This window comes from Solanum stenotomum, chromosome 9 (assembly GCF_019186545.1).
Source record: "Solanum stenotomum isolate F172 chromosome 9, ASM1918654v1, whole genome shotgun sequence".
Lineage (NCBI taxonomy): Eukaryota > Viridiplantae > Streptophyta > Magnoliopsida > Solanales > Solanaceae > Solanum > Solanum stenotomum.
This window is the reverse complement of record NC_064290.1, coordinates 53760805-53832893: the sequence shown is the minus strand read 5'-3', so window position 1 is coordinate 53832893 and position 72089 is coordinate 53760805. Positions and strand designations below refer to the sequence as shown.

The 72089-nt window shown below is 31.0% G+C and overlaps 7 protein-coding genes and 1 non-coding gene across 15 annotated transcripts; 5 read left to right on the top strand and 3 right to left on the bottom strand.

Annotated features, from left to right (window-relative positions):
• Positions 1–2728: 2728 nt before the first annotated feature.
• On the bottom strand, positions 2729–5118 carry LOC125877663 (uncharacterized). Its single transcript, XM_049558892.1, has 2 exons — positions 3889–5118; positions 2729–3379 (listed from the first exon to the last, which is right to left on the bottom strand). Exons 1-2 carry the CDS (start codon positions 5116–5118, stop codon positions 2729–2731), a joined length of 1881 nt encoding a protein of 626 aa, XP_049414849.1.
• A 15042-nt stretch (positions 5119–20160) lies between these two features.
• Positions 20161–22954, bottom strand: LOC125877087 (uncharacterized). The gene is made up of 4 exons (XM_049558404.1): positions 22778–22954; positions 22314–22412; positions 21652–21803; positions 20161–20551 (listed from the first exon to the last, which is right to left on the bottom strand). Exons 1-4 carry the CDS (start codon positions 22952–22954, stop codon positions 20161–20163), a joined length of 819 nt encoding a protein of 272 aa, XP_049414361.1.
• A 7673-nt stretch (positions 22955–30627) lies between these two features.
• Positions 30628–30786, top strand: LOC125878069 (U1 spliceosomal RNA). Its single transcript, XR_007447691.1, has one exon. It is a non-coding gene; the product is annotated as a U1 spliceosomal RNA (small nuclear RNA).
• Positions 30787–32047: 1261 nt separating this feature from the next.
• LOC125877209 (serine carboxypeptidase 24) lies at positions 32048–39917 on the top strand. Its single transcript, XM_049558550.1, has 9 exons — positions 32048–32463; positions 35659–35766; positions 35856–35951; positions 36317–36409; positions 36496–36581; positions 37210–37622; positions 38414–38509; positions 38812–38917; positions 39749–39917. The coding sequence occupies exons 1-9, from the start codon at positions 32190–32192 to the stop codon at positions 39887–39889; spliced, it is 1413 nt and encodes a 470-aa protein (XP_049414507.1). The 5' UTR covers positions 32048–32189; the 3' UTR covers positions 39890–39917.
• A 4778-nt stretch (positions 39918–44695) lies between these two features.
• LOC125876943 (uncharacterized) lies at positions 44696–48036 on the top strand. Its single transcript, XM_049558236.1, has 4 exons — positions 44696–45252; positions 46412–46482; positions 46957–47479; positions 47743–48036. Exons 1-4 carry the CDS (start codon positions 45136–45138, stop codon positions 47935–47937), a joined length of 906 nt encoding a protein of 301 aa, XP_049414193.1. The 5' UTR covers positions 44696–45135; the 3' UTR covers positions 47938–48036.
• A 1064-nt stretch (positions 48037–49100) lies between these two features.
• LOC125876216 (uncharacterized) lies at positions 49101–63072 on the bottom strand. Of its 8 annotated transcripts, none has more exons than XM_049557336.1 (4): positions 62764–63071; positions 52042–52598; positions 49600–50223; positions 49101–49545 (listed from the first exon to the last, which is right to left on the bottom strand). In XM_049557336.1, the coding sequence occupies exons 1-4, from the start codon at positions 62912–62914 to the stop codon at positions 49285–49287; spliced, it is 1593 nt and encodes a 530-aa protein (XP_049413293.1). In that variant the 5' UTR covers positions 62915–63071; the 3' UTR covers positions 49101–49284. The 8 variants fall into 8 exon arrangements, with proteins under 8 accessions (XP_049413293.1, XP_049413294.1, XP_049413290.1 ...); XM_049557337.1 differs by having other exon boundaries at positions 49101–49419; XM_049557333.1 differs by adding an exon at positions 56048–56159 and having other exon boundaries at positions 49101–50223; positions 62882–63071.
• Positions 63073–65374: 2302 nt separating this feature from the next.
• On the top strand, positions 65375–66756 carry LOC125877662 (UPF0057 membrane protein At4g30650-like). The gene is made up of 3 exons (XM_049558890.1): positions 65375–65524; positions 66196–66276; positions 66631–66756. Exons 1-3 carry the CDS (start codon positions 65435–65437, stop codon positions 66754–66756), a joined length of 297 nt encoding a protein of 98 aa, XP_049414847.1. The 5' UTR covers positions 65375–65434.
• A 2427-nt stretch (positions 66757–69183) lies between these two features.
• Positions 69184–70637, top strand: LOC125876942 (UPF0057 membrane protein At4g30660-like). The gene is made up of 2 exons (XM_049558235.1): positions 69184–69336; positions 70379–70637. Exons 1-2 carry the CDS (start codon positions 69247–69249, stop codon positions 70502–70504), a joined length of 216 nt encoding a protein of 71 aa, XP_049414192.1. The 5' UTR covers positions 69184–69246; the 3' UTR covers positions 70505–70637.
• Positions 70638–72089: the final 1452 nt, after the last annotated feature.

The following is a 72089-nucleotide window of genomic DNA, read 5'->3' as shown; positions in this document are numbered from 1 at the left end:
GCCCAAATTATAATCATAACTTGATCTCAACACGGACGATCTCCACGTGTTAGACCTTTACTCATACTCAATCTCATGTAAATGCATGTGCATAATATGAATCAATGAAGAGAGGGTGATGCAGTATCTCAATAAATAAAATGTTGCTATGACATATAATAACCTCAATTATCACAATTACACGTGTTCAAATAAGAAACACAGCCACACACAAAAATCAAGTCACTAAAACATCAGCTAATGCCTATATGCTTTGGCATTCTCGAATTACAATCTATCATATTATAGTAATAAACTTTTCCTTTAATAACACCGGCACTCGTACCAATGCCTGTCACACCATTGGTACAAGACCCCCATCTTTCACCCTTACCCGTTGCCTATTCCATTTTAATCTTCAATTAGAAAACAGCCCTCAACAAAGTCTAATAAGTCTCGAACACGTGTCAGGAATTCCTCAAGATTTCGCCTTTTTCCTTTCATAAAGCTTGTTTTATTAGGAAAATATATTTTGGACTGGTTTTAGAGTCGCCACTTAATTTTTAAGAAAAATCAAGAAAAACTATCGTTTTCAAAAGACTAAAACAGTAAATCTATTGAAAACTATTAAGGGGGTTCGAGGTTCCTATTAATATCCTAGGAAGGTTTTTAAAGCACCTAGAATATCCGCTAATGCGGTTATCCGATAACTAATTTATTTGGCTAAAATAATTTTAACTTAGCTTGACTTGCAAAGTTGAACTATTTTGTTAGATGGACCATTTTAAGGGAGAAAAGAAAAATATTGAAATATTATCTAAACAAAATATTTTGTAAAACTTATTTATTTGTTAAGTCAAGTAAAGAATGAGTAGTTTAGTTTAAGCGATTAATTCAGAATGGTTATCCTTTGGGGCATTTGATTAGGAAACCTTAAAATTAAATAAGCACATAAAAAACACGTTATAGCAAATAAATAGATAAGGAAAGAAGATTTGGGCCCAAGTTTGGATTTTCTGTCCGCCTGGGCCAGTATTTGGGCCCATTTTCATATTGGCCCTTCGGCTTATTTGAGTCACCTGCACCTGTCCTATACTAACGTTAAAAAAATATTTTTCTTTGGGCTTTAGGCCCAATTTTTCACCTGTCCTAAAATTCTAACGGAGTAATAACAAAATTAAATAATAGGAGCTTAGGCCCAAAACAACAAATATACAATTTCCGAAACTAAGAATCGGCCTTTGGCCCAATCTTTTCAAATTCCCGATCTACTCCATATTCTTTCAACTCTGGGACCTGTTCGTCAATTTTAACGATTGATTGACTCAATAGAGGTGGCATTTGAGCCTTTATGGCTCTCTCGATATGCGAGGGGAAGGAAATATGAGCTCCAAGAAGACTGAGATGGTATCACATGCGACAAAAATAAATAAAACATGTAAGTAACAAGTCATTGATTTAATGGAAGGCATTAAGTAAAAGGAACCCATATGCTATTGTTTCAAGTATCGAACATTATAAAGAGGTGAAGATAACTCAAGCGCGATTTAGACCGTGATATGAAACAATTTTAGTTTTCCATGGCAAGTCATTACTCACAGAAAAATTTGACAGTGAGCAAGTTCAGTGAATAGGAGCACAATATATGAAATTTCAAATTCTAACTTAACCAATCAACCCTATAAAAGAAAATCATGATTTAAAATATGTCATAAATTACATTTGACTCTAAATATGTAGCAGATGGCAAATCACTTATATTCTTATCAATGAACAATACTATAATGGATTAATGATGAGAATTCACGTGCTATAAATTGGTAAACAAACAGAAGAAGGTTTAATATTGAAATTAGAGCATTCAAACTGAAAAGGGTAGATCAGCTCATACTAAAAAAATATACACTAATGGACAAACCCAAATGCATAGCAGGTTAACGAGGCAATATGCTAAAAATAAAAGGAAACCAAACAGGAGGGAGATTTTAAGGAGAAAAATTACTTTGGCAGACTCATTTTAAAACAAACACAAAACATATCAGCTTAAAAAAAACGAAAAGGACAAACCACTTATTTAAACAACCACATTCAATAAGTTAGCACAAAAATCTTATCTCGACTAACTCGACCGTGGACCTAAAGATAACGAATCAAAGAGTTAAAAATGCACAAGAAAGAGCTTTCACCGATCCAAGAATGACTCTTTGGGAACTGCTGAAAAAGCAGCCCTACATTTCTCACATTTTTAAACAAGTCCTCGGCTAGAGAAGTTAAAGCATGCGAAGGCAATGAATGACAAACTGACTCTCAGCAGCGACATGGCACACGAACTTCAAAATGCAACATTTTAAGAGACAAAAGATGAACCATAGAGAATGAACTTGCAGGGAAAACTAGACGATAGGATCAGTGGCGGACCCAGGATTTTCGTTCAGGGGGTTCGAAAAATAAAAGTATAAACGTGTAAATAAGCCAACAAAATAAAATTTCAAGGAAGTAGTAGTATATAGTTTATAGGTACAAACAGTTAGTTTCGTTACAAGAAATCCGAAACTAACATGAGTGATTACAGTGAAACAAAAAGTTAACCCTTTACAATATGTCAATCTAGAACTAGGATGCTAAGTAGAGCAAAAAATGGAGCTAACTAGAACAAAAAAAATTAGCACTTCGTAATGTCTCACTCTAGGACTAGAGCGCTAACTACAAACTCCAAAAAGAGGTCAGTGCTAATACTTCTCAAGCACGTTTACAATACTATTCGACGAGGTTTCATTGCTTGAAAAGACAAAATACTATCATCCGTTGAAACATCCTTAAACACATCCTTCTCCCTAAAAAGAACCATGCAACCGCTCAAGAAGTCATCATTCATTCGACTTTGCAACTCATTCTTAATAAATTTCATTCCCGAAAAAGCTCTTTCAACGGATGCAGTGGCAACTGGCAGAAGCAAAGCGAATTTCACCAAACGAAATACAAGAGGATAACATGAATGCTTTTTTGTCTGAACCAATCTTTTTGAAAGATCACAAAGCCCATGTAAATCAGAGAACCTTTTATTGATATCACGGACATCAATAATGTAATTTGCTAGTTGATTCTCAAGTGCACACATGCTAAATTCATCAAAGTCATCAGGATATAATTCAGCCATTCTCATTATTTTCTGGATATCAAAACTTGAAAATGAGTCTACCGAATTCAAACAAGCAACTCCATAAAGCAACTCGGTTGTTACCTCATTAAAACGATCATTGAGTTCTTGCAATTGCCAATCAATTATTTTACAAGATACTTCAACACGATAATGATGAAAAACAGTATAATCACCAGATTTACGCCGTGATCTTCCAGAATTAACATACGGCTCATCAAAATTAGGCACCACAATATTATACTTGATACAAAATGCAGAAACCTCAACAACAAATAAATCTCATCTTTCATTTTCCCTCAACTCTTGTAGCCTTCTCTTGGCCACTTTAACAAGTAGCATGGCATTTGCAATGTCTTGCTCCTTTTTTTGTAAACATGTACTAAGATCATTAGTAATTCCTAAAACTTCTTTCATCAAATGCAACATGAATGCAACCTCATAAGTTTGAGCAATTCTAATATATCCTGTTGCCCTGGATCTTTCATCCATAGAATGTGCAGTTTCAACAATATTATCAAGAATGTCCATAATTGTACCAAACTTGAGAATAAAACAATTAAAAGATTTGAAGTGAGATCCCCAACGAGTATCGCAAGTTCTAGCTAGAAATACCAACTTCTTGATGCAAGCCTCTACCCGTTTTAAGCTCATCCATATCAAAAGATTCTTGAATTTTTTTTTTTTTGAGATTCTCGATAATCATCCATACGTTTATAAGAAGCCACCAAAACATTAAAAATATTTGAAACCAAATGAACAAGTTCTCCAACTTGAAGACATCTTTTAGAAACACCAACAAGAGTTAATTGAAGTTGATGAGCAAAACAATGTATGGAATAAGCCGATCTACTTTCTTTCTTAATCAACATCTTAAGGCCATTGATATCACCTTGCATATTACTTGCTCCATCATAGCATTGTCCACGCACATAAGATAGACTCAAGGAATGTTGAGAAAGTAAATTGACAATTGCTTCTTTTAGAGATAAAGCACTAGTATTTTTAACATGAACAATGTCAAGAAGTCTCTCCATCACAAATCCTCTTCTATCAACATATCGTAAAACAACCGCCATTTGCTCCTTGCGTGAAACATCAAAAGATTCATCAACCAATAAGGAAAAATAATCACCATTTAGTTCCTTTATGATGCCCTTAATTGTTTCAATCTTGCAAGCAATTACAATATCTTTTTGAATTTTTGGACAAGTCATTTGGTCATTTTGAGGAGCATTTTCCAATACAAACTTACGAACTTCATCACACTTTTGGGCATAAAATGAAAGAATCTCAAGAAAATTACCTCTGTTAAGTGATAATTTAGATTCATCATGACCTCGAAATGCCAAGCCTTGTCTCACAAGAAGTCTTACTACATCAATTGAAGCTGCTAAGCGGATTTGATACCCGTGCTTATCTTGATTAAATTGTTTCTCAAATGAAGCATGTATGGATTGCTGTTGTCGCATTAGATCTTCACATTTTCTTTTTGACTGATTGTGAATGCTAGTATGCCCACCAACATGTGTTTGCAAACTAGCTTTTTTATGCCAACTTCTAAATCCCACACTCGAAAATGTTTCACCTCCGCCTTGAAGATTGTTATTTTGCTTGAATAAATAGCAATACAAACAAAATGTTGCATCTTTACTTATACTATACTCTAACCAATCAGGAAATTCATCAAACCATTTATGATTAAAACGATGCACATCTCCAAAAATGTTTGTTTGTGGAAACTCTCTTAATAGAGGTTGACAAGGTTTTTTTTGGAGATAAGCTCTTCTAATAGCGTCACGGTGATTTGAATGAAATTCCAAGATTTGAGTTCTTTCACCCGGATCAGCCTTTAAAGAACTTAAATCAAATTCTTGAGAAGAGTGTGATGGTACTTCCAAATGGTTAGTATTTTCTTCCCGGTTAGGTTGATTCTGAGTAATTGAACTTGAATTTGATACTTTCAAAAAGTACTTCTCCATTGATTATGAATCTATACAAAATAGTTAATTGTTAAATGCATTAAAGATAACTTTTTACAAATTACATTAGATATTACCATCAAAATTCAAATGGTTCATCAATCTAGTTACGACTATCAAAGAAAGAATAGAAAAAGACAATCAAAAAAATTTCACAATTTAAAATGAAGATAGTCAATATTCAATCAAGAAAGATGAACTTTTCAAGAAAATTGAGAGAAAAGCTTACCTTGGAGAAAAGACAAACAATCAATCCTTTTAATTTCAGCTTTGAGCCTCCACTTCAGATAATCAGAGATACTACAAGTCTACAACCTTAAAAAATAAAGACCCATTTAATTTCTTGAAAATTGAAAGAAAAGAAGAAGAAGAGAAAAAAGCTTTTACCTTTTAAGCAATAAGCATGAGTTTTGATTTTTCATTTCGAATTGAATGTGAGATTCAAGCATGAAGTATCAAGTATGAAACAATCAACAATAGAATATTATGGGAGATGATTTTAATATTTGAGTTTTGAGTTGGGGAAGAACAAGAAAGTGATTTAGGGATTTGAAAAGTGAAAAAGTTATTAGCTTTTAGGAATGGGATTATGGAAGTATGGGAGTTGGGGCCCTTGAATTTTTTGGGTTTAACACCACATTTTAGCACGTTTTATTAAAAAAAAAAAAAAAACATTAAAATCGGAACTGGAACAAAAAAAAAAAACTGAAAGTAAAAAGCTAAAAAATAAAACGCTAACCCAGGGATTCGATCCCTGGACGTAAGGCTTAACTTTGAAGGGAGCTGCCATTGGGCTATCTCCTTCACCTTGTCATTGAGGGGGTTCAAAATATATATATCCACATAAATCCAGAAAATTCACCTTATATATACAGTGTAATTTTTTTTTCAGGGGGTTCACCCGAACCCCCTGGGCAACACGTGGGTCCGACCCTGGATAGGATATATGCAACTTGGAGAAGGAAAATAAGTCACCCCTCGAAATAGACTCGACTCAAAACAACCAAGTAAATGATCAAAATGAGCAATAACAAACACGATCCATGAACTCAAAACGGTAGTAGATACGACACATGAACCCGAAATATTGACATCTTAGTTCGTTCCCTCAACTTAAAGTGAAAGAATGAAGGATAAGACACCACATGCTAGGCAACAATACAAATCAATCAATATTCAAGAAATGAGACTGGAAAGGGAAACGACGAACAAAACCTCGAACGAAATAGCAGAGGGATATCAACAATGAATACAAATCTTCAAAACTTTAAGTCGATATTACCGCAGACTCGCAAAATATAAATAACTAAGAACATATACATCATGTGACACTACACCAACTCGATAGTAACTAGCAGTCAACGACCACAAGCTAAAAGCTTTCAAAACATCAGTATGCTGCTCTAAAGTAGGAGAAAGGGTGGAAAGAACATTACGAAGAGACATTACCTTTTTTTGGGGCAGTGAAACAGGACGGGGCGAGCAGAGATGAGCAGCAACTTCGCACCACTACAAGAACTTGACCCCTGACAGCAAATAGGGAGTCTCTCTATTTCAGAGTGTGTTTCATATGTATTCAGACTACTTCTTCTTAAGCTATTCTTAGATTTTTGCAAAAAACTCTTCCAACTCCCAAAAAATCTCCTTCTCTAAAGATCTCCTTCTAAAAAAATCCCCCTTTTCAACAGTGACTAAGAGGGAATATATAGGGGATTTTTAGGGTTCCCCGAATAGGGGAAAAAATGGACCGAAATTCCTAAGAAGAGGCCCCATTTCGAAATTCAAAAAACCAAAATCCTTTCACCAATTAAGGAAAACATACTTTCTCTGAAAATTTCACCCAATTTCGAAAGGGGAAAGGGCGAACTGACGTCTCAGATTGACTCCAATGTCCTGGCGAGCTACGTGTCTCCATCTAAAATTTGCAAGGACGATTTCGCGTTCCCTTTTGCTGCTGCGACTGCGATTCTGAGAGGGATAGGAGGAAGAAGACAATAAGAGGCAGTGTACTGCCTCTGTTCCTCGCTGCTATCCGTGTCGTTTGTGAGCTGCTGGAGTTAGCATTTTTCTGATGCTGTTGTTGGAATAAGCTGTGTTAACGCCGCTGTTAACGTGAAAGGGGAGAAGGAATCGCTGGGTTTAATTTTAAAGGGGAAAAGGATTTGGGTCGGGTTTAAGGAGTGGGTTGGGCACTGCTTAAATATTATATTGGAGAGTGGGTATTGGATTATTAATAGGGGAATATTGTATGTTGGGCTGAGAGAATGAGAGGTGTTGGGCTGATTGTTGGTCAATTTTTCTTAAGCACATAGCCACATTAATTGCAACTTTGGCCAAATTGAGGTAATTAGTTAAATCGGCTAGAGCTTAAATGAAATGAATAAATATAACTAATTAACGAGCTTCTTAATTTTAATGAAATAAAATAATTAGCCTCATGAACTAATGACTCAAAATATAAACGACTAATTTAGACAAAATTAATTTAATAAAGTATTTAAGTAAAACTAAAATCATTTGAGACCATTTATAAAAATGTACCAATCATATACGTAACACATATATTATTTAAAAATTATAAATAAGTGATAAACTATTTAAAATGACTTGAAAATATTTTTATTTATATATATACATATATATATATATATTTATTTATTTATTTATTTATTTTAATTTTCTAAAACTAATTATTCGAAATCGTTTGAAATTAAAGAAGCTCGATGATTAATCTATATTGTGGAGGTCCAAAATTGGGTGTCAACAAAGCTCTAAAATGTTCCTAATCTATCAAATATGCAATACTGGTAAACAAAAAAGTCTGTAGACACTCGTATTACTATATGTTTTGTCACGACCCGAGCCTACACCCTAGACGTGGCCGACACTCGAAGACCATTGTTGGTCCCCAAGCGAACCTTTATCCTGGCTGACTCCAAGCGGAAGACTAACTTAAGCATGCAAAAGCTTAAAAACTGAATAAAATTCATGAACTCAACTTTACAAATCTTTAACTCAAAAGAAAACTCTGTATAATAAAATATATACAACTCGCCATAAAAAGACAACTTTAGTCTTTAAAACATTTAATAAAATAAATGATACAGACTTCTCAACTATACTGACTATTTATGAAGCCTCTAACTGATAAAGATGAAAGTCGGGACAAGACCCATGACGTCCTAATAACTGATATAACTGAAAGGTAAATGAAATCCTCCGAAAGCAAGGAGGCTCACCATAGCTAACTCGAACTCTCGGATGTATCAACGAAGCTCCTGTTGATGATCCTGATATACCTGTGTCTGCATCATGAGAAGATGCAGGCCAAATGGCTCAGTACGTGGAATGTACGAGCATGTAAGAGGAATTCTAAAACATAAACATAAGCTTGAAACTTGATAGAAATGAAACGTACTTAACTCTTCTCAAACTTACTCAACTCAAGGAATACTCAAGGGTACTCAAAACTACTCAAACTTACTCAACTCAGAAGTACTCAAGGATAAGATACTCAACTCCGAGATTAGATACTCAACTCAAGGATATGATATTCGACTCAAAGATATGATATTCGACTCTGGATACTCAACTCTGGATACTCAACTTTGAATACTCAACTAAATATGACTGAACTCATTTCAATATAAAGCAATTTAAAACAAGTGCAATATAAAGAAACAAACTGTTTAAAAACATGCTGTCAAATCTGTGTGTATGCAAGGATACAACATAACTCTGAAATGTATATAAAAATACAATAAACTGATGTATATAAAAATACAATAACTTCTGTGGGAGTTTCTCTAACCGACAACCATCACATAAGAGCTATAGTGATGATACAGCGATCTACCTCACGCTGCCAGCGCATCCTATACCCGGCCAAAGGTATAGGACCTGAACTGCCTAATGGATCCACTAGTCTATTTCGAAAAAGGTTCATCTAAAAAGTATGACCCTTTTCTACCCATGGTGGCTACATGGTTTATGGAGGCTGTGAGTTGTCTAAACTCTCCCCCATATCGGTGCTCAATACTACTCCCAAAAATATACTAGCTCTTATGTTTTAAAAACATACTTCTTTCTGCTGATTTGAGATAATTGCTCAAAAACTTAGCTCAAAGGCTATCTTGGAAATCTCAGTTTCCCTGCTTGCTTCATTTAGAAAGCTATTACTCTTTTCTGAAAACTAGCCCGAAGGCCCTTTGGAAATCTCAGTTTCCGTTCTTATTTAAATGTGAAAACATTTATAAACTCTTTGGGAATACTTAGTCCCCATATACTTTTGAAGAAAAAGACTTCAAACTTTACTCTTTACTCTTTACTGAACTCAAAACTTAAGTCTTAAAACAAAGTTAAAACGTTTGTAAAAGACTTCTTAAAATATGGTTCATACCGAATTATGGACATGAACTACTCAATGCAAGGTTTTCAATAACCATAGATAGAACTCAAATACTTGGAACTCAAGAACTTCAATGATATTACTAATTTCAAGAATGCTCAACTCAGAGGGTTCGTGCGGAATTATAAGCATGAACGACTCAACTCAAAGACTCAAAGATACTTCTCTTCTCAAGACTGCTCGACTTATAGGATTCATGCGGAATTATGGGCATGAACAATTCAACTCAAAGACTTTATGGGTAACATGTAATAGTCCCATGCTTAGAAATATAATCTCAAAGGGGATTAGGAACTCAATACTCAAGACTTAGAACTTGAAGATACTACTCCTCTCAAAGATACTCAACTTCTGGAGTTCATGCGGAATTTATGGGCATGAACGACTTGACTCGTAGGTCTACATAACATTATGAAACTCATGTATGTGACTCTTCTCATTCTCTGACTTACTTCCTCAAAACTTAGTTCAAATCGATAGTTGATCTCAAAGGATTCACAATTGAACTCGAAGGCTTCCTTGAACTCTACTCTTAACTCTCTCTTGAATTTGAATTATGAATTCAAGAGTTATGATTCATGATATGAAGGATCTCAATAACAATATAGCTATTCGATAATTAGGAATAGAACTTTTAAAAGAAACATGAATTCAAGAACTCTAAATTAACTTATCTCAAGAATACTCAAATCTAGGGAAAGTATCATAGATTACTCTTTTACTGATCTGAAAGTAGATGTAGGGCGTGAGGACGAACTAGTCCAACACTATGATTGCCTTACATACCTAGAAGAACAAGATTCTTGAAGAATCTTGAAGAAGAACTTGATTAGAAGCCTTGAAACCCTAGCTTGAAGGTAAACAATCAAGAAAACCTTTCTTGAGATTCTTTTCTTGAAATCTCTATGGCCAAGAATTACGATTTTCATTAGTGGAGATGAAAATCTGATTGTTTTGAGCCTTTTATTAGTCAAGATATTAGTTTATGGTTTTCTTGGAGGTAAAAGGCAAAAACGACTCTTTTTAATATTTTCCCGTCGGCTAATTCGTAACAGCACTGTATAGGTTACTAAAATAGTCATAACTTTTTACTCAGTTATTGGATTGACGTGAAATTGGTGGGGTTGGAAAGTAGATTCAATTACCTTTAATTGGATAGGTTATGGCTCACGTAACTCTTAATATTCTGAGAGATATGGTCGTTTAAAGTTAACCCAAGCAGAATCTTACATCAAAACTTAATGAAACTTCAAGAACACTTATCAAGAACTTAAATCCATAAATTTCAAGAACGAAATTACGCTGAATAAATCATGATTGGCGTGTGGGTGAAAGAACCAAACACTATGGAAGCTTACATACCTCTTAGGGCTTAATCTCATGGTGACAATCCGCAACAACTCTCAAGCATCTCGACGAACGCTTCGATCCTTTCTCTTTTCTCCTCTTTTCTCTTCTTTTTTTCTCTTCTTGAACTCTCAACTAAAACCCTAGGTATAAACTAGGATTATAAAACTGAACCTAATAGGATTAGACCCTTAAGACCTTGCTAAAAACGAATTAAATCTGATTTGGTAAGGAAAAGACCAAAATACCCCTCTCTATTTTCGGCTAACCTTCCTTAACTGGTCAGCCTGTCTTCAAAAGGCCATATCTCACTCATCCGACCTCGAAAGTTAGCAAACTCAGCGGCGTTGGAAAGATAATTTAAAGATCTTTGCTACGGTATCTGGTAGCACACCTAATTCATCCTGAAGTAGGAATTATGGTCGTTTGAAGTTGACCCAAAACTCATACTTAAGCATAACTTGCTAAATTTCAGATTTTGCTATTTCCAATTTAATTCTTTTTGAAACTCAAGGTGCTACATCTAGTGGCCTTAACACTTAAGAAATTTTAAATTCCTTGGTAAAATCTCACTCACTACGAAGAACGGTTCGAGTCTTAGTTCGAAATTTTTTTTTGGGGTGTTACATGTTTAGCCTAGACCAAAAACTCATCAAATTCTATAACCAAGCTCCTAATTTTAGTGCCAACTAATATGTCAAGTCTCATATTCCTAAATTTTAAGCCTAAGGTTAAGTCTGAGTTTACCAAAATATCATAAATTTAATAATTTTCATATAATATAATACACCTAATATTTAACTATCTATCTTAATATAACAAACTTAATTTATAATATGATAATAATAAGAAAGTAAGCCACTTCTGAACTATTCATGAAGAATCAAACGTCCAGAACCTATGTCCCATATCCATGTATATAGCTTCTATTATCACTTATATTAGTTATTTAGAAATCATTGTCAATAATGAGAAGCTAAACTTTGTCAACAATCATTACTAACTAACAGAAAGCCTAACTTGTCAACCAATCAAAATTTAAAAAGATTTCAATCCTTCTCAATATATCTAACAACTTAAAATTTTGTTATCGCCAAGTTTATTTCCTTTAAAATAATTATGAACCAAAATGTGCTAAATTTCACTAATTTAATTTAATTATATGGGCTAAGTGGTAAAGAGTATTAAATAAATAATAAATTTGACCCATTAATTATCAACTATATTACTTATTTAGTAAATATGTGTCAACTAAATATTCGTAGTTAAACAATAGTTTAAACTATCCATTTAAAATTTTACAGGAAGAGTCAAAATAGTTCTACTACTCAAAACGACATAACGAGTCGTTACAATTAATATAATAATAATTTTTTAAAAAGCTTTTTTTTTGTATTTATCATACTTACATTCATGAGCAGAGAAAATGACAAAAAGAAGAGAACTGAAAGAAAATCAAGTGCTTAGTGATGACCATTATTTTCTCAAGTAATTTTGGGCTTTTTTGTGAAAACTATTTTAGAGTTGTTGAATAAAACACAATTTTCATTGATATTTATAATGGGTTGAAATCATTTTTGCCTTTTGGATTAAAGATCAATTTTTTTCTTAAACTCGTCCTTTTCATAAATAACTTACTTATTCATGTAAAGATAATAGGATTTGTTTGACTTATCATTTCTCAAACTCTTTACCATCCTGCATAGTATGTATATTTTGAGATAGGTTCATTTCTATTATATTTCATTCAATATATTTGTTATAAATACAACATATTATAAATGTTCATCTAAATATACAATATTCTAAATAAGCTTGCAATCAAGTAACTCAAGCAAGCAACTTATAAGCAGTGTAATCAAGCAGACAACTTACAAAACATGCATATAGGATTTTAAATAAGTCTGTTGGGTTGAAATTGGATAAATTCAAAATGAACTGAGTTATTAAATGGATCGGACTACCCAAAAGTTACTTGGATAAAAATGAGCTAGAAAGTAACCCGCCTAAGTTGATCCAATTTTTTTAAATAATCCACCTTCCCCATTCCATCCCCCTCCCTACTATCCAATGCTCGAGCCCGTGGATCCTATTGTTGGCCCTATGCCTTGACCCAAGCCATAGGACATGAGACTCATTGATCCAACATCAAATTGAAACCCACCCTAACCTGGAACCTTACGATACCTTAATTTGACACCTAAGACACAACACGATACTTGATCCTGACTCTGAATCCAGCCCTGACTCGAGATCCAACACTGAGCTGGAAATCCAAGAATGTGACACCTCAGATTTTTGTACTAAGAATTGATCCAACAGAAAAGAGTAAATTGGATAAATGGTGTGGTGTTAGTATGAATGTATGAGCATATCTGATACCATATTCGCTTCTAGTTTCCAGCACATCAAATGGTTGTCAATTCGATCTTTGTACAAAAAGTTATGTAATTTTACTAAAATTAGACATTTTTTTGATTAAGTATTTAGTGTGATAGAATGTGTGAAGCACCATCTATAGCACGTGATAGATCATGCTATATATCCACCGTCTATAGCACTGAATTTCAGTGCGTTAGATGGTGCAACACATCGCCTATAATATTAAAAAATTTACTTCACTTATAAAGTCGACCCTATGAGAATTTTTCCAAAATTTTACGTTACTCCTTAAAATTTATTGTTTTATATTAAATAAAAATTGCATAGAGGTATATTTGATTTTTCTCACAACTTTCAAGGATATATTTAATTATTTTTATAAAATTTAAAGGTATATATATTTACTCATTCTCTCACATGATCTTATTATTATTATTATTTGCCATTTTCAATCCTTGGCATAAACAAATATGCACCACCTCCCAAGAATATAAATCATAGAGTAGAATCAAAATTGGGGATCCAATAAATATGTTAGCAGCAAAGGCGAGTTATTCCACGACATTAAACAAGACGCTTCTTTTAAATATTTTATTCATTAAAATAATAAAGTACACGATATAATACGATACGTTCTAAAAGGATACATAACAACCATGCACATCCAAACAAGGTGTAATTAATATTTCCTTGAATCAAATGAAACCAATTGATATCTCATTTATTGACAATAATAAGTACAAAGGCAAGATTTAAATGGCCCACCCAAATCCTTGCAAGCTGCCTCAGGGCCTTTATGAGTATAGAAATCTTCACACGTCTTATGGCAACATCTTTCATCGCATCTTGGCTCACATGGACCAAGATTTACTGTACATGTCTCCCCCATAGGACTCAAGTTGCTATTTCCTTTGACACCTACAAAAGGGGAAAATTGATATAAATAGTCGACATATATATATATAATATTATACACATACAAAAAAGAGTTATTTCTATTTTATTTATAATAAGATTATAGTAGATGGATATGATCTCTTCACGCTCAATCAAAGGCTTCAAATTTGAATTCTGAGTTATCAGTGATAGAGTCATAATTTTTCATCAAGTAGATTTGAAATAAAATACATAAAAGCTAAGAGGATTCAACATCGACGGAAATGTAAAGTAAAAATAAAGATTAATTTTTTTATGTCGTTGTTGATATCGAATATCGGGTGAAAACTAGAAAAGATAAACTACTTTGTAAGGTAAAAGAGAAATATAAAGTAAAAAATACCATACTTACATTCATGAGAAGGTAAGATGACAAAAAGAAGTAGAGTGAAGGAAATCAAGTGCTTAGTGATGGACATCATTTTCTCAAGTAATTTTGAGTTCTTTTTGTGAAAACTATTTGGAGTGGTTGAATAGACACATTTTCTATTGATATTTATAGTGGGTTGAAATCATTATTGCCTTTTGAATTAAAGATCAATGTAATTCTTTTACTGATTTTTTCTTAAATAACTTATTTATTACAAGTAAACATAATTAAATTTTGTTTCTTTAAATCATAATATCTAATAAATTTTAATTGCTAGTCAAATCAGTATAATGTCTGTTCATCACTAAGATTACTCTTCCTTTCTCAAATTAATTACAATCCTCCATAGCAAGTGAGTAATTATTAGGATATGTGTCATTTCTATCATATTTCATTTAATATATTTGTATTATATTATATTTATTATAAAAATACATTGTATTGTGATTATTCATTTAAATATCTAGTGTCTTAGATAAGCTTGCAATCAAACAGCTTAAAAGTAACTTAATCAAACAAACAATTTACAATGGTTTTCAAATGGACACGTTGGATTGAAATTGAACAAGTTCAAATGGACTGAATTAATAAATGAATTGAACTAAAATCAAAAGTTACTTGGATTAAAATCGATTGTGTCATAACCCGTCCAACTTGACCCTTTTTTTTTTAATGATCCACTCCATCCTACCCTCCCCTACTATCTATCAAGGCTTGAGCCCTTCGAATCTACTCCTAACCCTTGTTCCTGAGCCGAGACATAAGGCATGAGATTCAGAATTCAACCTTAAATCAAAACCCAATCCAACTTGGGAACGTTCCCTACCCTAATCAAGATCTGACCTTGACACAGAACTCGACCCCGATCCGTGATCCAACCTCGACTCCAGACCTGACACTAAATTGGAATCTAAAACTGTAACACCCCATATTTTCGTACAAAGGCCTGATCCATAGGAAAAGACTAAATTGGATGAATGGTGTGGTGTTAATGCGAATGTACCTGATATCGCGTTCTCTCAAGTTTTTAACACATCAAATCATCGACAATACAAATTATGTACATTTTACTAAAGTCGTACATTTTCTGAATTAAGATTTTGTCTCATTGAATTTTCCTGTTAAGGTATTTTACGAGGAAGCTTACAATGCATATTACTAGAATATGTATTTTTTTGGTCCATCATTGAAATTATTCTCCAAGCAATATTTAAACGAGACATATTATCTATATAAATACTTCGTATTATGAATATCTATTTAAATACACAATTTTTTTAAGGAAAAATTATGCGGTTAAGCAAACATATACTAGTTAATTAGCTAACATAGTTATAGTTTGCATTAATTACAATTCGGAACTTACTTCTAGCTATAATTACACTCCTCTCTCTCGCCTCTTTCCTCTCTCTCTGGAATCTTGCTCGTCTCTCTTCTCTTTTTCAGTCATCTCTCCCTCGCCTCTCTTCTCTCCCTGCACAGTTTCTCTCTCAATTCTCTTTTGGCAATCTCTCACTTTATACAAACACAAATGTATAGTTTGTGTTTGTGTTTGTATAAAACGAGAGAGACTGGTTATATAAATACATATCTCTCCGTCCTATACACTTATAATTATACAAATACAAATTTTTCCCTGCCCAAATTTTCCTTTATATTTCTCTCTCTCGATTTATACAAATACAATATAATTTGTGTTTGTATAAAGTGAGAGAGAGATTGGATATACAAATACAAATGTTTTAACTCAATTCAATTGTCTACGCATTCAAATTGTATGCAGATATACAAATACAATCATAGATACATATACATAGTAGTTACATATATACAATTATCTAACTGATATACATATACAATTCACCTCTCTCCACTCTCTGCCCTCTCTCGCTCGCCACTCTCCTCCCTGTAACATGTAGCTATGAATCCTAATTAGCAAACAATAGTTATAGAGCATAATTAAGCTATTTTTGAGTGGTTATATGCAAAATTTTCCCTTTTTAATAAGCTTGCAATCAACCAAATAACTTCCAAATAGCTCAAGCAGGCAGCTTGCAAACAGTTTCATTACGATGATTCGCTTTATATAGCGTATATCAGTAAAAGTTTTTCAAATGTTGAGAATTATTATACGATAATTTCGTAATGATAAATCTCTTTATAATGCAGTATCAATGAAGTTTTTCGAGAATTTCTTATGATCGACTAATCATTGCCAATGATAGAGGTTAAGTAGAGTTAATTATTGATATACAGGACTTAAATTGTGCATAAATATATATAATTAAGACATACATTATGATATTATTACAACAAACTTAGATCAATCTTAAGAAAAAAGAGAAAATTGCAACTCCTCTCATTAAACTTTCATACGAAATTCTGAATTAAGCACAAGAAGAGTTAAGCGCAACATGATAAAACATATATATGTTTGTGAAATGAGATATAGTTTGAGTATTAATACACACAATAAAATGAAATATCCATGTTGTATCATGGAATTAATATTGTAATAATTTCATATATGAAGATTCATAAAATGTTTAACAAAACTCTTAAAGAAGAGGATTTGTTAATTAATTACTACTAATTATGAGGAGGAGGCCAATGGGGACAATTATGTGAACATTCATCCATTGAATCATAACAAAATAAAGGGTCTAAACGTGTATCACAACACCATTCATATGCTATCCAGATACACTTGCCAAGATTAATAAGTCTCCTATCTTTAATACTCAATTTATCAATCACTTCTTCACCTAGATTTAAAAGAAAGAAAAAAAACATAAATGATTATTAAGATGAGAGAAAAAATCCAACATAATTAAATCAGAGCAACTTTTATTTTATTTACCATCAAGAATTGTTGTGAGAAAGATATGATCCCTATGTTGATTTCAATCAGAAATTTCGGATTTGAGTTCTTGATTATAGGTGACAAAGTCAGTATTTTCATTAAAAGAGATCATTAAAAACTATAAAGAGGTAAGAAACGAGAAGTCAAGAAGATTCAACATTTATTATATATATCGAAAAAAAATTGACCTTATATATAAGGTATAATTTTTAGATGAAGGGATTCATCTGAATCTCTTGTGATTCCCTCGTTCCTTTTTTAGTTGCTATGTTTACTAAAAATACTTACTTTAAAATAGTTGTTAATTTAAATAATTAAGAGTGGATTAATCAACCTTTTTCAATTTTGTCTTTTAGCATTATTTATTCTACAATTAAGAGGTACAGAAATAAATAAAATATAAAAATTAATAAAGGATATAATAGAAAAGTTAAGCGCAAACATGATGATAAAACATGTATATGTTTGTGAAATGAGATATAGATAGAGAACTAATACACGCAATAAAATGAAATATCCTTGTTGTTTTTTGAATATTCATAAAATGTTTAACAAAACTCTTAAAGAAGAGGATTTGTTAATTAATTACTACTAATTATGAGGAGGAGGCCAATGTGGACAATTACGTGAACATTCATCCATTGAATCATAACAAAATAAAGGGTCTAAACTTGTATCACAACACCACTCATACCACCATTTATGTATTACCCTAAAACACTTGCCAAGATTAATAAGTCTCCTATCTTTGATACTCAATGTATCAATCACTTCTTCACCTAATTTTTTTATAAAAAGATAAAAATAATTAAAAATAAATAAAATATAAATGATTATTAAGATGAAAGAAAAAAATCCAACATAATTAAATCAGAGTAAATTTCATTTTATTTACTATCAAGGATTGTTGTGGAAAGGATACTATCCATGTACTAATCTCAATCAGAAATTTTGAATATGATTAAAAGAGATCATTAAAAAAATATAAAGAGTAAAAAAAAAAACAAGAAATCAAGAAGATTCAGCAACTACTATATATCGTAATAAGAGAAATTAACCTCGTATATACAGTATATTTTTTAGATGAAGGGGTTCATTTGAATCTCTTGCAAGTTCTGCCTATGCCTAGATATGACAATAAGTCCTCGTTGGAAACATTTTTTTCTTTAACTAGCCTTACGCAACGTGAATTCAAATTAGCTATAAATCTCTAATATTAATATTAGATACCGAGTTTGTTTTAAATATAAAGCAAACTCTAATTATACAAAGATCGAAATTAGCATCGAACAAATTCTATTTCGTAGATAAACATGTTAGCAACGAAAAATTTAACGATAAAGTTCATAACTAATTCTAATTTGAAATATAATGGAATGAATTTTCTTAATCATACTTACATTCATTAGCAGGGAAGAAGACAAAAATAAGTAAAATGAAGAAAATCAATTGCTTGGTGATGACCATTATTTTCTCAAGTAATTTTGAGTTTTTTTGTGAAAAATAATTTTGAAGTAATTGAATAAAATACATTTTTCATAGATATTTATAGTGGTTAAGAATTGATATGGCGTATCATTTTACCATTTTGGAGAAATTCTTATCAAAAATCATTAATTAAATTCATTAAATGATGACCCCACCCTTTTGTTATTAATTTAAATAAGCAAGACAGGATTAATTAACTTTTTCCAATTTTGCCCTTTAGCATTAAATATTCTACAATTAAGAGGCACGTAAATAAATAAAAATTAAAGATTAATAAGGGATATAATAGTCAAATTATACTTCTAATTAATTTTTTCTTAAGGATCGTATAAAACCTTACCTTACTACTCCCTCCGTCCCATTTTATATGTCATCCCTTTCTATAAATAGTTGGACCACAATACTTGTCATTTTATAAATTTTATGCATAAATTACCATATTTTGCGTATTATATCCTTGATAGAGTAGTTAATTAATCTTGAAAATGTATTAATCATTTATTATAAAGTTGACTTAAGAAAACATTAAATAAGGCTAGAAGGGTAAAATTACATCATTTCTTAAGGCAAGTACAAAGTAAAAAGGTGACATATTAAATGGGACGGAGGGAGTACTGAAATAAAGTGAGTATCTTAATTTTAATTTTAATTTCAATTTCAATTTGTTTCAAATATAGTTAAATTATTTTCTCAATATTCTTTCATTTTTAGATTAGAGAATCTCTTTATAGTATAGTATCAGCAATAATTTTTCGAAATATTGAGAATTATTACATACCGTATCAAGAAAAAGAGAGAAAATTATAACTCCCTATGTCAAACTCTCATCGATTAATATTAAAATACGAAAAAATAAAGATTCATACAAAACAAAATATAACATATCGCTAAATATTACTATTTGGCACATTGTAATCAACATTAATATTGTAATATTTTTCCAATATTTTCATATATGAAGCTTAATGTTTAACAAAACTCTTATATAGTAGAGAATTTGTTAATTAATTAATACTAATTCTGATTAGGAGGCCATTGGGGACAATTCTGTTTGCATTGCTCCATTGAATCATAACACCTTACTGGTACAATTGAATCACAACACCATTTGTTAATTGTGAACTGAATAACTAATTAACTATAAACCCAATATATCTATAAATTATTAATTATAAACCTAATAATACAAAATAACTAAAATCTCGAATCCATAAATTTCAAATTCTGACTCCGTGCCTCGGAGCTCATTCACTTAGCTCCAACACCAACATTTCCCAACCAAAAAAGCAAGGGAATTTGGGACAAAGCCATGAGAAGCAAAAGGTAATTCCTCTTTGTTGAATGCTTCTCAAAGCTTCTTACTTCACCAATTAAGATCCTCTTCATGGTCTTTATCAAGAAAACCCCCATACAAAAACATTCAAAAATTGTTACAAAATAAAATGCATAATCCCAAATTACCCTACATAGCAAAATAATTGATGCATTCACAAAAATATAGCCACCATAAGCAACAATATCTAGAAGTGGCACTTCTCCACTTCCTAAAGAGTGTAATGTGGCTTCAAGTAAGAGAATTTGCAAGAGCCAACAAAGTAGTCCTGTTGTGAATTGCACACCTAATGCTTCTGGACTAAACCTATAATAAAAAATTATACAGAGTTTAAGTTCTATACATTGATGATCGTGTTAAGAATATATATACATAATTAAGTCATTTTTAAAAGTAATTACACGTAAATTTATATGATAAGTAGTACTAATTGGTTAATATGGTATACTATCACAAATTCAATCGCGTTGCCAATGTGAAAAATATTTTATATTATCGGTATATAATTTCATCTATTGAATTATCAGTATAGAGACAATATTTTAGAATGTTGATAGAGAATATATAGGCTAGTATATATGTTCAGACGGTCACATACTTGTTAAAGCTAAAAACGAAACTTGGCTTCTCACTGTATTACAGTATTAGATTGATGATAAGCTTGAAGTGTAACCAATGTAGATCATTTTTTTTTTGTTGGAAATTACCAACAAAGTAAAAGTTTAGATAGCCGACTAAGTAAGTTATATATTAAGATTTAATTTCCAACCTAATAATAATCATATATAAAGATGGAAATTCATTTTAAGAAACTTACTTGGTGGTAATGCCCAAAAAATAGCCAGCAAGAACCAAATAAGTACCAAAAGCCATCATAGGGATGTACAAATCAGGTGCATTTATATCATAAATTGGAGGTTTGAATGAAAATTCTCCTCCAACCATATCTCCAGCTCTCATCCAATGTCCCTAAAAACATATTTATATAATTAAAAAATCATTCATATTTTGAATTAAAAAAAGGATATATTAAGTTTTATATACACGCACTATAACAAATAAAAGAATTGTGTTGTAATAACGTAATTGCAGTTGTATTATATTTAGCAGAGATAATAAAATGAGTATTTATAAACAATACCTTATATAAATGTCGCTAAAGATTTAAGCAATTCTGAATATAATGTTATTAACTCAATTATCGCTAAATATTATTGTAAAGAAAATTTTATAGTCACTAAATGTCTCCTTTGTTATAGTGACTAACAACACCTTTTAAAAAAAATATATACTATCAATATTGTTTAACCTATAATAGTGGGATAGTAAATTACAATTTTTANGATTTAATTTCCAACCTAATGATAATCATATATAAAGATGGAAATTCATTTTAAGAAACTTACTTGGTGGTAATGCCCAAAAAATAGCCAGCAAGAACCAAATAAGTACCAAAAGCCATCATAGGGATGTACAAATCAGGTGCATTTATATCATAAATTGGAGGTTTGAATGAAAATTCTCCTCCAACCATATCTCCAGCTCTCATCCAATGTCCCTAAAAACATATTTATATAATTAAAAAATCATTCATATTTTGAATTAAAAAGGATATATTAAGTTATATACACGCACTATAACAAATAAAAGAAATGTGTTGTAATAACATAATTGCAGTTGTATTATATTTAGCAGAGATAATAAAATGAGTATTTATAAACAACACCTTATATAAATGTCGCTAAAGGTTTTAGCAATTCTGAATATAATGACATTAACTCAATTATCGCTAAATATTATTGTAAAGAAAATTTTATTGTCACTAAATGTCTCCTTTGTTATAGTGACTAACAACACCTTTTTTAAAAAAAATATACTATCAATATTGTTTAACCTATAATAGTGGGCTAGTAAATTACAATTTGTATCAAGTTATTAATTACTAATATTTATCATAGAAATCACATGTAATTACACAAATAATTGTGTAAATATTATTTATGCTGTCAGTATATATAATTTAAACTTTAAGAAAATAAATTAATATACAAAATGTTGTGGACTTTACCTTGTGAAGAAATGGGAACAAAATCACCTTCAATTTGTTTTCCACATAATCTTCATTCACTTGAAAATAGTACTGTGGGTTAGAAATGTATCTGCCAATCTATATGTAGTAAAAAGAAATTAATAAAATGGAAAATATAGTGCAATAATTTCTCTAAAATAAATAAACAGCATCCACATTCTAATATTAACTATTGGAAATTTTCAAAAAGTCAATAATTAAAATTAGCAATACTTTCCAGAAAAGACACTTTTGAAAAGTACGTACAATGCAATCAGATCAATCTATAACAATTGTTTCCTAAAACAATAATGTATTATAACAATCATTTTTTTTCTTAGAAGCGACTTTCATATTCTATTACATTATATATTCTTTATAATAACATCTCATTAGAACAGTAAAAAATATACGGACAAATAATATCGTTATATATTTTTCCAAAACAAAAAAGGTATACTTACATTGTTTTGAACATAGGAAGAACTTGAACCTAAGACTTTTTCTCCATAAGCACCAAGTTCACTTTTGATAAGATCAGAGCCAGCACCATATAATAGCATATTCCCAAGTGATGTATCAATTTGTTTAGTACAAGTCTTCTTGTGATATTCTGATGTTTCATACATTGCTGACCCCATTTTATTATACTACAAAAGAAAGAAAAAATGAATTAGCCAGACCGACAATTTCTATCGCTAAATAATTAAAAATTTATCGCTAGTTTTATTTAATAATAGAGTATTGAAAATTCATGTTGCTTATATTGGCTATTCATTGACAGATTAATGACGAATTTCATAGCTAATTTCTGATTTATGTGGTTCTTTGTGCTTCTTCTCATAAAGAGAAGCATAAGAGAATGCAACTTATGATCAATGGGTTCAATTGATTTTAGTATGTTCAAGACGAAATATTAATATAGATGTGATTATTATTAAGAATTCAATAAATATTAAATTTTGAGTCATTGATAACTCCGAAAGTACAATGTAAATTAGTGTGAAGAACCTTAAAAGGCTAAATCCATTAAATTTAAATTCTGAATTTACCTTTATATGAAGAAGCAAATACAATACTTAAGTGAATCCCACATTGAATTGGTAGATGAAAGTGAAGAACTTTATAAGGCTAAGCTCAAGTGATCACACTATACACATATTTTTGGGGCTCAATTTGGTATAATTCAAAAGACAAATTCATACGAACCTAAATACAATGCGGATAGCACATGTGCAAAATTGAAAGTTAAGTTATAGAAGTTCTAATTTCATGAAATCATTCGGTCTGAATGCTATATGAAAAATATAAACTAAATGATGGATCAGATCGAAATATTAAAAATGTAGAAAATCGTAACATGAGTGAATAGTTGAAAATGTCATAATTATATATTATATATACCTTTTGATTTTGAAGTAGTTTACTCAAGACACTCAGAAAGCTTTTGCTTCTTAATTTGCAGAAATTAAAAGATAGTCTATCTTTATTGTGTTCTTTTTATATATATATTTTCAAGAGAAATTATTATTATTATTATATACTTTATTTTATTTTATTTTTTGTTATTTAATTTGCATGGTATGAGATGACAAATTTTTAGATGGTCCGCAACCCAATGCCACAATTTTTTTATTTTAAAAAATTGATTACTGAAATTGCAGTTGTATTTTAATGAAATGAAACTACTAATTAATTAATACCAATATAAATACGTGACTCTTTTTGCAGTATAGTGTTGGGTCGGTATCTCTGCTATATTGGACCATACTACTCATTTTCCCAATGCATTACATAAGATTTTAATTTTACGAGTTTTGAATTCTAAAACGGTGATTTCAAGTGTTATTAACTGAATTTTAATAATAAATGAGTTAGACTGAATCTGTATCAGGGCTTTTAGATCCAATCTTACATTACATAGTAGGTCATCGTGTGCAATCAAATCTATATATAATAGGCATTGGCGAAGCTAGGGTACTACAAGGGGATCATCGAAACTCTCTATTCGTAGAAAAATTACATTGTTTATAAAGTTAAAATTATTTCTTAGCTACATTAATTGGATGTTAAATTGCTTTGACTTCTTCGTATGTTTACCTCTCAGTGAAAATTCAAGCTCCGATTTTGATGATAGGCTCATTTGTTTGGATTTTCTTTTAGCTATTAGAGTAATTAGTCGTTATATACTGATAATATTATTTTGATATTTAAAAGTGGGTATTTCCGAATTTGTGTTATTTGTCTATTTTATTTGAATCATAAAATTGCACGTTTTCCTCTTCAAATGAGATGGTTTTGCCCTTTAGGAATAGAATTTATACTTAGCAGTGAGGCATAAATCTTTAGAAACTGAAGTNCTCTGATTTTAATGATAGGCTCATTTGTTAGGATTTTCTTTTAGCTATTAGAGTAATTAGTCGTTATATACTGATAATATTATTTTGATATTTAAAAGTGGGTATTTGTAGGGGTGTGCACTATTCGGATTCAACCGAATAACCAAACCAAATCAAACTTAATTTTTATTTGGATTGGTTTTTTAGTTTTTCGGATTGGTTTTGGATTAATAAATTACTTTGTTTGGTTTATTGGTTTGGTTTGATTTTGGATTTTAAAAAATAAAAACCAAAAAACCGAATTATATATATATATATATAAATGTTTAGGTTTAGAATTAAGTTGGAGTTAACCACTTTTGTCCCTTTTTGGTTATTGCCTTTCATCATAATTACATTTATATTTTATATTTGAGCATCTATAATAGGTATAATTATAAGTATTGTGTTTTAAGTTTTACTTATGATTTATATTATTTAAGTATATTTAAGAGAATCAATATTATTACTTTGGTTATGTTATTAATTATTGACATAACCGAATAACCAAACCGAAAAAAGCCGAACCGAATAAAGGAAAATCAAACCAAACCAAATTTATTTTGGATCGGATTGGGTTACACTTTTACAAACCAAAAACCAAAAAATCCAAACCGAAAAAACGAATGCACACCCTTAGGTATTTGTGTTATTTGATTGTTCTGTTTGAATCATAAAATTGCACGTTTTCCTCTTCAAATGAGATGGTTTTGCCCTTTAGGAATAGAATTTATACTTAGCAGTGAGGTATAAATCTTTAGAAACTGAAGTCATTACTTGTTAAATACGAAAATATTAATTTATCCCCAAAAAAAAAAAAATACTTATTACGAGGGACATAAAATAATCAAACGCATTATCTACTCAAATGGGCTTAAACAATTTGGGCTTCTGAATCTGAATAATCACTGAGGCCCATATCTTCTTAAACAAACAATCAATCCATACAAACTATTCACATTTCACCCTTATTAAATAATTAACTTATATAACCACTTACTCAATCACTTCAACTAAAAATAACCAACAGATGAATAATTAATAGTATATAATATATCTATAATTATGTATACGCGGAATATATATAAATTGATATCATTTCATCAGAAAATTACATTCCATAAATTGATTGTGTTTTTAGTGTGTATTTATATTATATGTTATATAATGTAACTCTTATGATCATATTTTAGACAAAAATAATTCAATTCAAAATTTTCCCAAACTTCAAACATAAATTTTCACAATTTCAATCTCGTATATCTGAAGTTGTTCCCAAATAAATAAAGTCCATAAAAATACTAATATGAATTTTGGGGTAGAAATATTGTATCATATAAAATTAAAGGACGATATTGTCAATTTAATGATTTATATATGAACCATGAAGTGGTCAAAGAGTAGGGTGCCATATAGTCTTATGGAAGTGATATTTTGATTTGATGGTCTTGTCTTTCCTAGGGATGTAAAATATGAAGGTCTATGCATAGTATATTAATATATAAATTAATTAGATAACATGCAATATATAATATAAATATAAAGTATTTTGATTTTTCAAATTTTATATCTGAATTATTAGGTATTCTAGTTTCCTCCCCACCTACTTATCAAAACACATCTCAATTATCAGATGTGTGAGTTTCCTACTGAAATATTACCATCATCCAAGTAGGAACATGAAATAATAAGTAATTGGACTGTTTGATAAATAATTGAGTAACATATATTATAGTTCAGATATGAAACTTCAAAAAATTAATATACTTTTTGATATTTCACTATATATATATAAAGAAACAAGATAAGCAGATATTTCACTTTCAAAGTCAGAGGAGTACATAGTACATACTGATAGATGCACATGAGAATTATGTGGAGAGAAATAAAACAATTTCACAGTTTTTTCTTAAAGAAAAATAGGAAAATATGTAATTTATTTGGATTTTATTGAATGTATAAGTTTTAAAGGATTTATAAGAGAAATAAATTCATTGAAAACAATTTCACAGGTTTTTCTTAAAGAATCACTACTTAAAAAATGGAATTTCTTGACGATATTCGTTGGAATTTAGCTCATTGATAATGTTTTTAATCAATTTGCGATAAATAATTTTAGATCAATTTCATCGAAAAATGTATATCAAAAGTTCCTATTTTTGGTAGTGTGTTCAATCGATCACTTTCGATATATGTGGCCTCCACCATTATCTATAGTCAATCAATCGTTGTACTCATTGAAAAGTGTTAATATAATAGCTCAAGACAATTTTACCCCTTGGGTTTTGGTTCAAAAGATTGTGGACAAAGGCCTAATATTTTAAATGAAGAATAAAGAAAATCGAACTCATAATATTATTCATTGAAAGTTTAAATCGTGTGTAAGCTAATTTGATAGATTTCTCGTTCATAAAAAAAATCTTATACATTTTTATCGGATATGCAATATATTGTACTTTCTCGAGTTATATAGGCAATAATCTAAAGGCAAAACTTGAATAATATGTTTAATTTATGAGATATAAGATCTACGTATATTCTAGTCTCCTCGGATCTTACTCGTAAGATTACACTGAATATGTTATTGTTCAATTGTTGTATAAAAAGTGTTAAATATGAAATTTACTACTAAATCAATCGGTGAATAGATCACAGTTAACATAATTCTTTGATAATTCGTTGCTATTTCTTCGTCTAATAAAATAAAAGCTGGACATTTTATTCGTTACTATTTTATGTATATTTTTGTATAAAAGTGATGATATATTAAAAGTTGAGGGAAACAACATCTCAGAAATCTAGGGCAAGATCTCAAATCTAATATACTATATATTAGAGACTTCAATTCAAAGCAAACAATTTAGTATATAGTTATTTTTAGGTTTTGATTGACTTTTTTGGCTCTTCATTGTCTTTGTTGTGGGATCTTAAAGGCCCTAGAGTCAATGTATTTATTTTTTGTTGCAAATTATTTTTGTTGGAATCTCATTCATTAGAAAATTATATCGTATAAATAAGATACGTAATAAAATATATATTTTTTTACGTATAATTTGGAACAAAAGTTTTGGAATTCAAAAAAACTTCCCATCTAAAGTCCTTTATTTTTAGAACAAGTTGAATGTATAGGTATTATTTGAAAAGATGAAGCACTCAATCGAGATTTATCGGAATCAATATTACAAGCTTTTGAAAGAGAATTAAATCTTCCTAAAGTTGGTGATGATCACAATGACACTTACAATAAAGTTGATCTACATTTATTTAGTGGCAACGAAAAGGGGATTCATTAGCTCATTATTCGATACGAATAATTGAAACGTTCGGAATTCATAAAATGTGCATACTCATCTCATAGACTCATTTACATTTACTACATATTAGCATAATAATAATAAATGAGGTTGAGAAACGACTTCAAGTTACATATTCAAATTTCCAAACTTCAATTAAAATTTCAGATTCTGCCACCGACCGACGATAGGAGACAAGACATAGGGTTGTGAGACCTATGAAAGATTAATGCACACTTGTCGGACACACAAGTGGTAAAAGCTATACAATTAATCAACGACATGCATTTAACACAACATGGAATTGATGAATCCTATTCAAATGTACCAAACTAATAATAATTTTAATTATTGTCCTTTGATACCCCCTAAAGCCAACATACATATAAAAAAAGGTTTGGTGTTACGATTATATTTTTCGATTTGTTAGGTATACTACAAAAAATAATATAAATTGATAGAAAATATCATTCTGACATAATATGAAGTGGGCTAGAATGATATTTTTTTATCGATCCATATTGTTTCATTTCATAGATTATATCATTATTATTGTCCTTTTATGTCTCATAATTTGACAAAACATAACTAATTTAATTTATTTGATATCTTAATTATATCGTTATTATTGTCCTATATATGTATGCCCCCTTAATATTTTTTGACAAAAGATAATTACATTTAATTTGTTTCATATCATATCTTTTATCGTTATTATTGTCCTATGTATGCCTCCTTTATAATTTTTGACAAAAGATAATTACATTTAATTTGTTTCTTATCATATCTTATATCGTTATTATTGTCCCATGCGCCCAATCTTTGACCAAATAAACTTAATTACAAACTTATTTTATCGTATTCACGTAAAACCAAGCCAATAATTGTGTTTTCCTTACCAAGTTTAGACATTTTATCTATTACTATAAATATAAATATATAAATTAAGATATATAGCAAACAAATGAATTAGAGATGGTAATTATTACTTGCTAATTTTTTTATTTTTAAAAAATTATTACGTGCTAAATATGAACAATTATTTAGTTTTCTTATTTTTTACAAGTTCTTACAAGTAACTAGTTATTTTGAGCCCCACAAAAGAAGAAATTTCTAATGATCGTTAATACACTTTACATAAATCATAGATGGAATTAGAGAATAGTTTACGGTTTTAGCCCAATTCAATAGCTTTGATCTCTAAACTCTGTATTTATAATTCTAAAAATTGATTAAATTTATTAAAAATATATTAATTTAAAACACAATAACTTAAAAGAACTAGAAAACCAAATCCATAAGATTCAACCATATTGGGCTGCTGAATAAAACATAACTTAAGACAAAACTGAGGATGGCCAAATATATAGAAAACATCATTTTTGGTAACAATTGAGAAATAAATAAATAAAACTAAAAGGAAAAATATAATAATAATAATAATAATAATAATAATAATAATAATAATAATAATAATAATCTTATCATGGTATTAATTAATTAATGACACATCACATGGATTATTAGATACTAAAATCAACCCAACCTAACTACTTAGCATTTAGCAATGAGTAATTAAATGATTTTACCCACTTCATTTGACAAACACAACATCAAAATCTATAAAATTCATATGATGATAGATAAAACCAAAAAGGAATGATTAGATATGGTTGATGATCCACTCATAAACTCTATTTTTTAAAAATTATAATTATCTGATAATCGATACTTATTAAATCATCAAATCAACCCGATCAGCAACTTGTACGCATTATATGAACTTGTAATTAATTAACATACTTGGAAGCTCCACTAATCCAAATTAAAGTCATCACATATGACCTATTTAATGGAGCTCTCCTTACTGGTGTTTTTCCATTCACAATCGTTGAAAATATTTTTTTTAATATAATTATTCATCGAAAATTTCTTTCTGACGTGCCAAATTTTAATTTGGCATTTGTCATCTATCAACAATTTTTTAGTCGGTAATATTTATCGTGCCATATTCCTCGATGGTCAAATAAACTCTACTCCCCACCCTCTGTCCATAACATTAAAAAAAAAGAATACTATATAAATATATTATACTAGACAATAGTCATATTCATGAATAAATATATTATACTAGACAATAGTCATATTCATGAATAGAAACTTTGACTGCCATCATTTTTTATGCAGTTTGTCTAATCAAATTATTCAGCAATACCTTTGCTAATTTGTCATTATTTTCATGATTTGGACATATTATAGATAAACCAAAAAATACAAATAAAAAATCTACATGTACCATAGTAATAGGTAATGATGAAAATCTTCATAGTTACAAAGAAGAGCAAAAATTATAATATTTTTTATTGTTGTTTTTATTACTTATCTTTTATAAAATGTATAAAAATGCAATCTTTGTCAGTTGGCCTATATGCATAACATTTTTCTCTTGTACTATATAAATATTCATAGAATATAATCTAAAACCCCACATACCTTTCTATTAATTCTTCTCTTTTAACTTATTGCCCTTCTCTTTTCCTACTTAATTGGACCACTATTCCTAATAAAGCTAGAGATGCATGTGGGTGGTAAGTAATGAATATATTCGGACTTAAAATTTAAATTTTACGAATTTAACTTTCAAAATTTAATAACTGACTGATGAGCGATCAAGAAGGCTCATGGTGTGGGCTAGCGACCTCCATTGAACTTTGGAGGAATGTCCATTTAAGGTCAAGTTAAATGGCCGAATTTATATCATAATTTGTGACAATAGAGACAATGTATTTTCATGCCCCCTATTATTTATAAGTTTAGAATAAGAAATGTTTGGTAACGAATTGAATTCATCTTAGAATTATGGATCCAAAGTTTATTGTTTTTTTTAAATTTTAATATTTTTTAAACATATTTATATATTTTTTGTATTTCGGGCCAAACAATTAAACTCGTAAAATATTAATTATACATCCACCTCTATAAATGAGTTGAGCTAAGTTATTTCAATAGATGAATTATTACCAAGATACCCTTAGAAGCATATTCTTGAATGCATCCACTTGTTGTCAAGTAGGGACGGATCTAAAGTATAAGTATGAGCTTAAATAAATTTAATAATTTTTATTTAAATTTTATATTTATCTTATAAAACTTATTATTGTTACAAATTAAATAATTAAAATAAGTTATAAATTTCAAATTTTGATTACGCCGGCTTGCTATCCCTAATCTAACAACTACATAAAAGGAAATTCCCATTTCTTCTTTAAAAAGAAAAAGATGGAGAAAGGGAGAGGGACAAAAAAAAAGGTCCCAACTTTAATATTTAATAAGGTCCACATTTTTTAACAAGACTACAACTACTTATTAATGTTATATATAACATCAGTGCTGAAGTCACACACCCCCATCACCCCTATCATTGCATTTCATCTCACCCCTTCAAAAAAGCCTATTATTTATAATTATAAAAGTTTACCTTATATGGAGAAATAAATGATTTGCAATCTTGAAAATAAGTCAATTTATTAATAACTATAAAAAAAAAAAAAAAGTTTTATTGGTTAAATTTCTTTGTACTATCGATGGATATTAGTTAACCTTTGAATTTCTAATTAGATTGATCAACATCAATAAAATTGAGAGAATCATATTGTCTTATGTTTAAGTTTCAAGACAAAAATATTAGGCTACTTAGTCTTATTATTCAAAGTTGTGATGAATATATAGAGTTACTTAATACCTATATTAGCTAGTGGGATATTGTAAGTACCATATGAAATTACAAGTCGAGAAGCGCTCAAGCTTGTCTGTACCAAGTACAACTTTTAGTGTCATATGTTGTACATCATTCGGTTTTCACCCCTTCTACATCTACCTTCACGATATCTACTATATTTCGTATGTTTCAGATAATATCACATCTATCTAGTGTCTGTCGATATATAGAAAATACTCTATATTATAAGTCAAATCACACACAAATTGATCAGACACCATCTTAATTTTTTTAATTATTATTATTAATTGGCTCATCTATACCTTACTCATTAACTCCCACAATCCCACCCCCCTACAAACCAAAACAAGAACAAACAAACAAGAAACTTATAGTAAGCTCCATATATGTTCATGTATATATACTCCTCTATCTTATTTAGGTGACATATATATTATTGAAAGAGAGTAAGGAATATATAAGTGCAATGGCATCTCAAATTAGAGCTAATTATTCATTTTTCATTAGTCTAATACTAATTATTTTCTCTTTAACCATTATTAATGTTGTTGTTGCTCTAACAACAAAAGAACAAGAATTGGATCGGATCACAACACTTCCGGGACAACCTCCGGTGACGTTTTCGCAGTTTTCCGGCTATGTTTCCGTCAATGAAGGACATGGAAGAGCTTTGTTCTATTGGTTAACACAAGCTACAACTCATCCTGAGAAGAAACCTCTTGTTCTTTGGCTCAATGGAGGTTAGTACTCTAACTTTCTTTTCAATAATAAGAAATTCCGCTAAACATGTTCAAGATTTACGTATATATAAGCGGTGTTTAATTACAGAAACAATCTTTCTATCTTCGTTCAGTAGGGGTAAGGTTGGTGTACACTTCATTTCCTCATACCTCATCTTGTGAGACTATATATGTTGTTGCAAACGGAGGGAAAATTAGTTGACCAACTTTCACCATCTAGTGGAGTGTTAATCGAGGCGAAGTGAGAATTAAAATTAACTGTTTCAAGTGAACTCGATACTTTTGACCAGAGCGTGAATATATATGTGAAAGTAACTGGAAAATTACTATGGTCAATAATTTTATAAGTAGAATGAGTTCAATCGTAATTCATTAAATGTAAATTCTAGATTCGTCTGGTTACAAGAGAATTCTAGAGTTATTTTAATAACAAATAATTCGTATTTTAATATTTTATCCACAGAAAATATTGATATTTAGTCTAAACTAAATTAAAATCGAAGCAATAACTGTTTAATGATAATGAAATTATATAATATAAGTACTACACATGATACATGTACTTATAGTAAGGTTCAAGCATGAGATCGTTTGATTAAAAAACAAGTTAGATAGAAATTGTAATATAGTATGACATAACTACATGTATTAATACTTGTAAGTTACAAAAAAATTGTACCCTCTTTTATCTATTTATGTCTGTTATTTGATATTTGCTTTGGGATAGCTGATTCAAAATTTACATAAGATAATTAATGTAATTTTGATTTCGCCTCTAATCAACAATGTAAAAAAGATTCTTCTCAAATTACATAGTCATCTTGTTTTTCCACCACAAGAATACATCTAGGGGTGTTAAATATGACGGAAAGATTTGTTTGTTTGTTCAATTCGTTCAAAATTTTATGGATTAGACATAAAATAATTTTATATTCGGTTGATTTTCAGTCCGTCCGTCCAATTAAATCATTATTGATAGTGAGATAGATAAAATCCGTTAATTTGGGTTGGCAAAAAGCACTTCCCCTCTTATTGGATCTTACCAGATGAGACCCAAATTTAGTCAAAAATTTACATGCAAGTATCAGCACCGAACAAAAAAAAAAAACAAAAAAAGATATTGCATAGTTACCATTATCAAATAAAATCTTCCTCCATAATCAAACATTTTGAAAGATTTCGAATTCAAGGGCTAGGATGAAAAAAATGTTGGTTTAACGTATTTTCTTCTTTAATATATCTCCGAATTATATTTAAATTGATCGAAATTCTAATATAAATATCAGACATCGAATAAAAAATAATATTCCTTGTGCACAAGTGCTCGTGATATTCTTGTGTCCAATTTACCTCATCATATTCTTTTTATTCTTTCTTGTTCTAAGTTTATTCCTTGTTTGTATGTGTACAAAAAGCTGCATTTTTAGCTTATGCTTTTTCGTCTTTATCTCCACAATTTTATGATACAAACAAACAAAGGACATCATTCCAAATTCAACAAAAAAGTAGAACTCCTTTTTCACTATTTTGTACTTTTCTTTCCATTTTCTAGCTTTCATCCAACTTTTTTTTCACTATTTTTGTACTTTTCTTTCCATTTTCTAGCTTTCATCCAACTTTTCTTATACCTTTTATGTCACAATTTATGTGATATATTTTAAATTTTGAAAGTCAAATAATTTAATTTTGATCATTAATTTGAATATCAAATTTTTAAATAAAATTTATGTATTTGAAAACTATGTACCTCGCACAAACAAAATAAGAAACAAAAATCGTCTCTATAACATATTTGAAATTTATGATCTAAAATATATCATAACGGTGGCATATTAATACATAGATTGAAGGTGGTACTTGAACATCTTTTATCAGAAATTATTACGTAAGCCAATACTTACTTATACACTCTCAATCTGTCACATATTATTACTAAATCTTGTTAGAAAATGATTTCCCCTTAAAGAAGAATTACACCAAATAAATTCAGGATATCCAATACGAATATCGAACCTCGAAAAAAAAAAATTGTAATATGGTGACCATTTAAAAGCATCGAGTGTTAAGAAGCATGCGTATTCAGAAACTACTAATAAGAGAAATAAATAGTGATGGTCATCATGATGTTCATAGTTACACTATTGATCACATTGGTGAATTTTATGTGACCTATCATTATTAAACCACAAAGAAAAAAAGAAAAAAAAAGCCTATTTAAAAAATAAAAATAAAAAGTGAAGGGTCGTTTTCTTGTGAGTAAATAATTAATAGTTGGAATTTTTTTATTTTTTTTAAAAAAGAGAGAAGTATATAATATATAATTAATAGTAATAATAAATGATAGTAAGGGATGCGTAGGTGAATAATGAATTATGGAAGATTGTTTTATTAATGGTGGTTCCTAAAAGGTTGTGTATAGAAATCATGAAATTCATGTGTTTTCTTCATCTTCTCATCCAAATACAATGATGTTTAAATGCAATCATAAATTGTGATGGATCGGTTGAAATTTCTTTATCTAAATTAAATATTTCAAATTTAATTTTTTAGGAATGAAAAAAAGTCTCAATAGAGGCGTTGCCTAAAAAATGATCCCTACAATGTGCGAATTCAAATTTAATAGGATCTCAATACATGAGAAACTAAAGAAAAAAAAACTTATAAACGAAAAAAAAAATGACAGACAACTTCTATCGCTAAACTATAAAAACATCTTAGTTACAGTTGGTTATGGGTTGTTTTTGTAGTGTATGTGGCACTCCATTTCCATGTATGTGGAATTGTTTGACTAGATCGAAAGTAAAGTTTTTTTTAATTAAAGCTTGTAAGTTAAAAGAAAAATATGTCGTATATATTAGAACATAAATATCCATCGAAATAAACTTCTTTTTTAGCGGATTGGAAAAGGGACATTGACAATCAATTTTCTTGATTTTTCATTTGAAGTTTGTTACCTATTTTGAAACCTGACTTAATACAGATTCATAATGCATGTTAGTAACAAAGCAACAAGCCAAACTCTGATTATACATAGTTATACATGTATTATACATTAAAAGATTATATATATACTTGACATTCGTCTACTATTATTAGTTTAATCAGTTCGATGAGCGGCTATTTAAAATTATATATTATTTTATTTTTTTGGATAAATCTTCACCTCAAAGTTGAAATTATTTTTGCACTATGCAGGTCCAGGTTGTTCATCAGTAGCATATGGGGCATCAGAAGAAATTGGTCCATTTAGAATTAATAAAACTGGTTCTTCCCTCTATTTAAACAAATATTCATGGAATAAAGGTAACATTTTTTTTTTGTTCTTTTTTTTTTCACTTTTACCTATAATTTTTTTAAAAAAAAGATAATAATTACAAATGTTATAAATGCAGTGGCAAATATACTTTTCTTGGAATCTCCAGCTGGTGTTGGTTTTTCTTATACAAATACAAGCTCTGATCTTAAGGATTCTGGGGATAAAAGAACAGGTACATACCACACATTTTTTGATAATATTCATTTTTTCCTATATGTATGTCTAGTTTTATTTTAACTTATATACACAGACAGTTTAGATTAAATTACAATGATAGTGTAAAAAATTTTACATTGTCAGTATATATATATAAAGAAGGGATGTTTATATGAATAATCGATTGGATTCACTGTTTAATTTTTGTAGTCGATATACATAGGTTATTATACATAGTTATAGCTATATATACATGCATTGGACTTATATTGTATATTTACTCGCAATTTAAAAATTTGTAGATATTAAACAACAACAGTCTAATATTTTATCATTGGCATATTAACTTAGATTTTAGAGCTGTTTATTTTTTTGGCACAGCTCAGGATGCACTAATATTCCTCACAAGATGGATGTCAAGATTTCCACAGTATAAATATAGAGATTTTTATATTGCTGGAGAGAGTTACGCAGGTTTTTTATTATTTAAAAAAAGAAAAGAAAATTAGACCGTAACACTACAAAATTAATTTCATTAACATTTTCTTTGGGTTTATCAGGGCATTATGTTCCTCAATTAGCACAGGCTATTTACAATTATAACAAGAAATTATCAAATCCAATCATAAATCTCAAAGGATTCATGGTAAGTAATTCATCTAATTGTATATAAAAAAACAATTTAAGGGAAATTTGCACTTTTAGTCCCTCACATATCGATAAGTTCTAAATTTGGTCCTTGTAATTTAACAAAATTAACAAATTATTTAGTGTTAAACCATTTAATAACCTATATATGTATTATGTTAAGTTCATATTGTTTCTCCATAGTCGAGTATATATAATATATTTTGTATAAATAGTCTAAATATCACATGTTTTATATACAAAAGGATCAAAACCATTTATTTCAATCCCTACTAATAAAAATACTAATTTTCAACGAACATCCCATCGGAAATTTACTCTTTTTCTAGTAGTGAAGTTGCTTAGCCAACTATTACAAGGACCGAGATAAAAATCTACCAATGATCGAGGGATTAGAAAGTGCAATTACCCCTTACATTTTAACGAGAGGTTTTAGTATATTCTTGCCCTGAAAATAAAATCGTTTTTGATATGAACACTTATAAACGGTCCAAAGTTGATCAGACTTCTTAGTGTGAATCCTGATTAATTAGACTTATAACAAATCGATATCGAATATCGAATAAAAAATAATAATTTTTTAAATATTTTTTTGGCATACTCATGATGATTGAAATAATACACAGGTAGGAAATGCAGTTACTGATAACAAATATGATGGAATTGGCACTGTGACATATTGGTGGAGTCACTCAATGATTTCAGACAAAACATACAAAAATATAATGAATTTTTGCAATTTTACATCTGAAAATTCATCAAAAAAGTGTGATGAATCAGTGAGTTATGCAGTGAACCATGAATTTGGTCAAATTGATCAATATAGTATTTACACACCATCTTGCAAAATTGTGCAAAATGAAACAAATTATTTGAATAATAATAATGTTAGATTCAAGAACACAATTATTCATAGGAAACTCTCTGGCTATGATCCATGTACTGAGAATTATGCTGAGGAATATTTTAATAGACATGATGTGCAAAGAGCTATGCATGCTAATGTCACTGGGATTTCATACAAGTGGACTGCTTGCAGGTACTCACTTTCTCTTGTACTTTCTATATATATGTCTATGCGACTGAGACAGATTCAAGATTTTAAGTTTTTCTGAGTTCTTATTAGGGTTTGGACAAATTGTTTATATATATGTATTAGTAATTGTGTAGTTTTTTTTTTTTCTCAATGTGTATTTTGATTCATTTGTTTTGTATCTTGCTATTTAACTGTCATATTATTCTTGCAACCTTGCTCAAAAACCTTCTTTTTTGAGTTGAGGGTTTATCAAAAACAAAGTTTCTACCCCATGAAATAATGTATGTGTACCTTATGTCCTCCCAAGACCCTTAAATGTGAAATTACACATGATATGTTGTAAATATAGGGTACGAACCGAAGTTTATCATGAACCCATATAACTTAAGTGTAGATCCGCCCTTACTCGATGATAGTACAACATATATTGGTGAATGGTGATGAGATGAGTTGTTCTTGTACGGTATTAGAAAATTTTCACCTCATGAGCTAATTAACTTTTGGTGCTGAATTAGACACAATATCATCATTTATTTAACATGAAAGTAGAGTCAGATTCATCTCATTTCTTGATTTATCTAGTGTTAGTAATTCCGTGTTAGAATGTCACCCATTGGTAAAATGAGTCGTTTCGATAAATAGTATTATACAATTTTTCATCTCACGAGAGCTAACTTTTAGTGTTGAATTAGACACAATATTATTCTGCAAGCATTTATTAAAGAATTATTTATTCTCTACTTATATGATCTTGGACAATTAATTTTTGTCTTTTTTTTCCATTGAGAAAACAGTGATGTACTATTAAAGAATTGGAAGGACTCTGATGATTCAATGCTACCAATATACAAGAAACTAATGGCTGCTGGTCTTAGAATATGGATGTTCAGGTAAAACTAATCAATTTATATAGTTTTTTTTTAAAACATAGAAATGTGTTACACAATTTTTTTTAAAAAGGTCAAAATCGACCGCCAAAGATCGGTTTTTGGGCAATATCGATCAAAAAACGTTGTCAAAGAGGTGGTCATATTGTACAGACCAGTCAATAATATCAAAAACAGATCTTCAAAAGTTGATTTATTGAATTACACAATTATAAAACACATCATTTAGAGATTGACTTTTGTCTTTATCGTGATAAGATACATTTTTACCACAAAATAAAAATTATGTTTGAATTTATATGCAGTGGGGATACAGATTCAGTGGTACCAGTGACTGCCACAAGGTTCTCTCTAAGCCATCTTAATCTCAAGATTAAAACTCCATGGTATCCTTGGTATTCTGGAACTCAGGTAACATACACTCTATTTTAACTATTTTAATAAGTGGCGGAGTCAGAATTTACACTAAGGAGAGTCAAAAATATTAAGTATATAATATTTATAATTTTTTTTTTTACCTATTTACACGATCTAATTACTGATAAAGGAATGTCAATTGACACCATTTGAATAAGGATGTGGCTTCACGTCTGATTCTAGTTAACTTCAAAAGTTAGTACCAAAGGCGGATTTATAGCCTTCTGTAGGTTCAACTAAACTTATTATTTATTTTTCAAACTATTCATACATATGCGGAAATTATACACGTATCTTGAAACATCGACTTTAAGAACATGTTGGATATGATAGAAGTCATTTTTTCATGAAAATATGATTTATGAAGAAATTTATCCTTGTGTTTGATTTGAAATAAATTGTTTTTTTTTTCAATCAAGTGGAGGGGACAGTGACTTTTAATTAATATTTATGGGCAGAAGTCATCTTTCTTATATCTAGACTAGACATAATCGACCTTACTAACCAAATATTGTAAATCTTTTCAAGAAATATATTTTTTTGAAGAAGTTTTTTCATAAAAGATGACTTTGACTGGTCATAAGAAACAAACTCTAAATCTTAAACTCATCTATGATCAGTGTCAAGATTACTTTTATCATAGGAAATAAATATTAAATCTTGAATTCACCTTTGATTAAAGCCAATATTACTTATATTATACAAAACAAATTCTAAATCTTGAACTCGTTAGCGTCAAATATAACTTTTGTCATACTAAACTAAATTTAAATCTTGAATTCGCCTGATCAAAGTTTGAATACTAATATAAAAATTATATTGTAGGTTGGAGGATGGTCAGAGGTGTATGATGGACTTACATTTGCAACAATTAGAGGAGCTGGCCATGAAGTTCCATTATTTCAACCTAAAAGAGCATTTATTCTTTTCCAATCATTCTTGGCTGGCAAAGAATTACCAAAATAAATTCAGAAAATTCAATTAAGATTGCAATAATCTTGAGGAAGTTGATAGTCATAAAAAAGGCAATTTTAATATTTTATAGCTCTCATGAAAATTATGGGAGTTTTGCAAATTAGCATTAGAGTTGATTTATTTAAAATTTGTGTATTGAAACTCATGATCATTTCTCATATCTTTTTTCCATATATCTAAAATTCTCAAGGCAACTAATTTTCTATCAAGATTGCTAAACAAATCTTCGTAACTGACATTTCAAGTTTATTGTCTTTCTTTTTTTACTTATTTAGCACCTTCAACCCATACCCCTTAATCACCTCCTCCCCCCACCCCCTCCCCAATCTCACCCCTTAAATATTTTTGAGATGATAGTTTTTAGTTTATTTATCAAATACTAAAAAAATAAGGAAGAAATCCACTTATTTTCCAAGAAAATATTTCCATTCATTCCACATGTTTCTAACCATTTTTTACTTTGTTTGGATAAATGTATTGCTTTATAGTGTATCGTACTATATATTGTATTGTATCATATTGTATGTATTGTTTCGATGAATACAAAATTTGGATCGATTATATCATTTTTTGTCTTTACATAATATCATAGGTCAGTAATTTGAAGAGAAAATCCAGTATAAAAAAAAGAGGGGTGAGGGTAATGATAAAATATGATTATTAAATAATAAATAAATATAAAATGAGATTTGTCGCTATGTAATAATAAATTTAATGATATAATTTAATAAATTTTAAGTAACAATCAAAACAAATATTACATCTTTGAATTTAGAATCTCGAGATAAATTTTAAACCTTTAAATACCCTTGTGTTTAGGAGATTCACCTATATATATTCAGAAATAGTAAAAAAATATCACCTTATATATACAACTTAATTTTTTACCGAATAAATTCGAGTGAACACCTTCTCGTCCTTCTAGATCCGGCCCATACACGCATGCCCATAAAGCCATTTAATGGCAACACCTTTTTGCACAATGTGGACAAACAAAAAATGAAATAGGAAAGTTCACAAACAATTTAACAGACAACATATATTGTTAAACAAGACAACCTAACTTTCAAGAAAACCATCATATTTTCTGCCTAAAATCTGTGGACAAACATACATATAAATTACATGACTAGTAGTTTCTTATGTTAAAAAAGAACAATTTTACTATAATATGCCATATCTTAGATATCGAGGGTTAATTTGATTAATTTAAAAAGTTATTTTGAATTTACTAACTTTAAGAGGGCTTGAATTTTATTGAGTGTCAATTTTTAATAGACATGATGTTTAAAGAAGTAGGCATGATCTTATTATATTTGACTAATTTTGAAATGATATTTATTGTTATTCAAGGATAGACATCGCTTTTTTTTAAGAGTTTTTGGATCATAAAACAGGAATTCTGAATTATTTCGAATTTTTATAGACATTAATTTATGTAATTTCTTCTAAAATATATCTAACTGAATTTATTTTGACCCCAAATTTCTTGGATCCATTTGAGACTATATCTAGAAAATGATACTCATTATTTCTCAAAGACATACGCTTTTTTTCCGGAATTTCTAAGTCATGAAATAGCATTTTAGAATTATCTCGACTTTTTTTGTGTATTAGTCTATAAATCTGTTTTGAATCCATTCGAGACACCTAGTAAATGATATTCATTGTTTCTTAAGGACATATATCGTTTCTTTTTTGGAATTTCTATGTCATGGATCATATCGACTTTTGATGTGTATTAGCTCATTAATATTTTATAATAATAAGTTACTAAATTTATTTTATTTTAAATTTTGTGAATTCATTCATGACGATCTAATAAATATAGGCTAAGGTATGGAACTTTTGCATTGTGGATGGTTTCACACAATTCCAGAAAGTTAGGTATGGAATGGACTCATCACCCATTCAGTAGACTCTATTTATGTCATCCTACACTCTATTTGTCTTCATGTCAAAAAGACTATTTACCCCTATGTATTATAGGGACCATATAATAGGTAATTAAGAACATGTCTCAATAGCAATGGTTGCCAAAATCAAACTCAATAATTTATAATGAATTGGCAAAATGTCTATAATTTTGTTGTAAACTATTGTCTCATGTGTTATGTATAATTGTGTGATTCATCTTTTTATTAGGATGTGTGGAGCTTATTTACGTATTTTATTTATATAAGAAGTGTGTGAGATGAATACATATTATAAAAAAAAGGTGATCCCTTTGACATGATTTGAAGCAAATGAATGAAAATTACAGAATGATCGAACTCGCTAAGGTTCTCGTTTCATGAGATAGTCAGTCGAATCAAGGGAGATGGTTGTACATGCAAACAGTGAAGTATGGCCAATGGGAAGGCCACAATGAGGTAAGGAAATTTAATATAGCTAGAATTGATCGAGCTCGCCTACGATCCTATTGGTCTTCATGTTAAATGACTAATTTACCCTTGTGAATAGAAGTAGGGACTTCATAGAGGTAAGAACATATGACTTTATAACCATGATTGCCAAAAACAAACTCAATGGTTGGTGATGAATATTTTGATAAATTAAAACTAGAGAACCTAATAATTTAAGATAGAAAATTGTAAGTTGTTGGGAGAAAAGTAGACATCTAATGAAGGAGACTTCAAATACTAAACCAAGATGAAATGACCAATTACCCTATGATTATTTAATTGATAGGGTATGCTGCTCGACACTTTAAAAATGTTTTTATATTCATATAAGATTTTCTAAAATATATGCACTTTTAGAGGCACAACACATATTTGATGACACTTTCAAAAACATTAAATAACATAGGTCGCTGATATAAGATAATTACCAACATAAAATCTCTATGTTATAATCCTCACATAAATACCAATAATAGAGCTAGAAATTTAATGAAGAACCTGATTTTTTTTAATCTTATCTATGGTAAGGATATACAAAATAAAATATACGTTCATAATAATTAACAAATAAATTTCAATACTCTAAAAATAATAATCTAATAAATTGTTTGTATTAAATCACCCTTTGAGATGACTCCGCTCATAATAAATAAGATGTGAACCAAATAAATAATACCAAAATTAACCTTATCCTTTCAAATGGGTGGAGACCACATGACACCCAACAAATATTAATGGCTGACAGAATTAAAAGAAAAGCTTCACACTCATGGTTTCCATTTTCCAATATTAGAGTTTGGTGAATGTTGAACCAAAGTCAATAAGGAGCACTTCAAAACAAAAGGAGGGTATAATGGTAAAAGACATGATAATGTATAGAAAAAGCCCATCACTATCACAGAGAAAACATCACAACCTTAACCAAGGTAGACAACTAAATAATTGAAAATGACAAAAATACTCCCTTACGTTTGAGATAAATTAAAGTTAAGTCCCTTAAATATTTCTATGAATAGTTTTGACTTTTTGAGTTTGTCAATATTAAATATTTTTTTTTATCTCTTTCAAATATTTAACAAACTTTACATGTTAAATTTAGTGAGAATTGTAAGAAAACTAAAGATTTGATTGGAACATACATTTGGAGGTGCAATATTTGTAGTTGATGTAATTTTTGGTGTTAAAATGAAATTTATAGTGATTTTTATTTGTTGTTGATGTAATTTTTAGTATTATAATTAAAGTAACCTATGATATTTTATTGACCTAGAAAAAACATACAATAAAGTACAAAGAAGTTTTATGAAGATGCTTGAAGTCTAAAGGTTTACTTGTGGCATACATCATAGCGATTAAGGAGGTGAATGATGGAGCCAAGACCCGATTGAGGACAATGAGGAGATTCAATACACTTTTTAGTCGAAATGAGGTTGCAGCAAGGATCAAACTCTCAATCCATTTTTGTTTGTTTGTTGATGAATGAATTGACATGACATATTTTAGAAGACGTACCATATTATATGTTATTTGCAAGCACATAATACTGATCAACAAGTCACGCAATGAAGTTAACGATCGACTAGTGATTTGAAAACAAACCTTAGAGTCTAAAGACAATATGTTGAGAAGAGGTAAAACAAAGTACATGGAACAACACATAAGCCACATAAAAAAGTACAAATTGAGATACAAGTCATTTTTTTAGAAAAAAAGCCAAAAAATAGGGAGATCAATAACACATATACTCACTTTTGACCAATTTAATGGGTCAAAACTACATAAAGAAATATTTAAGACACCATTTTAAACCAAATCCTTTAAAGTAAGGGACCATTTTTGTCATTTCCTCCAACCAATAACACCTGCCATACTAATTTGAAGAAAAGAGAAAAGAAGCATCCTCTCTTTCTATCTCATGCTCTTTTTCAGCAAAATCCATGGCCTCATCACTTTCTCTCTCAAGTGAAACCCCCCCCCCACCCCCCACCCCACCCCTCAAATCCAACAAAAAGTCCACCTCATAAATTACCTTATTTTTTCTTCTATTTCTACATCTATATGACTTCTACATATTACAGAAAGCCAAAGAAATAAGAGTGAAGATGATTCAAGAAACAAGAAATTCCACCCCCACCCCCACCCCCCTAAACACCCCCCACCCCACCTCCCACAAAATCAAGAAGAGTACACACCATCAAACTCTCTCTAATGGCCCAGCTGGACCAAAAATTATGCATAGGAAGAAAAACTCCAAAAAAAAGGAAAGAAATCAAGAATGGAAAAAGGGGAGATGTCTTCAAACTCATCTAACCTAAAGACAATTTTTACCACAAATACCCTTTCTGCTACAAACCCCTCAACCCCCCATCCCCACCCCACCCCACCCCCTTTCTCTCCATCTTCATCACTGTCTTAAAAGAACAACAAACAAGAAACACAATGTTTTTGTATACTATTACTGTTTTTTTTCCTTTTTCCTTGTTTACCGGTTTATGTGGGTTTGTCTTGGTCAGAGTTTTCACAGAGAACTTTCTCACCACAATACACTCTTTATCTCTTCTCCACCCCCTACCCCTGACCCCCTCAAACCCCCCAATTGTGTCTGTCTTTTCTATTCTTTCTCTATTACCCCTTCTTTTTTCTTTCTTACCCTATTTGTGTTTGTATTATTGTTCTATCTTTTCCTTCCACACGCTTCTTTTCTCTTACTTTTCCCTCTTTTCTATCTTCTGCCGCCATACCCTTTTCTTGGTTTTGTCTATTTGCTTCAAAGATTGGTTCTTTTTGTGATTTAAGCATTTGTTTGTTTGATTTCTCTGTGATTTGATTGATATGTCTAAGAAGATGAAAAGGGTTGCTTTAGAATCATCACCTTATGTGGTGTTTGAGGAGAATAATGCTAGATTGAAGCATCAGACTCTATTGCAGGACTATCAAGTACTCTATAAGGTAAAAAAGAAATAAAAATTGGGGTTGTTTTGGCTTGTAGTTTTGAAGATCTATGCTTATTGTTGATAAAAAAATATTTTGTTGTGTGATTTTGGGGATTTTGTGTAGAGCAGTTTCCTGATTTGTCTCTGGTGGAGCTTCATGTAGTTAGATTTCTATTGGTGTTTTTATTGTTGAGGAACTATTCTTGGTTTTGATTTGTTTTGTTTCCTTCCTTTTTCAGCTTGGATTTGTTTATTCAATAGTTGTTTTATGTTGGTTCTTGTGTTTTCCTTCGTTTGGTGTATGAATTGAAGGGCTTTTGTTTATGATATAGTGAGTATTAGTAATCTGGCACAATGGAAGGAAAAGATCTACTATATATATGATATGGTTGAGAATACATTTTAGACTTTGTGCTGGTGGGAGGTAGCAAGTACCTGTGGAATTAGTTGAGTTACGTGATCTTATACTGGTGGGAGGTAGCAAGTACCCGTGGAGGTGTGCCTGAGTTGGCTCAGACACCGTGGTTGTAAAAATAAGATTGGGGCTATCCCTGGATTTGCTTATTCAGTTGTTTTATGTTGGTTCTTGTGTTTTCCTTAGCTTTGTGAATGAATTTGTTTATGATATGGCGAGTATTAGTAATTTGTCACAATGGAAAGAAAAGATCTATATAGATGATATGGTTGTGAATAAATTTTAGACTTTGTGCTGGTGGGAGGTAGGAAGTACCCGTGGAATTAGTTGAGTTACACGATACTTGTGTTGGTGGGAGGTAGCTAGTACTCAATGGAATCAGTTGAGGTGTGCGTAAGCTGGCTCAGGCACCACGGTTGTTAAAAAATGATTGGGGCTTTTCCTGGATTTGTTTATTCACCAGTTGTCTTATGTTGGTTCCTGTTTTTTCCTTAGTTTTGTTTATGAATTGAAGGACTTATGTTTAGAGTTGAGAACTTTGTCAGTTGCATGCCCATTGAGAAGCTTAAGGCCACTTGATGCTTGTTGCTATAATAATTGTGATTTAGTGAGTATTAGTGATGCGTCTTCTGGTTTTATCTTTTGAAAAAGTATCTTTCTTTTTAACTAATCTTTGTATGTGAATCCATAATAATCATACTGTGTGGTTGTGCATATTCAGTTAATTTACGTGCAACTCATTTGTTACAATTATTTACAGGGCACTAATGACACGAGGAACAAATTGGAGGACCTGAAAATGAGGAAACAAAGATTAGTTGCTGAAGTTCAGTAAGTTTTTGTTGTCGACTTGTTGGTTTTCTCTTTCTGAGTTTTGTTCAAGTCTATGGTATTTTCATTATGTATTGTAAGCTCTAAAAAAAGATCGTCTGAGGTCAACTTAGTACTGGATGTTGAGGCTAAATCGTTTGGATAATTGATTGTCGAATAGATACTATGTCTGGAGAATTTTTAACATTATATTGATGATTTAACTATGATTCATATTGCTGTTAATGTGCATCTATTGATGCCAGAGGTGGAACTTTACCCATATTTTTGCACATAGCATCGATATACATGTTAAATTACTTCGATGTCAACCAATACTAAATTTTGTACCATGGTTTTGAAAAATGCAATTGATTTAATGGCAAGTATAAAAGGTTAAATTCTGGATACTCCTCTTTCTGATGCAACTGGTTTTTGAAATGCTTGCAGAATTTTCTTTTAGTCTTACTCTAAATGCATTCCGCATATTTGCAGTTTCTTGCGCCGAAGACACAAATACCTATTGCAGATGAAGTCATCAAGTCATCCTGAACAGCAAGAACGAGCAGCCCTGCTGAACTCAGAGTTTTACTGTATAAATGGGGTGAATGATCGATTTCCCAGCAAAAAGAAGGCGAAGCAACACAAACTGCCCCCTCTTCCTGGGTTGAAACAGAAAGCGAGGATTCAAGTTGCAAAGGAAGCTTCTTCGCAGAAGACGCCTTCTGATATGCTTGTGAATCACAAGCAGGCATTACATATTGGGAAAGACGCTGTTCAGCGTAGTACAGTTTCAGGTTTGAAGCATAAATCAAGAGTGTATAGTGGTAAGGAAATGCTGCTCCGAAACGCAGCTCCAGCGTTTGATTTGAATCAGAATGACAGGTTATTCGCTGGGAATGGTTTTGTTTCGAGGAGTACCACACCTGTCTTTGATTTGAATCAGGAAACTGGTCATGTTGGGAAAGATGTTGTATTGCCTAGTCGAGCTCCAGTCATTGATTTGAATGAAATCTCGGTAAGTATCTAAACAAGAAATCCCAAGTTTGAACTTGTGTGTATAGATGCTATGACATTTCTATGGAAGTAAGTGTAGTAACTCATTGATGGTAAAATTGGATGCTTGAAATGAATGTGTTTTGAAATATAAAAATGCAACGTTCTTTTGGGACAGTTTATAAAGGAAAAGAGTATTGTATGAAATGGAACAGAGGGAGTATGTGTTATACATTTGACGAGTAATGCATTTTAACACTTTGCCTTTGGCATCTCATTTTGCAGATAGGGGAAGAGGAGCCCCAAGCAAATTTTGAACCATTGAACATTGAGGAGCCAAAGAGAGGACTAATTCTAAACATAAATGATGATCAGCACAGAGACTTGAAGTTATCGATATGCAGGAATGTGGGAGAAGGAACTTCTCATGTTGAGAAGCGGAAAATATCGTGGCAAGATCCTGTTGCTTTGAGGGTTTGATCCATCCTTCAATTTTCAATAAATACCACTTAAAACTTTCGATCTAGGGCGAGTGCTATGGAAGTTGTAGCTTATCCAAAGAGGTCTCTACTGACCCTCCAGGATTTCTCGGTTATGAAAAAAAGTGTTAACCATTAGATGTCTTGTCCCCCCTCAATATGTAGGTATGCATTTTGCCTTTCTGTGTAAAGAAAACTCAGATATATCTAGTGATAATGATACACATGCTATATTGATTGGCAATGTGAAAATATAGTCAGCATGATTCGTTCTCTACAGTAAGTAGAACATATTCATCCGTAGTTCTTGAAGATTGCTATCATTAGTATTTTGTTATGGCTTCTTTACCTTCATTATTTCTTTTCTCGAATTGCTTTGATATGTTTTTTCTTGAGTTACATGGATATATCAGAAATAATCTCTCTACTTCTCAAGGTAGGGGTATGGTTTGTGGACACAATATCCTCTTGAGATTTCACTTGTGGGAGTAAATCGGGTATGTCAGTGGTGGTGTAGTTTTGTTGAAGAAGTTTGTGTCATATCCAATAAGGATATATTTAGCCGATCCTGACTTGCTTGGAAGTGAGACGTTACCCTTGTATGAATTGCACTTATATTTATACCATGAACTACTTCAAGCAGGCTAACTCGGTAGAAATTAACATTGAGATGTGATATCAAATGAGAAAAATCTAGTCAGAATTGAGTGACACATGTAAGGATGTGAAAAAAGATGGACTTCAAAATGCACTTCTCAATCATCTATGAGCGACCAATCAAGAAATGCAAAGAAATGCAAAGATACGGGGAATGGCTAGTGATGAGGGCATAGGACAGAGAGTTCTTTCTCACTCTTTTGAATCACATGGATTTCCTTTTCCTATTCAGAATGAATTTGAAATGGTATTGCAGTGAGGTGATAATGCAGGACACATGAGAACATGGTCCCTTGATTGGAGTATGTGGGGCAAGTGTTTTTTTGGCTCTCCTAGAATCGAGGTCATAATCTTCGTACCATCACAATGTAGGAATAAGATCAACTTACACACTACCCTCTCTGACTCCACCTGTGGGAATACACGGGTTTGGGGTATGTCAAGGCAAGGCCAATGCACCACACATCATGCACTAGGTCACATATAATGAAACACTTTTCCATGATCTTTTGTCGAACCAAACGTCATTTCATAAACTGAAAAATACCCAATTATTTGAACAGAGCTAGAGTACTAAAAGAGTACATACACATCACAATTGGTAGACAAGTTGTCACAGTTTACCTTACAATCCCTCCCCTAAACTCTACATGTTAACATAACACTATGATACTCCTGAAAATAACTGAACTCAGTTATCGCCAGTGGTGAACACTTCTTCCTGCTCGTCGGGGTTAATGCTATCAACACCTGCACCCACATCATCGATCACTAAAGTTTCTTTGACAACTTCTAATGCTTCATTAACAGTTGGAGTGCTCTCAACCTTAGCAGTTTCAGTTTCTTCAACCTCTTTTAGTGCTTCAATAACAGTTGGAGTGCTCTCAATTTTAGCAGCTTCAGTTTCTTCGACCTCTTCTAATGCTTCATGAACAGTCTGAGTGCTCTCAACCTTAACAGCTTCAGTTTCTTCGACCTCTTCTAATGCTTTTTGAGTGCTCTCAACCTTAGAAGCTGAAGCAGCAACGCTGCTGAGCACCAGGAGACGAGCCTTATGCTTCTTCCCTACCCTGTGTGCCTCCAATGACACCTCTGACAAAGCCCCTACTTTGCACGTTGCGCACCAAAATTTGTACTTCTTCTTCTTACTAGTCTTCTGCTTTTTTGGAGTTGCATTTGCACTTTTCTTCAAGTCATCAGCATTGTGATGCAGAGTTGGGGTGATGGTGTCCTCTGCACCTTCTTTCTCCAAAATTACCAGAGATGATCTTTCCCCTGATTTGTTATGAAGCAACAATTCAACTTTTGGTTTTACCATTTGCTCCATGTTAACATTGCCATCGGCTTCTGAAAAGTTGTTAATCTTAGGTTTCTTTGGGAAAAGACCAATACTGTAGTTCTTCCCGTTCCTCTGTTCTCGCAATGCAGCTTCCTTGGACTTGTGTTTCTTACCTTGGAGGTGATCATTCAGACCACGCTCACATGTCGCACTTACCTGGCAAAGTGCACAACTCCAGTCCTCTTTCCCATTTTTCTTAGGAACACTGGATGACGGAGGCAGGCTGACAACCTCCACTGGTGGTGTTACAGCTTTTCGTTTTGCTCCAGAGACACTTGTAATAGGCTTAGCCTGCAACCAAAAGCTCAAGAGAAGTTCGTAAATGCTTCAAAATTCAATCAGATTAGTGGTGAAAGGTAATGTAATCCTATACATTTCATAAAAAGCGAGATAAGTGATGAGAGCCAGATTTTACACACATAATGGATGTCAGTATAGTTTAAATGGTTGGAACGTCTGCATTTATTAAATATTCGTACTAAGCCAGCGTCAGGCATAACACGAAGCTTACATCAAATTACCAGAAAACTCTACCTACACCTAATATGTGCACTGCTTTATAAAGAGATACAATAAGAGAGAAACCTCAGATCATGCTAAAAGCCTATATGGAGAGAATGGTTATTTACCTATGTCTCCTTGTCAATCTCTCTCCTCGGGTCCATTTAATCCACATTTAATATAGGAACTCCCCTTCTTCTACAGAGGTCACCGGCTTGTCAATTAATTTAAAGTATTGGTCTCCCAATACTTTATTTGCCTACGGCTCTCAAAGATAAACTGACAGCTAAATCATATACTTACCTTACAACAACGTACCCAATGTACGCATGCTGTTTCCAGTAGCCGGTTGGCTCAACCATAAACAGTCATTTATTTCCTAGAATTAATTGCACAATCTCCTAGAGTGTAGCTTCATCCATAGCCTATTTGTTAGATCTTGAATGAACCATCTCATGAAAGTAAAGAGTAACTTAGTTACTAAAGTTTTTTTTAGGAGTTACTTAGTTACTAAAAGAATAAAAGTGCAATCTCATCCATTTGCTCCCTGAACACACTCTTCTGCTCACCTTTGAATTGATAGGATGATTTGGGTATATTTAGTAGAATTATAACTGTTAAGACTAACTTCAAACGAAGCAAAAAGTCTCAATTGGGACACACTCACCTCAAAATATGAAAGCAAAACTGGTGGAGAAGTCATACTTCAAAATTACAATTTAATAATTCAAATTGTAATCCAAAACTGCAACTTAGAACAGATGTGCACAACACTTGTTTCACCCATTTGTTATCATTTATTAGCATTCGACAAAGAAATAGCAATTATAAGCAAAAAAGTCTCATCTTGTGGTTCATTCCCCAGCTGTGATCATTTCAGCCAAAAACAAACAACCCAACTAATTAGGCACAGTAAACAGGATCAATCTACAGCCCTGGCCTACTTTAGTAATATCTAACTGCAATATCTAACTCGCTTCTCCTACTTTAGTAACCTTGATAGTTATCAAACGGCCCTGGCCTTCCACATTGACACAAAAAATAGAAGAAACATTTGTACACACTAATTACAGATATAAGCGAGGACATGTATTGTGCAATCTTTTTACCACAATCAGGTGAAATAGAGTATCTATTCCCTATTCTTCTTGCTAGATGAGATTGACACGTTTGAGAGCTACCAAGGGTCCAGTTAAAACTCTACCGTTCAATAAAGGAGAAGCAGGCAAGAAAAAGGGGGAAATAAGGACACGTGCACACACAGATATACAAAAGGACAATGAGAGAAAGGACCTAAGAGACTGCATTGTAAGTATATGAATGCAGTCCTAAGATTAGCTGCAATCGGTAGGATATGCATCGGAGGGGAGACCCTAGTGTTAGATACAAACCAGTACAAAGCATAAAGATGGATATATGCATTGACTGGTTATAGCAATTATTTTGAATTGAATCCAGAAAAAGCAATGCTATCAAACTAATCACTTCACCCAAGAGAGAGAAGAAACAAAAAATAAGAAAAACTTTATCAGAAATAGCAAGTATGATCTCTAGTTCAGGATACCAAAATGGAATAGACATATGCAGGATGAACAAGAACATACTGACCAGCAAGATGATCTTGTCTTTTTCTTTGCTAGGCTCCAAAGGGGACTGCAATTCAGAAATCATTGGCACTGAACTATGGGATACAGGCTTCAAAGCAGAATTTTTTGGTTCCACACTCCGCTGCTGAAAAGGAATCTCTGGAATCCGCTCCTCAAATGGTACTATTTCAAGTCTCCCAATCTCATTTCTTGCACCCAATCTAGAGACTGATATCCCCCTTCCCATCCTGTCCTCAAGTGACCTTGCAATTCTTTCCTCTACAGACGTTACAACAGTCTGTTGCTTCAATAATGGAAGCGTGGGAGAGAAACTCATCGCAGGTGAAGAAAAAGGAGACAATCCCTCTCCACTCTGCTGTGCTAGTTGTCTTTCCATCATGAGCTCTCGTCTAACTTCCAACTCCAACATGCGTCTTCGAGCTATCTCTTCAGCTATAATCTCCTCTTTAATTTTCTCCTTCTCAATCTCTCTCCAAATTGCCTCACGCATATTGGCAGGTTGGTTTTGGATATGATCAAGTTTGTTTTCAAATTGAGGCGCCATGTAGCCAGCTGAAACTTGTGGTAAACAACGCAAAGAGTAACAACTTAGTCTCAAAATACAATATAAATTGAACAATGCAGGCACCATGAAGTCAATAGAACTCAGGAGCAACAAAAAAGCCAAACTTAGAAATTCGTCTCTTCCAAGTAACTACATTTCATCCCCTTCAGTTCTGTGCTTGGTTAACACAGGCATAGACAATTCCAGGACATTCAACGAATCAAAAGTCAATCTTTCTCTTAAATGAACACCATCAAGGATAAGACAAATACCTAAGTACTAGTTAGAAATAAGTAAAGAAGAAACAAGATTACAGAAGGAAAAAAAGGCAGCTGCTTTCGGAAACACTTTCAAAATAGAGTGTTTCCTATCTTTTGGGATAGGAAATAATGCTCTTCTTAGGATATAACAATCATTTTACCAGTAATCTAAAAGCAGCTGCTTAAACAATGGAACAACTTACAAACATTTTTTTAAAAAAAGTAATCTTGAAAGGTTGTTTTGTTACAAAAAGTCGAAACCTTACAATTTAGGATTTTCCGAATCTCGCACATTTACCAACTTTTCTGAAATAATAAGGATCACCCTCTTTACTCAATCACTATTGACACTTCAATATAACAAACCACAGAGCAACACTAATATTACTCTCCGCCTCCTTAATTAACTACATTTTCATCGAGATTAACCAACATGTCTCCAAATGTACCTTGCAGAGGCTAACACAGAACACAAGCAAAACCCAAAATCCCTTCTATCACTACAGAGTTGTTCATCGAACAGAGAAACTAAAAGAGCAAAAATCCTAGCCCCGCTTTACTAACTCTCACCCTCTTTACTCAATAACTATTGCCACTTCCAACACAACAAACCACACAAAAATAGTACCACTACTTTCCACCTCCTCAATTAACTACATTCTCATCAAGATTAACCACAATGTCTCCCAAAAGTACTCCACGTAAGCTAACACAAATAAAACTCAAAAGCCCTTTTATCGCTATAGAAAAATTAATGCTAAAACTCAAAAGCCCTTTTATCGCTATAGAAAAATAAATGCTAATACTACTCTCCGCCTCCTCAATTAACAACATTCTCATCAAGATTAACCAAAATGTCTCCAAATGTACTTCGCAGAGGCTTACACAGAACACAAACAAAACCCAAAATCCCTTCTATCTCTATAGGATTGTCCCATTGAGCAAAAAAATTAATGCTAATACTACTCTCCGCCTCCTCAATTAACTACATTCTCATAAGAGATTAACCACGTCTCCCAAAAGTACTCCACATAAGCTAACAAAAAACACAATTAAAAAACAAAACGCATTCTATAGCTATAGAATTGTCCATTGAACAAAAATAATGGTTACACTACTCTCCACCTCCTCAATTAACTACATTCTCATCAAGATTAACCACAACTTCTCCCGAAAGTACTCGGCATAAGCTAACACAAAACACAAATAAAACCCAAAATCCCTTCCATCAACACAGCATTGTCCATTGAACAGAAAAATAATGCTAAAACCATTCTCCACCTCCTCAATTAACGACATTCTCACCCAGATTAACCACAACGTCTCCCGAATGTACTCCACATAAGCTAACACAAAACACAAACAAAACCCAAAATTCCCTTCCATCAATACAGAATTGTCCATTGAAACAGAAAAATAAGGCTAACACTACTCTTTACCTCCACAATTAACTACATTCTCATCAAGATTAACGACAACATCTCCAGATTATACTCCTCAATAGCTAACACAAACAAAACCCAAAAATTCCTTCCATCAATACATATTTGTCCATTGAACAGAAAAATGACGCTGACACTACTCTCCACCTCCTCAATGAACTACATCCTCATCAAGATTAACCACAACGTCTCCCAAATGTACTCCACATAAGCTAAACACAAAACACATATAAAACCCAAAATCCCTTCTATCACTACAAAATAATGCTAACACTACTCTCCACCTCCTCAATCAACTACATTCTCACCCAGATAAACAACAAATGTTTCCTAATATACTTCACATACTTAAGTGAACGATACTAGTTAGAAATAAGTAGAGAAGAAACAAGTTTACAGAAGAAGAAAAAAAAGGCAGCTACTTTCAGAAACACTTTCTAAGTAGAATGATTCCCATCTTTTGGTGATACGAAATAATGCTCTTCTTAGGATACAACAAGCATTTTACAAATATCTAAAAGCAGCTGCTTTGACAGTGTAACAACTTAAAAACATTAAAAAAATTATCTTGAAAGGTCTTATTGTTTCAAAAAGTTGTAACCTTTCAAGCCAGATACTTCTTTCTACTTATTAGCCGTCCAAAACCAAATTGCCACAATTTTTATTTTTTTTATGAAATAATTAATAGATCTATTCCTTCTATTGCACTTCTAATGGAAGATTTTCCGAATCTCGCACATTGACCAACTTTCCTAAAAAGAAAAAGGATCACCCATTTAACTCAATCACTATTGACACTTTAATATAACAAACCACACAACAACATTAACACCACTCTCCGCCTCCTCAATTAACTACATTCTTAGTTAACTATATTATCATCGATTTTAACTAAAATGTCTCCAGATATACTTCATAGAGGCTAACACAGACCACAAACAAAACCCAAAATCCCTTCTATCACTATAAGATTGTCCTATTGAACAGAAAAATTAATGTTAATAGTACTCTCCGCCTCCTCAACTAACTACATTCTCATAGAGATTAACCACAATGCCTCCAGAAAGTACTCCATATAAGCTAACACAACACAAATAAAACCCAAAAATCTCTTCCATCAATACAGAATTGTCCATTGAACAGAAATTTAATACTAACACTACTCTCCGCCTCCACAATTAACTACATTCTCATTGACATAAACAACATCTCCCGAATGTACTCCACATAAGCTAACACAAACAAAACCCAAAAATCCCTTCCATTAATACAAAATTGTCCATTGAACAGAAAAATTACCGTAACACTACTCTACGCCTCCTCAATTACCTACATCCTCATCGAGATTAACCACATCGTCTCCAGAATGTACTCCACATAGGCTAAACACAAAATCCCTTCTATCTCTATAGGATTGTCCCATTGAGCAGAAAAATTAATGCTAATAGTACTCTCCACCTCGTCAATCAAATACATTCTCATCCAGATTAACCACAAATGTTTCTGACTATACTTCACATAGACTAACACAAAACACAAACAAAACCCAAATTCCGGATTGTCAGATTGAACACAAAAAGAATGGTAAAACTACTCTCCACCACCTCAATCAGCTACATTCTCACCCAGATTAACCACAAACCTTTCCGATATACTTCAGATAGACAAACCCAAAACCCAAAATCCTTTCTTTCGTACAAATCATTCATCCACAGCAAAAAAAATTTAAAAAAAGCGAAAATTCAGAGGAAAGGAAGAAACCTCGAATGGCTTGTTGACTGAAGTAAGTGAGAGACGGAAGCTGTGTATAACTCATCGGAGGCTGAGGGTGCTGTGCATAGCTCGTCATCGTCTGAGGCCGCGCCGGCGCCGGCGCCGGATGATCGCCGACCGATTCATACTTGTAATCCATCAAAATTCACTCAAAAATTTTGAAATTTTTCTTGAAATTCACAATGCCAAAACAGCAAAACGTTACATATCAGATTGAGAGCAAAAAAGGTAGGGTTTTTTCTGGGAGTGATGAACAGTGGTTTTGGGATTTGTGTTGAAAAATGAGACCTTTTTCTGACTAAAGTACAACACATTATAAAGCAGTCAGGTGAGTAGGATGTGAGAAAGAATTGCACTTAACGGGTCGTTTGGTATGGTGTATTGGGATAAGACACAAGTATCGTTAAAATTGAAATTCTAGAGACACATCTTAACTAAATAAAGGTCCAATTGCCCTAGAATTCATTTTCTTTTGTAATTTTATACACCCTTTTGACTTATGTGACATTCAAACATCTCTCACGTGTTTAAACTACGTGAAGTCAAACAGTGCTACATAAGCCAAAAGGTGTATAAAATTACAAAAAAATTAGTTATAGAATGTTAGTTTAGTTAAGGTATATCATTGAGATTTTAGTCATAATCTAAGGGAGTACTTGTGTCTTAATCTTATTATATTACTATTTAAATCACATATAAGATTAAGTAAAAAGCAATGCATCAAACACTTGATAAATATATAATCTCTGCATTACCAATTTCTACATTACTAATCTCTGTGTTATTAATCTTTGTAACAAACGACTCCTTAATGTGATGTGAATAATTTATTTTCAAGTAAATATCATTAGTAATTGTTTTTTTTTTAATATATAACTTTATTGTCTTTATGTCGTATTTTGTTTTAAATGTTCATACGATACAATGCATCATTTACCATCTAATTTGAAAACATTGAATTCGTGTTTAAATAAAAAAGATATGGATTTATTAATGAATCTTTTATCGATAAAATATTGTTGATAATGTGTTGAATTGATAGGCGTTGATCTTGTCGGCATTGAAGAGGCAAAAGACTTGTCTAAATTGATTTGTTTTTGTTGGTAAGGTCCAAAAAAAGTTGAGAAACTCTATGTAGCAGGGAAATACAGAATTTTGCTAGATTATAAGCTTGCACATTTTATATTTGAGGAATATATAAAATATTGATATCTTTAAAAGAAGATATCTATATTCATATATCCTCGTAAATGATATTTATTTCTCAAATATTATTATCTTATTTTGTAATATTTGTACTATATTCTTTGCATCTAATAATATATGAATTATTGACCAGTCGTTATGTATAATTTGTTTCAAAAGTCTTCTGAATTGTTAGTGCTTAAGTAAAATACAAATTGAATAGGAGTGTCAAGGGCATGAAGTAAATGTCCACAATTATCCATTGGCGTCATTTCGATGCTTACATTTTTCTTCTCCATTTATAAATCTATATCTATAAAAATAATAACTTTATCTTGTGCCATATAATTTTCATCATAAGTGTTGTTAGGTATAGAAGTCAAGATTGATGTAATTTGCAAGACATTGTCATCTTCATATAAATCAAATATTATCCTATTAATAATGACATTAGGTTCATTAATATTATCATTAAAGCTTAGTAAATTTCTAGTCTTTCACATTTGCCAAAAAAAAGAAGAAGAAGAGAAATATTAAACATCATTAGTTTAAGGGAATTGGGGTATTGACATGTATTTCGAAATTAATTATTTCATCATATTTGTGAAATTAATAATTTTTTTCTAAATTTGATCAGTTAATAGAAGTCAATTTCCATGCTAACAGAGCTTTGAGACAATTAAAAAAATACATTTTAAAAATATATGTTATACCTCTCCCTAGGAGCTCTCACTTTTTTCGTCTCTTGGTAACTCAAACATATGATCTTAAAATTGAAAGTGATGTGTGTTTACCATCCGAACAATTCCCTCTTGTCTAACAGATAAGACATTAAGAATGTATTTTTTTGAGAAGATATTTATATTTATTTCTTATTTTCATGAACCACAAAAATTCTAAAAAGATTTTGAAAACAAATGACAATTGGCTTGAGGCCTATAAATACTAGCATCAATAAAATTAACAAAATCATTCGCTAAATGATAATCAGATCCCTCATACTTATTTGAATTAGTATAGTGTCAAATAATTTTATCAGAAGTTTCAATAATAGAAATTGAGATGGACAAGATCAAATTAATACCATTAAAATAAATTATTTATGAAGTTCTTGAATATTTCATATATGATTGTGTTGATCTATTTGTAATAATATGCAATATCTTAAATTTAATCTACGACATATTGTGACTATCTATTTTGAGATATTTGAGGTAAAATAATCAAGTTGGATAATTTTGCTAGTTTTCACAAATTTTGAGGGTATAAACCTTATTTAAAAAGAGTACATTCAAATTCTAATATTGTTTGCAAAAACTATGGTTAAACACAATTTCAACTTTAATTTATTTATTTTTTAAAATAAAGTGTCTTTTTGTGTTTTCACCCACTAAGTTATTTTAACCCTCCAAAAAAGGGAAATGCTTTTGAGTATTGATAGCAAAGCTCTAGCTTTAGAAGCTTCAACTTTTTCTTTGTGATATATTTGATCTATTGATACTCTTTAGATGACGATTAGTTTCTACATACTAATTGTCGTCTTAAGTTACCTTTAAAGTAGTCAAGATCTTAATAATTTTGATTTAGTTTTTAAAAGTAAAAGCATTAGGTTTTTTCTCATAAATCTATATGCTTTTACTTGAATATTGTCGATCTGAAGTTGTCATTTTGATTTGTTGTCTCAAGTAAAGACGTTAAATTTATTTTCATAAATCTATATGTTGTTGCTTCGATCAAGACTTTAAAACATTGTGTTCTTTAAAATTTTTTAGATTGTTCCTTCGAATTTTTAATATTTTTATATCTGTTTTCAGTTTTTTTTTCTATTTTTACTTTCTCACTTTTAAATAATCAATTCTAAATTTGAGATCTCCCTAACCTCATTATTATACCTATCATAAATATTTTTTTCTATTACTGGAGAGAAACTATAAGTCGTCAAATTCTCTGAGAAATTGAACTAGAAATAAGAAATTAATAGATTAGCTGATTGTGGTAGATTAATAAAATGTTAATTACCAAAAAAAACATTATTATTTTTTAATTTAAATACATTCTTAAATAAATTATATTTATAAAATCTATCCTTATTTATTATATTATTATCGTTTTGAAAATTGACAGATTGATAGAAATCATGAGCTTCTTAATAGATGTTTACACTCAACAGTACTCTTTTCGATCTTTACATTTTTTCTTAAAAAGAAAAAGGTTTTTATAATTTGAATTTTATGTGATCTTTTTTGAGGTTTTGAAGTCTTAATATTCTACATTGTATCCTTTGTTTTATGAAACACATAAATTAACAATTAAGAAATACAAAATTTTATAATTTGATTTGCTTCATGTGTTTAAGTTATTGAAATGAAACAACTCACACAGATGAAGCTATCGAAGATTATGGATATGAAGAAAATGATGTCCTAATCGAGATACAAGTGAAAACTATGAATATTTTCAAACATATTATTTGTGCATTATCAATCTTATTGCTAATGCACAACTTGTATGTTCGACTATTGATAGTTTTCACTTATATCGCAATCCTCATGTCAGTGTCTTCATATCCATAGTCGATCAAATTGTAAGATATTGTGTTTTTTAAAATTTAAAATTTATGTGTTTGATATGTTGATTGTCTGATTTTGAGATCCATCCTCAACATCACTAAGTAACAATTTACTACTCCCTCGGTTCATTTAAACTTGTCACTGTTTGACTTGTTACACCCATTAAGAATATAATTGAGTAAATTACATTACAAGCTTACAACGATGAAGTGAGCTAATGAAGAACACTTAGAGCTGTGGGTTGTCCAGTTTTACATATTTCACTTGATAAATAAAGAAAAAATTACGCGATAGAGCAAACTAAGTCCTTCTATTTTACCTGAAACAGCGATAGCTTTACATATTTCACTTGATGAATAAAGAAAAAATTATACAATAGAGCAAACTAAGTCCTTCTATTTACCTGAAACAGCGATAGTTTTACAATATTACGATATGTAGGAATCACAAGAACCTGGAGAAGCTTCGTTGATGAAAAGGAATCCCTCAAATTCGCTCCTCAAATGGCGCTATGTCAAGTCTTGCAATCTAATTTCGTGCACCCAATCTACTAGAGACTAATATCCCCTTCCCATCTGTGACGATGCAATTCTTTCCTCTAAGGATGTTACGTCACTCTGTTGCTTCAAGAACGGAAGTGTGGGAGAAGAAAAGGGAGATGATCCTTCTCCACTCTGATTTGCTAGTTGTCTTTCCATCATGAGCTCTCTTCTTACGTCAAACTCCACCATGCGTCTATGAGCAATCTCTTCTGCAATAATCTTCTCTCTAATACGCTCCTTCTCAATCTCTCTCATAATTGCCTCACGCATATTGGCAGGTTGGTGTTGGATATGATCAGGTTTGTTTTCAAAATGAGGCGGTGCTACATAGCCAGCTGAAAGTTGTGATAATCATAATAAAGAGCAACCATGAGATTAACCACAATAGTCTCCAAATGTACTTAACAGAGGCCAACACGGGGCACAAACAAAACGCCAAAATCCTTTCGATCACTACAGAATTGTTCATCAAACAGAGAAATAAAAAGAGCAAGAATCCTAGCTCTGCCTCGGAATTCTCTCATTGCATTTTCAACATTAGATTTCCTGAATCCCACACATTTAGCGATTTTCCTGAAAAATCACCCTCTTTACTCAATAACAATTGCCATTTCAATATAACAAAGTACACGACAACACTAACACTACTCTCCGCCTCCTCAATTAACAACTATATTCTCATCGAGATTAACCCCAATGTCTCCTAATGTACTTCACAGAGGCCAACTCAAAACACAAATAAAACCAAAAATCCCTTCTATCGCTACAGAATTGTCCATTGAACAGAAAAATAATGCTAACATACACTATTCTCCATCCACTCAATAAACTACATTATTTCCAAAAAGCTAGTTTGTAACAACATTGGCATACCTAGATGGATTTTTGTTCTACGGTTAGTTGCTCTAGGAAGGCTCAACACAAGGAACAGGCTGTTTAAATGGGGGTGACTACAAATCAGATGTGTTCACTTTGTGAGGTGGATAATGATACCATACATTGTCTGTTTTTCGCATGTAATGTGCCTTACCAGATGTGGCAGAAGTTGTTGTTATGGAGTGATATCAGGAGAACATCCGTGAAATGAGCTGAACAACATGCTAAAGAAAGAGGTCCAAATGCTGAAATGTATAGAATGATGCTAGCTGCTACTGTCTTTTTTCACGATATTTCAGAACAAGAAGCAGACTACAACTAGATTGATAAAGCAAGTGATCAAAGCAAGGAGAGTTTCCAAAAGCTCAATACTTGGCTTGAAGAACACAGTTTCTATCCTGCAGCTTGATACAATTTTGTTAAGAAATATCAGTCAAAAGACACACGTAAAGTATCATTTTTTTGCGAGGTTTACACCCCAACCATCAATAGTTTCCTCTTCCTACTTAAACTATCACCATCTATGTATTAAAAACACACATCAACTACTCTCCGCCTCCACAATTAACTACATTCTCATCGACATAAACAACATCTCCCGAATGTACTCCACAAACAAAGCCCAAAAATCCCTTCCATTAATACAAAATTGTCCATTGAACAGAAAAATTACCGCAACACTACTCTACGCCTCCTCAATTAACTACATCCTCATCGAGATTAACCACATCGTCTCCTGAATGTACTCCATATAAGCTAAACACAAAATCCCTTCTATCTCTATAGGATTGTCCCATTGAGCAGAAAAATTAATGCTAATAGTACTCTCCATCTCGTCAATCAAATGCATTCTCATCCAGATTAACCACAAATNCACGTAAAGTATCATTTTTTTGCGAGGTTTACACCCCAACCATCAATAGTTTCCTCTTCCTACTTAAACTATCACCATCTATGTATTAAAAACACACATCAACTACTCTCCGCCTCCACAATTAACTACATTCTCATCGACATAAACAACATCTCCCGAATGTACTCCACAAAGAAAGCCCAAAAATCCCTTCCATTAATACAAAATTGTCCATTGAACAGAAAAATGACCGTAACACTACTCTATGCCTCCTCAATTAACTACATCCTCATCGAGATTAATCACATCGTCTCCTGAATGTACTCCACATAAGCTAAACACAAAATCCCTTCTATCTCTATAGGATTGTCCCATTGAGCAGAAAAATTAATGCTAATAGTACTCTCCACCTCGTCAATCAAATACATTCTCATCCACAAATGTTTCTGAATATACTTCACACAAACTAACACAAAACACAAATTCCGGATTAAACACAAAAAGAATGGTAAAACTACTCTCCACCACCTCAATCAGTTACATTCTCACTCAGATTAACCACAAACCTTTCCTATATACTTGGCATAGACAAACCCAAAATCCTTTCTTTCGTACAAATCATTCATCCACAGAAAAAAAATATATAAAAAAGCGAAAATATAGAGAAAAGGAAGAAACCTCGAATAGCTTGTTGAGAGAAGTAAGTGAGAGACGGAAGCTGTGTATAACTCATCGGAGGCTGAGGATGCTGTGCATAGCTCGTCAACGTCTGAGGCCGCGCCTGCGCCGGCACCGGATGATCGCCGACCGATTCATACTTGTAATCCATCAAAATTCACTCAAAATTTTTGAATTTTTTCTTGAAATTCACAATGCCAAAACAGCAAATCGTTACATATATAGAGAGATTGAGAGCAAAAAAGGTAGGGTTTTTTTCTGGGCGTGATGAACAAACAGTGATTTTGGGAATTTGTGTTGAAAAAATGAGACCTTTTTCTGACTAAAGTACAACACAATATAAAGCAGTCAGGTGAGTAGGATGTGAGAAAGATGGCACTTAACGGGTCGTTGGTTGGATGTATTAGAAAAGGAAAGTGTTAAATAACCAGAAAATTTAGTCATAATTTATCAAAAAGTTAAAAAAAATTATAATATTTTTTTAATTTTAAAATAAATGAATTTTTTCTCCATTTTTTAGTTAAAAAATATTAAATTTAAAAGGGTAAAAATATTTTAAAAAGTAAAATTACATAGATAAAATATCATTCTGATCAAACTTTCTGGCCAAAAAGATTTTTCCATTAGATAAAATAGTTCATACTTTGCATTGGGATAAGACATAAGTACCGTCAAAATCAAAATTCTAGAGATACATTTAACTAAATTAAGGTCATATTACGCTCGAATCCATTTTCTTTTGTAATTTTGTACACCCTTTTGACTTATGTGACATTCAAACATCTCTCACATGTTTAAACTACGTGAAGTCACGCAGTGCAACATAACCCAAAATGTGTATAAAATTACAAAAAAAATGAGTAGAATGTTAGTTTAGTTAAAGTGTGTCTTTGAGATTTCAGTCATAATCTAAGGGAGTACTTATGTCTTATCTCTATTATATTACTATATAAACCACATATAAGATTAACTAAGAAGCAATGCACCAAATACTTGATAAATAAATAATCTTTGCATTATCAATTTCTACATTACTAATCTCTGTGCTATTGATCTTTGTCACAAACAACTCCTTAATGTGATGTGAATAATTTATTTTCAAGTAAATATCATTAGTAATTGTTTTTTTTTAATATATAGCTTTATTGTCTTTATATCATATTTTGTTTTAAATGTTCATACGATACAATGCATCATTTACCATCTAATTTGAAAATATTGAATCTATGTTTAAATAAAAAAGATACAGATTTATTAATGAATCTTTTATTGATTAAATATTGTTGATAATGTGTTGAATTGATAGGCGTTGATCTTGTTGGTATTGAAGACGCAAAAGATTGTCTAAAACACACATAAAGTATCATATTTTTTTGCGAGATTTACACCCCAACCATCAATAGTTTCCTCTTCCTACTTAAAACTATCATCATCTATGTATTAAAAAACACACCTCAACTATCAATTATTTCCTTTTCGTATCTAAACTACCTTGTATATGTTAAAACACACCTCAACTATACGGTGTTCCAATCAGGTAGGAATAGGAAAGATAGGTATGTTTCAATACATAGACACTAACAGTCCAGCTAACAAAAGAAATAACAAATCATAGTTGATGTATGAAACTCACAAAAAGATAGTCTTTTTGACTATTAACCCTTTTCTTAGTAACAATTTTTGCTTAGAATAGTAGTTTATGCATTTTTTCACTATACAAATAAACATCAAACCAAAAACACAACAAATGAACAAAACCCAAAATTCCTTCCATCAAACAGAAAAATAAAAAAGAGGGAAAATCAATAGAAGAGTAACAGAACCTCGAATGGCTTGTTGAGTGAAGTAATTAGGAGCTGAAAAATTACTCATCGGAGAAGCAGGTTGAGCTGAAACTTCGAATTTCACCTAAATCGATAGTGAAAGAGAGAGAGCAACATTCTTTTATTATAAATAAAATCAATACAATGTTTGGATTGCAATATTAAGAAACCAACATATAACTAATTCTACAACCAACTATCAAAACGATCCGTAAAGATATATTTGGTCCAATTTAGAACATTAGACATGAATTAGGATATGACACGACTTCAATTTACTGAAAGCATGAACGTAGATATGAAGATATGAAGGTTGAAAATTAGAATAGAATGATATATAGTTGGCAGCCGTATGATGTTCCACTTTATATGTGGGAGAAGCAGGATCGAGTCTAGCCTCCTTTTCTCCACTTCTCAGTATTAGTACGTAGTATTAATTAGTAGTCATGTATTTCTTATTCTTCAATGTGTATCATTTTATTTTTTTTGTCTCATTTGCTTTGTATGTTCTTGTATTATCATAAATATCTTATTTTTTTAGTCGAGAATCACAAAATCTATGTATATCTTATCTTTTTTATATTATAATGAATATGTTATTGTAATCAAAGAGTACTAAAAGTTAAGATGTTAATTATATTTACTAATTGAATAAGACTATAAGATCCTACATTTTAGTGAGTTTGAATCTTGAATAAATTATTTCCTTAAGACCAGCAAAAACCAAATTTCTTGTACTTATAGGTGCTGGATTTATCACTTGGGAACTTAACTCTATTTCCAATACATAGAAGTTTATTAAACTTTCTTCATAAAATTTGTTAAATATAAAATAAAATATTTTAAACATGGCTTCAAGATGTGAAGTTTTCTTGGAGATTTTGCTTGCAATCTTGATTCCACCTCTTGGAGTTTTCTTTAGACATGGTTGTTGCAGTGTAAGATCCCCCACCCCCTCACTCTTCATAGTAATTTTATTGTCGGTTCATGATCAAGAACGATTATTGAATACCTTTCGTTGAAAATTATAATACGTATATAAAAATTGATATTACATATATAAGTTAATTAATCTCGAATATCCATAGTGAAATTTCTAATTTTGTTATTGTTCATGTCATGTATTTTTAAGTTGCACCCAATGTGTCTTAATTGGTTGGTCAATAAGGTAGGTGAAAATCATGGGAAATCGATGATAGTGAAGAAAATTATTTATTTATTTTTCTATATTTTGATTGACTGAGTTATGTGATATATGTATTTGATGAGAAATAGTAAGTACTTGATTGAATTCACAAGCAAATATATTAGATAACTTCGTTCACAAAAAATTATATACGATAAGAAATTCACTTTGAAGATGATTTAATTCTAAGTTCTCAATTTATCCACAACTGAAATTATTTATAACCATATAAATACTTACAAATATTATATACTAATTTTTTTTTTTAAAAAAAATCTTTCTTTACAATATACAATTGACTTGATATATATAAAATGCATCATGCTTATTAGTGACAAAAAGATGCTTAGAAATTAGAATCTCTTTCAAACACAATAAAATTTGCTAATCACTTTTATTAATTACTTTCTTTTGGTTTTGCAGTGTCAACTCTTGATTTGCTTGATTTTGACCCTACTAGGTTATATTCCAGGGATAATTTATGCCATTTATGCAATTGTCATAGTTCGTGATTAAATTATAATTTGTAACAAAAAACCCATTCAATGTTGCTTAAGAATCATGATAATAAAGAAAAAAAGTTGATTGACCATCAAAATTGTCACTCGATCATTAAGGCGTCACGTTGAAGAAAAGGTTCTAGTAATGTTTCAACAATATTAAGTTAATTCATCATGCTTGGTGACCTTATGTGACATTTTTCCTTTAAAAGACCTTGCGCGATACATATTTAAATTAGTCATGTAAGTATCAAATATCAGAGGTGGAATCAAATGCTTACAATCTCTTTCAACATAATAAATTTTGCTAATCACTTTTGATTAATTATTATTATTATTTTTGCCTTTTTTTTTGCAGTGTGAGTTCTTGATTTGCTTGATTTTAACCCTACTAGGTTATATTCCTGGAATTATTTATGCAATTTATGCAATTGTGGTTCGTGGTTATGATCAAGATGAAGAATGGCGTCCTCTCACAGCCTAGTTATTATTATATTTTTAATTTTAAATATTTTTTTTGGATAATAGGAAAACAATAATTCTAGATTTATTTAATCTAGAAAACACTTGTTAGTCGATATTCTTTGGTTCTTAAAAAAATATTAATAAAAGTTTTGGCATGTCCCTATTATTATTTTTTTGAAAAAAATATGTCGATTAGTTAATTCAGCCCTTTAATTAGTAGTTTTTATAGTGGTAGTTTAACATAGCAATGATTTGGAGATTTTATAGCAAATATGCATAGATACAATTATTATATATATACGAATACACTTATTATGCGCACAAATACATAATTAAATATATCCACAAACACATGTATCAAATAATATCAGTCGTGATTAAATAAATGTATGTTATAATTTTTAAAATTTTCTCCTTTTGGATGATAGGAAAACAATAATTTTAGATTAATTGATCTAGAAAATACTAGTTATACTATATGCTTTGAGATTCTTTAATTTCAAAATAATACAATCTTTGATATATGACTATTATTTTAACTTTATATTATTTATGATCTCTTATTTTTCAATTTATTGTGGTATTTGATCTATCTGCTATTTTAAACTTTCGTATCACAAAGTTCTAAATTAGAATATGAACTTTGTAGCTAACAAAATTTGATGATAATTTATCGTCAATTCATGATTAAATAGGGTTAGCGATAAATTTTAATATTTTATAATTATTAAATCCATTTTTAGTAGTAAACATTGTGAAGGGCATTTAAAAAAAATACATTGTCCTCCAATTTTGCGCCATTTACGTTGCCGACACAATATAACTTTATTATATAATATATATATATTTTTGGGGAAGACCAAGCTGATATTGTTTTTGAAATAAATACATTATTTTAGTAGAGAAAATGAAGTATAAATATATTCTATATATAAAAAATAAAATAAAAAATGAGTGTACGAGTTTTGTTAATTTAATAAAGAATCTAACTCCATCATTTGTCATCTCTAGTCAGTTTTATTTGTGCACGATATTTAAAGTAACATTCAAATTTTAGAGCTATAATTTTATTTTATATTTAAAAAGTTGAAAATTTAACAACTATTGATCCTAACGGGTCATCCACTTCCTCCCAATTTTTAAAATTATTTATATTTGTTGATTAAATCAATCTATCATTATAAATGAATATATGACGATATTTATTTTGTTTTTTCACTCGATATCTGATATTCATATTGAAATTCGATTATTTTGAATTTGCTTCGCTTAAAGCCTCATTCAGAGGGATGCACTCTTTACTTAAAAATATTTCTATACTCAAAACTCGAACTTTAGATTTTTTATTAAGAAAGAAAGAGTTTCATTTCGTTCATGACATCACATCCTTTGGTGGTGCATGTAATATATCTGATTGTGTCTACAAATTTATTCTTTTTGTACAAAAAAAATAGTGACCTCTTAGGTTTCTTCACACACACAAAAACTAAAGAAAAACATGTCTTTATCATTGATATTATTTTTCTCTTTGTCTAGTCAACCCATATATGATTTTCTTTTTTAATACCAAAGATCAAATCTCTTCCACAATATACATTATTCAAAGGAATATGGTACTAATTTTCTTCCTTTTTGGGGAGCATTTTCTTGATTTAGAATCAAAAAGAAAAAAAAATTAGAGTCGGATATGTTTATACTTTATTTGGTTGAATAAATAACTAATCGAAGATAAATTTATACCTCAAACTTATTGTTTAGATATAATAAATTAGTCAAGAATTATAATTTCAAGATTATACATCCCAAAATAATTTTATCCACAAGGTCATTTGATACTTGAGATATGATTAATAATTTCAGTGTACAATTTAGGAAAAAATACCTAAATACACATCTTATTTTATCATAATTTCTAAAATTCTCTACCATTTAAATTTTTTTCTAAAATTTCCTATTAGATACATCACTCCCCTCTCGCTCATACATCATATATTCAGATGTCTACTGTGTATCTAAAAGTCTAGTGATGTATTTGAAATCTACTCTCGGATACATCTCTATTCCCCTCCCCGATACATTCATATCCCCTCTTCGATACACCCCTTTCATATGTATCCAGATGTCCGCTGATGTATCCCCAAGTCTAGTGATATATCCGAAATTTATAAATTTCAAGGGATTTTTGTAATTTAGAAAAAAAAAAGTAGAAAAATAATGTAATTAACTTTTAACACTATGAGATTTATGTAAATTGTCAAAAAAAATTAACGATAACCTTATATCATATTTAGTTTAAAGTATTATGTAATCTCAGGTAAAAAATATTATAAATTAATTTCACTATACCAATTTGTGAAATATCCTTATTTATCATGTCAATTGTAATGTTTACATATCTTAGGATTTAAAGAACTTCCTATATATTTTAGTCATAAGAAAAATATCATTGCCTTATTTCAATCATCATCATTTCTCAACCCCAACCCCCACTCCTCTGGTGTCTTGAAGAATGGACTCAAGATGTGCAATTCTTTGTGAAGTTTTACTAGCAATCCTTCTTCCTCCTCTTGGTGTTTGCCTTCGCCATGGTTGCTGCACTGTAAGATCCCCTTTTTTCCTACATATTTATTAAAAAAAGAAAATTGAAAAAAGATTGATTTTTTTTGCATAGTTTTTGGAAATCTTGATTTGGGTGATTGTTTTTGTGGGATGAACTAAAAAGGGTGTTTGAGAATTGGGTCAATTGTTTAAGGTGATTTAGGTGATGTGAGTGAAAAAAAGATTCAATTTTATTTATTTTTTTTGCATATTTTTTGGAAAACTTTGATTTGGGTGATTGGTTTTGTGGGATGAACTGAAAAGGGTGTTTGAGAATTGGGTCAATTGTTTAAAGTTGATTTAGTGATGTAAGTGAAAAAAAGATTCAATTTTTTTGCATATTTTTGGGAACTTTGATTTGGGTGATTGTTTTTGTGGGATGAACTAAAAAGGGTGATTGAGGATTGGATCAATTGTTTAAGGGGATTTAGTGATACAAACAACAACCACAGAAATATCAAGTGTTGTCCTATAAACTGGGATCTGACGAAAATAGAGTGAACGCAAACCTTATCCTCCTTGTAGAGGTAGAGAGACTATATGATTAACCCTTTGCTCTATTTAGTGATGTGGATAAAAAAGATTCAACGTAGACCTTATCCTTGTCTAAGAGAGGTAGAGAGACTATTTTTTATAGAACTTTGTCTATGTTTGATGTGGATGAAAAAAGATCCAATTTTTTTGTAATCTTTTTCAAACTTTGATCTAGGTGATTGTTTTGGGGGATGAACTAAAAAGGGTGTTTGTGAATTGGGTCAATTGTTTAAGGGGATTTAGTGATACAACAACAAAGTGGGGGCTCTAAAGGGTAGAGTGTACGCAGACAACCTTAGAGGTAAAGATGCTATTTTTGATAGACCATATGCTCTATTTAGCGATGTGGATAAAAAAGATTCAATTTTTTTTGTTGCAATTTTTGTTCTACTTTGATTTGAGTGATTGTGTTTTGGGATGAACTAAAAAGGGTGTTTGAGAATAGGGCCAATTGTTTTAGGAGATTTAGTGATAAAGGTGTTGATTTGTTTTTTGGTAATCTTTTGCAGGTGGAGTTCTTGATTTGCTTGATTTTGACCATATTGGGCTATGTTCCTGGAATTATCTATGCTCTTTATGCAATCCTTTGTATTCAAAATGAACCACACTACCATCATTACCATTCTCTTGCTTGATAGTTTAATTCCTTTTTCATTTTGCCTTGTTGACTACACCACTTGAGATTGTGTGGTTGTTGTCCTTGTTTACTCTTGTATTGTTATTCTTTGCTTGTAATTTAAACTTGTACCATTGGATGAATTGTACTCTATGTCACTTGATCTTAATCAACTTTGCAGTTTGAGTTTAAAGATTGAACCTTTATAGCCTTGTGTTTTGATGTGTGGTATTTAATTTCTGATGAGAATGTCCCACATCGGACCGAGATAAGATCTTGATACTTTTTAATATGGCTTGAGAAATCTTCCTCCCGTTGAGTTAGCTTTTGGGATATGAATTACAGAGTTAGGCCCTAAACCAAATTTGACATGGTACCATAGTCGGAACCATTGGAGTGATGAGAATGTCCCACGTCGGATTGGGACAAGATTCCGGGACTCCTTAAATGACTTGACAATCCTCCTTCCTTTGAACTAACTTTTGAGGTTTGAGTTAGATCAACACCTAATTTGATAGTTTCTTAGTGTTATGCAGAAAGTTTGAGAAGTTATATCTATATTCTCCATAGCATTGAATGCCTCTTCAATCTTTAAAGGCATCCTAACATGAGTAATAGTTCAATTGGTTGGCACTACCTAAACTTTCACCTTGTTGGTGAGAGCTTGATTCCCCACATTATAATTTCCACCCCTATTTTCCCTTTCCGAGTCCCAAACATGAGTCAGGACGATTGGTGGGGATAGGCTTGGGCTGCATTAGCTTTTGTGTGACCTCAATCATTCTCTTGAAACACGAAGCATTCTGCATCCCTCTTGTTCCACATTACGGACTAAAGGAGTACTAGTGTTATCGTTTAATGATTGGGGTACGAGTCTTACATGTGTTAGAACATTCAAGGGCGTAGCTTAGTGTTAATAAAATTAGTTGAGAACCATGGTGGTCTCATGTTCAAATCCTAGTTGAGATAAAAATATTACGTGATTTCTTTTCATCTGTCATAGCTTTGATGGAATACACACATATTTGAAACGTTTTTAGAATCGACCTCGACAACGAGTGCATAAGCCTCCTTTAGACACAGGGGTGAGTAGTTCACGAGCTCATAAGTTGCATGATCTAGATTAGAAAGAAAGGTGTAAATTTCTTAAATGTTGTTTTAGCCCATCATTTATAAGTATGGGGCCTTTGTACAGACAAACAAAAGCTCCTTTGACATGACTTGTACACATTTTAAGACTTTTTCAAATTTTCAAATTTATCGTTCTGATATAAATAAACTTTGTCACGATTTTTTTCGAGAACATCTAGACATGTTTTACAAAATATTCAACTTACGCAATCATCTCCCCATAATTAAATTATTATATGATCAATATAATATGAATGATTGAGCTATCTCCCAATAGTGCTACACATTTTAATGTCTTTGCTAGGATCATATTAATGTCTTATCAAGACAACTTTTATAGTAGTTCAAATCAACGATATCATTAAATTTCTTTTCCAACCCGAGTAGTTTCAAAATAAATTACAATCCTACTGAGTTATGGGCGGAACTAGAGTACCAAAAAGGATTTTATTCGATTTTTTTTGTCAAAATTA

Excerpts from the sequence above, each read along its gene's own strand:
- LOC125877663 (XM_049558892.1), bottom strand. The coding sequence starts at position 5,118 with ATGGAGAAGTACTTTTTGAAAGTATCAAATTCAAGTTCAATTACTCAG. Across the intron at positions 3,380-3,888 it reads TTGGAGAACTTGTTCATTTG|TATAATATTGTGGTGCCTAA; the intron begins GTTTCAAATATT and ends TTTTGTATCAAG.
- LOC125877087 (XM_049558404.1), bottom strand. The coding sequence starts at position 22,954 with ATGGGGTCAGCAATGTATGAAACATCAGAATATCACAAGAAGACTTGT. Across the intron at positions 22,413-22,777 it reads CTTCCTATGTTCAAAACAAT|ATTGGCAGATACATTTCTAA; the intron begins GTAAGTATACCT and ends TACTACATATAG. Across the intron at positions 21,804-22,313 it reads TGTTCCCATTTCTTCACAAG|GGACATTGGATGAGAGCTGG; the intron begins GTAAAGTCCACA and ends ATATGTTTTTAG.
- LOC125877209 (XM_049558550.1), top strand. The coding sequence starts at position 32,190 with ATGGCATCTCAAATTAGAGCTAATTATTCATTTTTCATTAGTCTAATA. Across the intron at positions 35,767-35,855 it reads CAAATATTCATGGAATAAAG|TGGCAAATATACTTTTCTTG; the intron begins GTAACATTTTTT and ends TTATAAATGCAG. Across the intron at positions 35,952-36,316 it reads TTCTGGGGATAAAAGAACAG|CTCAGGATGCACTAATATTC; the intron begins GTACATACCACA and ends TTTTTGGCACAG.
- LOC125876943 (XM_049558236.1), top strand. The coding sequence starts at position 45,136 with ATGTCTAAGAAGATGAAAAGGGTTGCTTTAGAATCATCACCTTATGTG. Across the intron at positions 46,483-46,956 it reads AGATTAGTTGCTGAAGTTCA|TTTCTTGCGCCGAAGACACA; the intron begins GTAAGTTTTTGT and ends GCATATTTGCAG. Across the intron at positions 47,480-47,742 it reads TTGATTTGAATGAAATCTCG|ATAGGGGAAGAGGAGCCCCA; the intron begins GTAAGTATCTAA and ends CTCATTTTGCAG.
- LOC125876216 (XM_049557330.1), bottom strand. The coding sequence starts at position 62,914 with ATGGATTACAAGTATGAATCGGTCGGCGATCATCCGGTGCCGGCGCAG. Across the intron at positions 52,599-62,763 it reads CTCTCAACAAGCTATTCGAG|TTTCAGCTGGCTACATGGCG; the intron begins GTTTCTTCCTTT and ends GTTTACCACAAG. Across the intron at positions 50,224-52,041 it reads AAGACAAGATCATCTTGCTG|GCTAAGCCTATTACAAGTGT; the intron begins GTCAGTATGTTC and ends TTTTGGTTGCAG.
- LOC125877662 (XM_049558890.1), top strand. The coding sequence starts at position 65,435 with ATGGCTTCAAGATGTGAAGTTTTCTTGGAGATTTTGCTTGCAATCTTG. Across the intron at positions 65,525-66,195 it reads TTAGACATGGTTGTTGCAGT|TGTCAACTCTTGATTTGCTT; the intron begins GTAAGATCCCCC and ends TTGGTTTTGCAG. Across the intron at positions 66,277-66,630 it reads CCATTTATGCAATTGTCATA|TGTGAGTTCTTGATTTGCTT; the intron begins GTTCGTGATTAA and ends TTTTTTTTGCAG.
- LOC125876942 (XM_049558235.1), top strand. The coding sequence starts at position 69,247 with ATGGACTCAAGATGTGCAATTCTTTGTGAAGTTTTACTAGCAATCCTT. Across the intron at positions 69,337-70,378 it reads TTCGCCATGGTTGCTGCACT|GTGGAGTTCTTGATTTGCTT; the intron begins GTAAGATCCCCT and ends AATCTTTTGCAG.